This window comes from Oryza sativa, chromosome 4 (assembly GCF_034140825.1).
Source record: "Oryza sativa Japonica Group chromosome 4, ASM3414082v1".
Lineage (NCBI taxonomy): Eukaryota > Viridiplantae > Streptophyta > Magnoliopsida > Poales > Poaceae > Oryza > Oryza sativa.
In genome coordinates, this window is record NC_089038.1 from 12,230,592 (window position 1) to 12,302,322 (window position 71,731).

The window sequence follows — 71,731 nt, forward strand, 5'->3', positions numbered from 1 at the left end:
TTCATATTCTTGAGGAGTCCATGCATGTCCGGATCATTCTTCTGAGCCTCGCGGATTTGATCGAGCAAGGTGGGCTTGGCTTCTAACGCAGCCAAGAATCCGCGACCAACTATGCTGAGGTTCAGGGCTTCCATCTGTTGATTAAGCTCGGGCGGAAAGCTACGGACGTTAAGAGTATTGCAATGGCTCTTCCGACTTAGAGCGTCGGCAACCACGTTAGCCTTACCAGGATGATAGTGAATTCCCACATCATAGTCCTTGATGAGTTCTAACCATCTCCTTTGCCGAAGATTCAGGTCCGACTGAGTGAAGATGTATTTCAGACTCTTATTGTCGGTATAGATTTCACAGCGATTCCCAATGAGATAGTGCCGCCAGATTTTTAGAGCATGAACTACTGCGGCTAACTCCAAATCATGTGTAGGGTAGTTGCCTTCATGAGGACGTAGCTGGCGTGAGGCATAGGCTACCACATGACCGTCCTGCATGAGCACGCACCCCAATCCTTGGCGCGAAGCATCACAATACACCATGAAATCCTTGCGAGTATCCGGCAAGATTAACACTGGCGAGGAAACCAGCTTTTCTTTGAGAGTTTGGAACGCCTTTTCGCATTGCGGGCTCCACACAAATTTCTCTTCTTTCTTCAACAACTGTGTCATGGGTCGAGCGATTTTGGAGAAGTTCTCGATGAATCTCCGATAGTATCCTGCCAAACCCAAGAAACTGCGAATCTGAGTGACTGTCTTGGGTTGCTTCCATTCGGTGACGGCGGTCACTGTTTCGGGATCCACAGCAACTCCTTTAGCAGATATCACGTGCCCCAAGAATTTGACTTCGGACAACCAGAACTCACACTTGCTAAGCTTGGCATACAATTGATGTTCTCGCAATTTTCCCAACACCAGACGGAGATGGTGCTGATGGTCTTCCTCTGATTGTGAGTATATCAGAATGTCATCGATGAAAACCACCACAAACTTGTCCAAGTATTCCATGAACACTTTGTTCATTAAGTTCATGAAGAAGGCAGGAGCATTGGTCAAGCCGAACGACATCACCGTGAATTCATACAGTCCATATCGCGTAGTGAATGCGGTCTTCGGAATATCTTCTTCCCGAATACGTAATTGGTGATATCCGGAACGAAGATCAATCTTGGAGAATACAGTGGCACCTTTAAGCTGATCGAACAGATCATCGATCCGGGGAAGAGGGTACTTGTTTTTGATGGTGACTTCATTGAGAGCTCTGTAATCAACGCACATCCTCTTCGTCTTGTCTTTCTTCTCTACAAAAATCACAGGAGCACCCCATGGGGAAGTACTCGGACGTATGTACCCCTTTTCTTTCAACTCTTCCAACTGTTTCTTTACTTCGGCCAGTTCATTTGCTGCCATACGGTAGGGTCGCTTGTACAGAGGAGTGGTTCCTGGAGCAAGATCTATCCGGAACTCAATCTCTCGCTTGGGCGGCATACCAGGTAGTTCTTCCGGAAACACGTTTCCGAACTCTCTGACGATGGGGATTTCTGACAGTTCTATCTGATGAAGTTCTGAACTTCTGACAGAGGTTGGGGGTGCAAAGAAAACAACCGGTTGTTCTGGCCCTCGGTACAGAGTGACAGTGCGCCTCGCGCAATCCACTACTCCTTGGAATTGAGCCAACCAATTCATCCCAAGGATCACATCCAAGTTCTTTGTGTCTAGAAGAATCAGATCCGAGGGAAAAGGAATCCCCTGAATTTCTATAGGAACGGCAGGGCTATAATACTTTGCTGTCATAACCCCGCCAGGGGTGGTGATGAGCAGAGGGTTTCTAAGCCTTTCTACCCCCAACTGATTTTTCCCCACGAATGGCACAGATATAAACGAGTGGGAAGCTCCAGAGTCGAACAAAATTGTAGCAGGGATGGAATGAACGAGGAACGTACCAACGATGACGTCTGGAGTTGTCAGCACGTCCTCGGCCGTCACGTGATTCACACGACCACGGATGACATCCTTCCCGCCGTTGTTGGAGCGGGGAGGCGCTTGGCCTTGCTGACGCCTTGGCTTCGGGCATTTATCCGCAAAGTGCCCGGGCTCGAAGCAGTTGAAGCACAGACGCTGCTGACCTTGAGCGTCCCTGCGGCCTTGAACGGGCTGCACAGTTGGCGTAGGAGGACGGGGCGCACGAGTCCCTTGCTGATTCTGCTGCTGCTGCGGCTGTGGGACGCGCACCACGAATTGAGGTCGGGGCGCTGGGCGAGGTTGCTGCTGCTGCTGCTGCTGCGAGGAGGATCCCCCTGGATAGGGATTGGTGTAGCGGACCCTCTGGTTAGCACCCTGCTGATTGCGGAAGTTCGCCAAGCGGCGCTTGTGCGATTCCAGCTCCTTGTGCTTGGCTTCCAAGCGGATGCTCTTGTCCACCAGCCGTTGAAAGTCCGGGTAGTCTCCAGAGACTAGACGAACAGACAGCTCAGGGTCCATTCCTGCCAAGAACTTCTCCTGCTTCTCCTCATCTTCCCGCACATCCTCTGGGGCGTAACGGGCCAGGTTGTTGAACTCATGCAAATACTCCATCACGGAGCGGTTGCCTTGCTTCAACTCCCGGAATTCCCTTTTCTTAAGAGCCATGACTCCAGCGGGCACATGGGTTCTCCGGAAAGCGGCGGTGAAGCGAGCCCAAGTAATCGGCTGTCCCTCTGGCTGCGTAGCCTGGAAATGGTCCCACCATAGAGATGCGGGCCCCTGCAGCTGGTGGGCGGCGAAGATGACTTTCTCTTCGTCGCTGCACTGCACCGTGTCTAGCTTCTTCCCCACGGCATGCAACCAATCCAACGCATCCACAGGGTTGTTGGAGCTAGAGAAGGTAGGTGGGCGGATGCGGAGGAATTCGGCGAGCTTGGAGTGTTGGGGAGGGGGTGGTGGAGCATTCTGTTGTGGCGGGTTTTGGAGGTGGTGGAGGAAAGCATTCATCATGTTGGCTTGTTGGGCGAGGATCTGGGTGAGAATGGCATTAGTGTCTGGTGGTGGTGGTGGAGGTGGATTGCCTTGGGGGTTGGGGTTGCTGCCCTCGGGTTGGTTGCCTTCACCGGTGTTAACATTTCTCCTGGTCGTCACCATCTGAAAACCCCACACGGATCCAGCAAACAGAGAAGGAGAGCTGACGATTAAAACTAACCACCCACGACTACCATTATTCTTAAATTTATCACTGCTATTAAATTGGTTCATTAATGTTCAAGTTGCTTAGGCAAATAAAATAAGACAGGCTCCGACATAGTTACACCACACACCGGCGTAACCATGCCCCACACGACTCAACAGGAAGATAAACGAGAAAGAACACACGCGCAGGCCTACTAACTGCTCGTCTACCGCTGCGACGGGCCAGGACGGAAGGTGAGCAACAGCGCACCCTCCGAGCTACCAACGCCGGAGGCTTCCCCCTCCTGGGGAACCACGGGCGCAGGCTCGGCACGAGGGGTCTCGACGAAGCAAGTCCACGCCAGGGACTGACGAACAAGCTCGGGCCTGGAGGTGCTCTTGCGGGCGGTGATCTTCTGGCTGCGGCAGACGCGGCGACGCTTGGGACGGCTGTCCTCTCCCTGGGCGATCTTGAGCTGATGCAGCTGCGCCTCCAACGCGTCGAGGTCCTTCTTGAGCTGCAGGTTCTCCTGACGCAGCTCCAGGATCTTCATGTTGTTCTCCACCATACCACGACGCACCATCTGATGGAAGTCAATACGAGCTGCGTCGTATGCCTCCACCATGCGTGCCAGATGCACGACGGTAGCGTCATCCTCCGAGCTGGCGTCTCGGAAGGTGGCGAAGTCGCGGGCTCCTCCGCGACGAGGGTGGTAGCGGTAGGGCGAGTGCTGCAACTCGTCCGGGTAGCGCTGGTGAAGGGTGCCGATGGCGAGGAGAGCGGCGTTCTGGCAAGCGGCGGGGAAGGAGTCTCCGCCCGCGGTGACTGCCAGCGAAGTCCGCTCGGGAGAGCCGGAGAGGATCACTGCAGTGACCTCCCAACCAGCGTGAGGCTCTGCATCCTCACCCTCCTGCTCCGGGAGCGGCCTGGCCTGGTAATCCACTCCATGTGGATACCCCAAGACCACGCACATGCCCCGCAGCTCCAAGACGAAGCCAGTCATGTCCAAACCACGACGGGTAACGCTGCCGGCCATCTACAAACAAAAGAAAAGCAACATTTTAAAAGATCAGATTTTGACGATAAATGAAGCAGCAGGACAAAGAGAGAATAGCGGGTTTTCACAAATAATAAAGGATTTTTATTTTTGAAAATATAGCTAAGGCTTGGGATCTACGGCTCGTCCTAGGGTCAAGGGAGGCTCTGATACCAACTTGTCACGACCGGAAATAACCCAACGGGCATTCCTTACGTGCGTGCATTAATCCTTGTCCCAGGAGGCAAGGTACACCAAAAGTTGATACAAATCAGAGTTTAACAAGCGGAAGCGTAAATAAAATTATTACACGGGCAACGAAGGCCCAGCACACTCAAAGACAACGAAAAACAGCGGAAGACTAGGGCGACGACCACAGGCACTTGACGGCAGGCACGAGCTAGACACCGAAGCCTTCATCTTCAAGGAGCTCCTCATCTGGGCTTGGGAAAATTAAGCAAGACTGAGTACAACCACCGTACTCAACAAGACACACCCACAAATGCAGAATAAATGCAAGGGAGTACAAGGGAAATATACCATAGAGGGGTTAGGGTTGCAGTAAACAGCATTTAAAGACATTTAGTTGCTCAGGGCTATTTTGTAAACACGATCCTAGAGCTATACAATGTTATTAAATCAAGGCCGTGAACCCTCACGAACCTGCCTTAACCCAAGGCCTACGATGATTCAGACCGAACTGGCAACCCGACCTGGGTCCCAGCTCGTCCCAAGCCAACCCAGGCCACCCATTCCACATTTTAGTTGTTGAGCAAATTTTAAGAATTATAACACTGACTTGGGTACATTGCTAGGCTTGCCCATATCCGAGGGCTCGGCTATTCGAATAGATTTACTCTGATCAGAGGTGTACATCTTTACCCACAAGACACATCTTCCTCACGTGTTGCCACGTGCCACATACCACCACGGTATACGGACGGAAGACGTGACATAGTTTCCAACCCATCCTAGCCTTAGACAAGAGTACCGACCCAATCCTACCTACGGCCGGGATACCCGGGACAGGCAGGCAGAACTGAGCCCCTAGCATTGGGCACCAACCCTCCGCCGTATGACATCTCGACTACCGGGCCGCAGCTCGTGTAGCCTTCATTTGCCCTGGAGAATGTCCATCGACGCCCGACTTCATCCATCTCCAATCCGTGTACTTTTGTTTATGACTAGACTGAGCCACAAACTAAGCCTTACCCATTAGACATGTGGAAGTACGGTAGTGCTTTGCAACAGAGGCCCGAGCTTTAGTCCTTATAGTGGCCGGGGTGCTACTTCCCACAACTGGCATGCACCCAAACCCCACCGAAAACAGGTTTTAGGGGTTTTGAAAGAGGAAGTGAGGTGTGTGTCCAATTCCAACATAAGCCAACCATTCCAGAGTATCCAAGTGATATGAGAATTTCCCAAGTCTAAAGTTATAAAACCACCTAATGTTGCCTAATTAATCAGCGAAGCATCTACCTAAATTCATACTTGTGGAACCATGAATAGAGTGTCCACTAGTTGAGGTTTTGTTTGTCTAGGGTGAACAAGGTAATAATAATAACAATAACAATAATAATATGGTCATAACAAAGGTAAATAGGCATGGCTAAGTAAAACAGTGATAACGCGGGAATTTAAATAAAGCGATAATGCAATAATTTAAATCAACATAATTTTATAAAATGGGATTCAATATGATCAAGATGATGTGTCTTGCCTTGCTCGTTTTCCCACTCGACGGCTTCGACTTCCACGAAGAGCGGATCTTCCGAAGCTGCAGCGTCTACACGACCAACGGAAAAAGAAAAAGGCTTTAACACTAAATAACTCCACATAACAGCAAAAACAAAGCACAAAAATGGGTTCTTTACATCTTAAGGAAAAATTAGAGACTTGAACGGTCCAATTCCGAGTTCAAATGGCCAAGATATGGCCCTTTGAAGTTTATATGCTCTTTAAATGGATATTTGCGAATTTCTTCATTTAATTTTCAATTAAAAATCATGTTTATTGCGTCAGCCGAGGGGGCGGGCGCGCGGACCGGGTCCACGGGAAGTGGGGCCCACGCGTCAGCCGCTCGGTCCACGGTGGACCGGGCGCACGCGGCTGGCGGCGGTCGGCGCCGTGGGTCCCGCGCGTCAGCCGCACCCGCGGGCGCGGGCGGCTGACGGCCGGGCCCACTTGGCAGCCGCGAGGGCGCGCCCGAGGGCGGCCTCGCCGGCGCGGCCGACGGGAGTGGCGCGCACCCGCGCCCCGATGGTCGCCGCCGGCGACCAACGGCGCGGCGGAGTGGCACCCGAGAGAGAGGAGGAAAGGGGGAAGGCGAACGGCGGTCTTCGGCTCACCCCGGGACAACGACGACGACGAGAGCGGCGGCCGGAGCGGAAGAAGACGGCGGCGCGGCTCGGGATGACGATGGCGACGGCGCTCCGACGGTCGACGGGCGAAGCGGAGCGGCGGACGGGGTCGGCGGCAACACGGCGAAGCGGACGGAGGTGTCGCCGAGTGAGGAGGAGGTCCGGAGCGGCGGCGGCGGCGGAACGGAGCTCGGCGGCGACGGCAGAGAGAGAGGAGCACGGCGCGAGCACGATTCCGACGGCGAGAGCGAGCGGCGAGCGGCGGAAACGGAAGAGCGGAGCTCGGGGAGCAATTATATAGCAACGGGAGGGAGAGAGAGCGGCCGGAGAGAGAGGAAACGGGCGCGGAGATCTCGGCTCCATTGAATACGCCGGCGAGGTTTGCGGGATTGATTCCGAGCGAATCCGAGGGAGAGAGAGAGGGGAAAGAGGGGGAAACGGGGGAGGGGATCGCGGGGATTAATTCCCCCCTCTTGATTGCATGCGGGGCGGACGGGAGCGGCGGGATTCGCGGCGGCGGCGGCGCTAGGGCACGGACGCGGCGGCGGGCGCGGCGGGAGGAGGGCGATGACAGGTGGGACCCACCCGTCAGCGGGAGTGGCGGGCGGGCCCGCCTGTCAGCGGCGCGCGCGCGCGGGGAGGCCGATGGGCCGCGGGAGAGGAGAGAGAGAGGGAGAGGGAAATGGGCCGAGCCGGCCCAAGAGGGAAGGGGGGGGAAAAGAACTTCTTTTAGGGTTTTCTTTTTATAAAACCTTTTCAACTTTGTTTCTTTCTTTACAATTATTATTTGTGCTCTGAAAATTCCACTAAAATTTATTTACGCATTTTAGGCTTTTAGGAAATATACAAAAATCCTCCAAGCCTCATTTGACTTTTATCTTTGCACATTTTAATTGTTGGAGGCTTTCACATTGAATTTTAATTATTCTTTTGCACAATTTTGAGGATAGATTTTAGAGTCGATTTGGGACGCGACAGTTGACTACAGAGCTCTCAATGAAGTCACCATCAAAAACAAGTACCCTCTTCCTCGGATCGATGATCTGTTCGATCAGCTTAAAGGTGCCACTGTATTCTCCAAGATTGATCTTCGTTCCGGATATCACCAATTACGTATTCGGGAAGAAGATATTCCGAAGACCGCATTCACCACGCGATACGGGCTGTATGAATTCACGGTGATGTCGTTCGGCTTAACCAATGCTCCTGCCTTCTTCATGAACTTAATGAACAAAGTGTTCATGGAATACTTGGACAAGTTCGTTGTGGTTTTCATCGATGACATTCTGATATACTCACAATCAGAGGAAGACCATCAGCACCATCTCCGTCTGGTGTTGGGAAAGTTGCGGGAACATCAATTGTATGCCAAGCTTAGCAAGTGTGAGTTCTGGTTGTCCGAAGTCAAATTCTTGGGACACGTGATATCTGCTAAAGGAGTTGCTGTGGACCCCGAAACAGTGACCGCCGTCACCGATTGGAAGCAACCCAAGACAGTCACTCAGATTCGCAGTTTCTTGGGTTTGGCAGGATACTACCGGAGGTTCATCGAGAACTTCTCCAAAATCGCTCGACCCATGACACAGTTGTTGAAGAAAGAAGAGAAGTTTGTGTGGAGCCCGCAATGCGAAAAGGCGTTCCAAACTCTCAAGGAAAAGTTGGTTTCCTCGCCAGTGTTAATCTTGCCGGATACTCGCAAGGACTTCATGGTGTACTGTGATGCTTCGCGCCAAGGATTGGGGTGCGTGCTCATGCAGGACGGTCATGTGGTAGCCTATGCTTCACGCCAGCTACGACCTCATGAAGGCAACTACCCTACACATGACTTGGAGTTAGCAGCGGTGGTTCATGCTCTAAAAATCTGGCGGCACTATCTCATTGGGAACCGCTGTGAAATATATACTGATCATAAGAGTTTGAAATACATCTTCACCCAGTCGGACCTGAATCTTCGGCAAAGGAGATGGTTAGAACTCATCAAGGATTATGATGTGGGAATTCACTATCATCCTGGTAAGGCCAACGTGGTTGCCGACGCTCTAAGTCGAAAGAGCCACTGCAACACTCTCAACGTCCGTGGCATTCCACCCGAACTTAATCAACAGATGGAAGCCCTGAACCTCAGCATAGTTGGTCGCGGATTCTTGGCTGCGTTAGAAGCCAAGCCCACCTTGCTCGATCAAATCCGCGAGGCTCAGAAGAATGATCCGGACATGCATGGACTCCTCAAGAATATGAAACAGGGTAAAGCCGCTGGTTTCACAGAGGATGAACACGGAACCTTATGGAACGGAAAGCGAGTATGCGTTCCAGATAGCAGAGAACTTAAACAGCTGATACTTCAGGAAGCTCACGAAAGTCCTTATTCCATTCACCCGGGCAGTACCAAGATGTACTTAGACTTGAAGGAGAAATACTGGTGGGTTAGCATGAAGCGGGAAATTGCAGAGTTTGTGGCTCTATGTGATGTGTGCCAGCGTGTCAAGGCAGAACACCAACGACCGGCCGGACTTCTCCAACCTCTCCAAGTGCCGGAATGGAAATGGGATGAAATTGGGATGGATTTCATCACCGGCCTCCCAAAAACCCAAGGTGGATATGACTCTATATGGGTAATAGTGGATCGATTAACCAAGGTAGCTCGATTCATTCCTGTGAAGACCACCTATGGAGGGAACAAACTAGCGGAGCTCTACTTCGCTAGGATCGTGAGTCTCCATGGTATTCCCAAGAAAATCGTATCTGATAGGGGAAGCCAATTCACCTCTCACTTTTGGAAGAAGCTCCAAGAAGAGCTGGGTACTCGATTGAATTTCAGCACCGCCTATCACCCGCAGACAGATGGACAGACCGAGCGTCTAAATCAAATCCTAGAGGATATGCTTCGCGCATGTGTCCTGGACTTCGGGAAGACCTGGGATAAGAGTCTCCCCTATGCCGAGTTCTCCTACAATAACAGCTATCAAGCCAGCATACAAATGGCACCCTATGAAGCGTTGTACGGGCGCAAATGCCGGACACCGCTATTGTGGGACCAAGTTGGAGAAAGCCAAGTGTTCGGGACTGATATCCTGAGAGAAGCTGAAGCTAAAGTCAGAATCATTCGGGATAATCTAAAGGTGGCACAGTCCCGGCAGAAAAGTTATGCAGATAACCGTCGCCGTGATCTGGAATTCGCAGTGGATGACTTTGTGTATCTTCGGGTCACGCCATTGCGAGGTGTGCACAGGTTTCAGACGAAAGGGAAGCTCGCACCTCGGTATGTGGGTCCCTTCCGTATCATCGCTCGACGTGGAGAAGTTGCTTACCAGCTGGAGTTGCCCGCCTCCTTGGGCAACGTGCATGATGTGTTCCATGTGTCGCAACTCAAGAAATGTCTCCGAGTGCCATCCGAGCAGGCCGACTCAGAGCAAATTGAAGTTCGCGAAGACCTGACGTATGTGGAGAAGCCAGTGAAAATCCTGGACACCATGGAGCGCAGGACCAGGAACCGGGTAATCCGTTTTTGCAAGGTCCAGTGGAGCAACCACGCCGAAGAAGAAGCTACTTGGGAGCGCGAAGACGAGCTGAAGGCAGCCCATCCCGATCTCTTCGCCAGTTCTTCCGAATCTCGGGGTCGAGATTCCGTTTAAGGGGGGTAGGTTTGTCGCGTCCCAAATCGACTCTAAAATTCATCCTCAAAATTGTGCAAAAGAATAATTAAAATTCATGTGAAAGCCTCCAACAATTAAAATGTGCAAAGATAAAAGTCAAATGAGGCTTGGAGGATTTTTGTATATTTCCTAAAAGCCTAAAATACTTAAACAAATTTTAGTGGAATTTTCAGAGCACAAATAATAATGGAAAAGAAATAAACAAAGTTGAAATGGTTTTATAAAAAGAAAATCCTAAAAGAAGTTCTTTTCCCCCCCCTTCCTTCTTGGGCCGGCTCGGCCCATTCCCTCCCTCTCTCTCTCGGTCCCCCCCCGGCCCATCGGCACCCCGCGCGCGCGCGCGCCGCTGACAGGCGGGCCCGCCCGCCGCTCTCGCTGACGGGTGGGACCCACCTGTCATCTCCCTCCTCTCGCCGCGCCCGCCGCCAGCGCCCGTGCCCTAGCGCCGCCGCCGCCGCGAATCCCGCCGCTCCCGTCCGCCCCGCGTGCAATCAAGAGGGGGGAATTATTCCCCGCAATCCCCTCCCCCGTTTCCCCCTCTTTCCCCTCTCTCTCTCCCTCGGATTCGTTCGAATCGTGCCCGCATTCATCGCCGGCGCAATCAATGGCGGCCGAGATCTCCGCGGCCGGTTTCCTTCCTTCTCGGCCGCCCTCTCTCCATCCCGACGCTGTAAAAACGTTGCCCGAGCTCCGCTCTTTCGTTTCCGCCGCTCACCGCTCGCTCTCGCCGTCGGAATCGTGCTAGCGCCGTGCTCCTCTCTCTCCGCCGTCGCCGTCGACCTTCGGTTCGCCGCCGCCGCCGCTCCGGACTTCCTCCTCACTCGGCGACCCCTCCGTCCGCTTCGCCGTGTTGTCGCCGACCCCGTCCGCCGCTCCGCTTCGCCCGTCGACCGCCGGAGCACCGTCGTCATCGTCATCCCGAGCCGCGCCGCCGTCTTCCTCCGCTCCGGCCGCCGCTCTCGTCGTCGTCGTTGTCCCGGGGTGAGCCGAAGACCGCCGTTCGCCTTCCCCCTTTCCTCCTCTCTCTCGGGTGCCACTCCGCCGCGCCGTTGGTCGCCGGCGGCGACCATCGGGGCGCGGGTGCGCGCCGCTCCCGTCGGCCGCGCCGGCGAGGCCGCCCTCGGGCGCGCCCTCGCGGCTGCCAAGTGGGCCCGGCCGTCAGCCGCCCGCGCCCGCGGGTGCGGCTGACGCGCGGGACCCACGGCGCCGACCGCCGCCAGCCGCGTGCGCCCGGTCCACCGTGGACCGTGGGGCTGACGCGTGGGCCCCACTTCCCGTGGACCCGGTCCGCGCGCCCGCCCCCTCGGCTGACGCAATAAACATGATTTTTTAATTGAAAATTTAATGAAGAAATTCGCAAATATCCATTTAAAGAGCATATAAACTTCAAATGGCCATATCTTGGCCATTTGAACTCGGAATTGGACCGTTCAAGTCTCTAATTTTTCCTTAAGATGTAAAGAACCCATTTTTGTGCTTTGTTTCTGCTGTTATGTGGAGTTATTTAGTGTTAAAGCCTTTTTCTTTTCCGTTGGTCGTGTAGACGCTGCAGCTTCGGAAGATCCGCTCTTCGTGGAAGTCGAAGCCGTCGATTGGGAAAACGAGCAAGGCAAGACACATCATCTTGATCATATTGAATCCCAGTTTATAAAATTATGTTGATTTAAATTATTGCATTATCGCTTTATTTAAATTCCCGCGTTATCACTGTTTTATTTAGCCATGCCTATTTACCTTTGTTAGGACCATATTATTATTGTTATTGTTATTATTATTACCTTGTTCACCCTAGACAAACAAAACCTCAACTAGTGGACACTCTACTCATGGTATCCCTAGTATAATTTTAGGTAGATGCTTCGCAATCTAATTAGGTAACATTAGGTGGTTTTACAACTATAGACTTTGGGAAATATTCATATCATTTGGACACCATGGAATGGTTGGCTTATGTTGGAATTGGACACACACCTCTCTTCCTCTTTCAAAACCCCTAAAACCTGTTTTCGGTGGGGTTTGGGTGCATGCCAGTTGTGGGAAGTAGCACCCCGGCCACTATAAGGACTAAAGCTCGGGCCTCTGTTGCAAAGCACTACCGTACTTCCACATGTCTAATGGGTAAGGCTTAGTTTGTGGCTCAGTCTAGTCATAAACAAAAGTACACGGATTGGAGATGGATGAAGTCGGGCGTCGATGGACATTCTCCAGGGCAAATGAAGGCTACACGAGCTGCGGCCCGGTAGTCGAGATGTCATACGGCGGAGGGTTGGTGCCCAATGCTAGGGGCTCAGTTCTGCCTGCCTGTCCCGGGTATCCCGGCCGTAGGTAGGATTGGGTCGGTACTCTTGTCTAAGGCTAGGATGGGTTGGAAACTATGTCACGTCTTCCGTCCGTATACCGTGGTGGTATGTGGCACGTGGCAACACGTGAGGAAGATGTGTCTTGTGGGTAAAGATGTACACCTCTGATCAGAGTAAATCTATTCGAATAGCCGAGCCCTCGGATATGGGCAAGCCGAGCAATGTACCCAAGTCAGTGTTCTAATTCTTAAAATTTGCTCAACAACTAAAATGTGGAATGGTTGGCCTGGGTTGGCCTGGGACGAGCTGGGACCCAGGGTCGGGTTGCCAGTTCGGTCCGAATCATCGTAGGCCTTGGGTTAAGGCAGGTTCGTGTGGGTTCACGGCCTTGATTAATAATATTGGATAGTTCTAGGATCGTGTTTACAAAATGGCCTTGAGCAACTAAATGTCTTTAAATGCTGTTTACTGCAACCCTAACCCTCTATATTATAATTCCCTTGTACTCCCTTGCATTTATTCTGCATTTGTGGGTGTGTCTTGTTGAGTACGGTGGTTGTACTCAGTCTTGCTCAATTTTCCCAAGCCCAGATGAGGAGTTCCTTGAAGATGAAGGCTTTGGTGTCTAGCTCGTGCCTGCCGTCAAGCGCCTGTGGTCGTCGCCCTAGTCTTCCGCTGTTTTTCGTTGTCTTTGAGTGTGCTGGGCCGTTGTTGCCCGTGTAATAATTTTATATACGCTTCCGCTTGTTAAACTCTGAATTGTATCAACTTTTGGTGTACCTTGCCTCCTGGGACAAGGATTAATGCACGCACGTAAGGAATGCCCGTTGGGTTATTTCCGGTCGTGACACCCACTCCCTCGGGCAACCCTCAGGCGACAGCCTCCGGGGAGGCTCGCGACGAGGCCGCGGGCACATCGCCTGGGCCCACCTCCCCGGGTGACGCCCAGGATCAAACGGGTCCGGGGGACATCCCCGAGCCCAGCACGTCCTCCGGGGGGCCGAGCCGCATCGCCTTCTCTCCAAGGCGGCTCTTCTCCTCATCTTCCGTCGCCCCGCTGAGCGCCGAGCCCATTCTGCAGGCCTTGGCCGCCGCAAACACCGCGGTGCTAGATGGGTTCAGCGCCCAAGTGGAGGCCCTGCGCGCGGAACGAGCGGAGCTCGAGGCCGCATGGGCACGCGTTGAGGAGGGGCGGCGCTCGGTGGACGCCATGGTGGAGGTGGGCCGTAAAGCTCACCGCCGTCACGTCTCGGAGCTTGAAGCCCGGAAGGCGGCGCTGACGGAGATCGCTCGTGAGGTGGAGGAGGAGCGAGCGGCCGCCCTCATCGCTACCACCACGATGATTGAGGCGCAAGACGCCCTCCGCCTTCAAAACGCCAGCCGGGAGGCGGAGCTGAAAGAAAAGCTCGACGCCGCCCAGGGAGTCCTTGACTCCGCCGCTGCCCGAGAGCGGCGGGTAACAGAGACTGAGGCGGCGTCCCGGCGGCGCGAGGAGTCCCTTGAGGCCCGTGCTATGGCGCTGGAAGAACACGCCGGCGCCGTGGAGAAAGGCTTGACGGACCGCGAGGCCGCCGCTGCTCTCCGGGAGGCGACGCTGGCGGCGCACGAGGCCGCCTGCGCCGAGGAGGAGTGCGCGCTCCGCCTCCGCGAGGACGCACTCGCTGAGCGGGAGCGAGCTCTCGAGGAGGCTGAGGCCACGACCAAACGGCTGGCGGACAGCCTGTCCCTTCGCGAGGCGGCGCAGGAGGAGCAGGCGCGCCGCAATCTTGAATGCGTCCGCGCCGAGAGAGCCGCACTGGAGCAGCGGGCTGCTGACCTCGAGGCGCGGGAAAAGGAGCTGGACGCGAGGGCGCATATCGGTGGGGCGGCCGCGGGCGAAAGCGACTTAGCCGCCCGCCTCGCAGCTGCCGAACACACCGTCGCCGATATGCAGCGAGCGCTGGACTCCTCCACCGGGGAGGCCGAGGCCCTTCGCTTGGCGGGCGAGATTGGGCCCGACATGCTTTGGGATGCGGTCTCCCGCCTGAAGCGCGCCGGTCGGCAAGCGGGTCTCTGGAAAGGCCAGACGACGGTGCCCCCCACCAATCTGGAAGGCCTCGCTCCGCACCTCAACAGGATGGCCTGGGTTCTCGAACAACTCCCCGAGGAGCTTGAGAAGACCATCAAGTCATCCTCGAGGGACCTCGCGCGGGGAGCGGTCGAACTCGTGCTGGCGAGTTACCAGGCCCGGGACCCCAACTTCTCTCCATGGATGGCGCTGGAGGAGTTCCCTCCCGGGACCGAGGACGACGCGCGCGCACGGGTCGGGGTTGCTGCCGACCACATCGTCAACGGCTTCGAGGGCTCGGCCCCTCGGCTCGCGTTCGCCCCCGACTCCGACGAGGGGGGGAACGCCAGCAGTGCAAGCGACGGTGGCAACGAGGCCGGCGACCTGGGCGCGTCAGAATGAGCCCCCAGGCCCCCGCCAATCTTAACTTTTTTCTTTTTCTTTCTTCTAAGGCCTTCATGCCTCTTTTTTGTACAAATTAACTTAATCTGCAATCAGAAATGATGAAAAAAATTTTTGTGTTAGTTTTATTTTGCTATACATACGAGATGAGGATGATCTGTGCCGTGGTCCTTTTGCGTCTTAGCTTGAAATAAGGGTTCGTGCCCTTGGATGGCTCGGGTCGGGGCTAGTGCCTGGGGAGATCCACATGTCGAGACTGGCCAGGCCGGGAACGTGGTGACCGAGGGGTATGGGTGACCCGATTGTAGGTTTTTGCCGATTCCCCCCCGGAGTTCACCACGCCCCGGGGCACGGCTCGGTTCTGGGCCCCGTTTGGCGATTTTAGCTGACCGAACCGAACCCCCGAGGGCAAGGTCAAGCATGAGTGACCTTATTTCAAGTCAAGATTCTTCAAAAGGAAAAAACGGCACAGACACAACCTTTAGAAAATTGAAACTGCTTCTATTGAAATGCTGAAATAAAGGAAAAAGGAATATATGCGCATGTGTGGTAGCCCCCGGCCAATCCTGCACACCCGAGGGGGGTGCGGGGTTGGCCCGAGCCAAAACCTGACACCCGACCCCCCCCCTTCAGGGGTAGAAGCGACGAAGGTGTTCGATGTTCCACGGGTTTGGCAGCTCCGTGCCATCGCCCGTGGCCAGCCGTACCGAGCCCGGCCGGGGGACACCGATCACTCGATACGGACCCTCCCACATTGGTGAGAGCTTGCTCAATCCAGCACGCGTTTGGACGCGGCGTAGGACGAGGTCGTCGACGCAGAGTGATCGGGCCCGGACGTGGCGCTGATGGTAGCGCCGCAGGCTCTGCTGGTAGCGCGCGGCCCTCCGAGCTGCGCGCCGCCTTCGCTCTTCCAAGTAGTCGAGGTCATCTCTACGAAGCTGATCTTGATCAGCCTCGCAGTACATGGTGGCCCGAGGAGACCTCAGGGTGAGCTCGGATGGGAGAACCGCTTCTGCGCCGTAGACGAGGAAGAAAGGCGTTTCCCCGGTCGCTCGGCTTGGTGTGGTTCGGTTTGCCCAGAGCACCGCTGGCAACTCCTCGATCCATGAATCGCCATGCTTCTTGAGAATATTGAAGGTCTTGGTTTTAAGGCCTTTGAGGATTTCTGCATTGGCGCGCTCCACTTGGCCATTGCTTCTGGGGTGGGCAGGTGAGGCGAAGCAAAGCTTGATGCCCATGTCTTCGCAGTAGTCGCCGAAGAGTTCACTAGTGAATTGGGTGCCATTATCCGTAATAATACGGTTAGGCACTCCAAAACGGGCCGTGATGCCCTTAATGAATTTAAGAGCAGAGTGCTTATCGATCTTGATAACCGGATAAGCCTCGGGCCACTTAGTGAACTTGTCGATCGCAACATACAGATACTCAAACCCGCCCGGGGCCCGTTTGAACGGTCCCAGGATATCAAGCCCCCAGACAGCAAATGGCCATGATAGTGGTATGATCTGCAGGGCCTGGGCCGGCTGATGGATTTGCCTGGCGTGGAACTGACACGCTCTGCATCGCCGGACCAGATCGACTGCATCATTGAGAGCTGTCGGCCAATAAAATCCTTGACGAAAGGCCTTGCCAACCAGGGTGCGCGAGGCGGAATGGGCTCCGCACTCGCCCTCATGGATGTCAGCAAGAAGCTCAACGCCTTGTTCCTGAGGAATGCACTTCAGGAGGATTCCGTTAGCCGCGCGCCGATAGAGGGTCCCTTCTACCAGCACATAGCGTTTGGAAATGCGTTGTACGCGTTCACTCCCTTCGCGGTCCTCAGGTAGAGTCTTATCTGTGAGGTATGTTTGGATCTCAGAGATCCAAGCAATCAATCTAAGGGAGCTTGGAGCGCTCCCTTCGGGTCCCGAGGCCTGGACTCCGACGGGCCTCGGGGGCCGGTCAGGCGCATCCGTCTCCCCTAAGGGGTCGGGTCGCGCCGACGGCTGGGTAAGCCTTTCTTCAAAGGCGCCCGGTGGGGTCTGGGCTCGCGAGGACGCGAGCCGTGAGAGTTCGTCGGCTATCATGTTATCCCGTCTGGGCACATGCCGAAGCTCTATCCCGTCAAAATGGCGCTCCATACGCCGTACTTGGCGCACGTAGGCGTCCATCTGCGGGTCAGAGCACCGGTACTCCTTACAGACTTGGTTAACAACCAGCTGAGAGTCGCCTAACACCAGGAGGCGGCGGATCCCCAGCCCGGCTGCCACCCTGAGTCCGGCAAGGAGTCCCTCGTACTCTGCCATATTATTGGTCGCTCGAAAGTCGAGGCGGACCAGATATCTAAGGACGTCTCCGGTCGGGGAGGTCAACGTGACCCCCGCACCGGCACCCTGGAGGGACAGAGAACCATCGAACTGCATCACCCAGTGGGTGGTGTGAGGCAGCTGCGAGGGGTTCGTGCTGGCCTCGGGGATTGAGACGGTCTCTGGAGCCGGGGTCCACTCTGCCACAAAATCGGCGAGGGCCTGGCTCTTGATAGCGTGGCGTGGTTCAAAGTGCAGATCGAACTCAGAAAGCTCGATTGCCCATTTTACCACCCGTCCTGTACCCTCTCGATTATGCAAGATTTGACCGAGGGGGTAAGACGTAACCACAGTGACCCTATGTGCCTGAAAATAATGGCGCAGTTTCCTCGAGGCCATCAGAATAGCGTAAAGCATCTTCTGGGCCTGAGGGTATCGGGTCTTAGCGTCCCGGAGGGCCTCACTAACAAAGTAGACAGGCCGCTGCACCCTTCGGTGGGGCTGATCCTCTCTACTAGGGGCCGTACCCCCGGGGGGTTCTTCGTTCAAGTGGCCTTTGGGGGCGCACTTGTTTTCTGTGCCGATGACCTCGGGGTCGGAGGATGAAAGGGGCGGCCTTCCCTCAGTGGCCTCGGGGCCGTCCTGGGGGTCGGGGGCTCCTGGCATCGTCGGACAAGCGGGCAAAGGGCCAACTCCGGTCGTCAGGGGCCTCTGGCCTCCGTTCGGCTCGGGGGCCTCTTCTCCCTGCTCTTTCCCGGGTCGAGTCAGCACAGGGTTAGCCTCGGGGTCAAAGGGCGTTAAGTGCGGCCTTCCCGCAGTGGCCTTGGGGCCCTCCTGAGGGTCGGGGGCACCTAGCACCGTCTGACAAGCGGGCAGAGGGCCGGCTCCGGTCGTCAGGGGCCGTAGGCCACCGTCCGACTCGGGGGCCTCTCCTCCCCGCTCGCTCCCGGGCCAAGTTAGCACAGAGTGGGGGTGCACGAAATGAGGATTGTCTTCATCGCGCTCCACAACCAATGCTGCACTAACTACTTGGGGGGTCGCCGCTAAGTAAAGTAGCAGGGGCTCATTTGGCTCCGGGGCGACTAGAACTGGGGGAGAGCTGAGATATGCCTTTAACTGAGTGAGGGCATGTTCAGCTTCCTCCGTCCAAGTAAACGGCCCCGAGCGCTTGAGGAGCTTAAACAAGGGTAGCGCCTTCTCTCCCAGCCTTGATATGAAACGACTTAGGGCGGCCATGCAACCGGTGACGCATTGCACATCCCTAAGTTTGCTGGGGGGGCGCATCCGCTCAATAGCTCGAATCTTCTCGGGGTTGGCCTCAATGCCTCGGGCAGAGACCAAGAACCCGAGAAGCTTGCCCGCAGGTACACCAAACACACACTTATCGGGGTTCAGCTTTATGCGGGCGGAGCGGAGGTTCTCAAAAGTTTCCGCTAGATCTAAAAGTAAAGTTTCTTGGTTGCGCGTTTTTACAACCAAGTCATCGACATAAGCCTCAACATTACGTCCTATTTGGCTACCCAAAGAAATTCGAGTAGTACGTTGAAAAGTAGGACCTGCATTCTTTAACCCGAAGGGCATTGATGTATAACAATAGGTTCCTACGGGGGTAATGAACGCAGTTTTTTCCTCATCCTCCCTAGCCATGCGAATCTGATGGTAACCAGAGTATGCATCTAGAAAACACAAAAGGTCGCACCCCGCAGTGGAGTCGACGATCTGATCTATGCGAGGCAGGGGGTAAGGATCCTTAGGACATGCCTTGTTAAGGTCGGTGTAGTCGATGCACATCCGAAGCTTGCCGTTCGCCTTGGGAACGACCACCGGGTTCGCCAGCCACTCCGGATGGATGACTTCACGGATGAATCCGGCCTCGAGAAGCCTCGCCACCTCCTCGCGGATGAAGGCTTGACGTTCCGGGGCCTGCCGCCGCACTTTCTGCCGGACCGGCCTTGCGCCCGGCCGCACGGCGAGACGGTGCTCAATCACCTCCCTGGGGACCCCGGGCATGTCCGCTGGTCTCCATGCGAAGACGTCAGCGTTTGCCCGCAGGAAGGAGACGAGCGCGTCTTCCTATTTGCCATCCAGAAGACCACCGATCCGTGTGGTCTTGGATGGGCCGTCGCCCAAGGCAACCTCCTTGACCGGGACCTCGTCGCATGTGGCAATCCGCTGCCTCGGGGCGGTGGGGGCGGAGGTGCCAAGCCTCTCGTCACCACCCTCGGGCTTGGTCGCAGCAGCGAGGTGGTCCGCGCGCTGCTCCATGCAAGCGAGCGCGACTTTAAGGTCGCCACGGACAGAGATGGGGCCACCGGGGCCCGGCATCTTCATCTGGAGGTAGGCGTAGTGGACCGCCGCCATAAACTTCACCAACGCGGGCCTCCCCAGGACCGCGTTGTAGGGCAGACTGAGGTCCGCCACATCGAAGTTCACCCGCTCCGTGCGGAAGTTGGCTGATCCACCAAAGGTGACCGGTAGGTCGATGTGACCTAACGGCCATGTGTGCCCCGGCGTCACACCGATGATCGGTTGAGACGGCTGGAGCACCATCCCCGGGGCCTTGATAGCATCAAAGGCCGCGGGGGAAAGGATGTTGAGAGCCGCTCCTCCATCTATGAGGACACGCCCCAACTTCACATTGCAGATGGTGGGAGAAACCACCATCGCAATCTGCCCTCCCCGGGCAACGCACGGTGGGTGGTCGGTCTGGTCAAAGGTGAGGGCCACCTCCGACCACCGCGCCCGACGCGTCGCCTCATGAGTAGGGGCCGCGGCGAGAAGCTCTCGCCTCATGGCCTTGAAACTCCGGCGAGAAACGTGAGCACACGCTCCCCCGTCGACAGTGGCAATGGTGGCCCCAGGTTCTTGGAAACCTAGGTCATCATCACCGTCATCGATGTCAGCGGCGGGGGCCTTCTGTTTGGCCTCACTTCGCCGTTTACCGGAGGGAACTGCCGCGGACTTGCCCTCACGGCGTTCCTGCCTCCTGTCCTCCTCCCACTTCCTCGTTCGCTCAGCCAAGTTTTTGACTGCGCGACAGTCCGCGAGATCGTGGAGGGAGGTGTTGTGGACGGAGCACCACTTGCTGGCTGGGCGCTCCCTGCTGGGAGTACCAGCCTCTTTCTTTTTGTCGCTCGCAGGCCTCCCCTTTCGGGTGGCCCGCGGAGCGCCCTCGACGGCGAGGACGTGACCCTCGTCGCCGGAATGGACCGACCTTTTCTTCCTCCTCCTGTCACGCCGCCCTGTCTGAGCGGCGGATCCGGGGGCGGCCGAAGCTGCCACACCGGAACCGGAGGGGTTCCAGGTCCAGGCCTCCTCCTTACGAGCCACTCGGTCCGCGAGCTGAAAAAGTTCTGCGGTAGTCTGGGGCTCTTTGGAGGCAATCTTTTCGAGCATGCGGTTGTGCCGCACACCCCCCCTGAACGCGTAGATCACCGCGTGTGCAGGGATGCAAGGTATAGTATTGCGGACTTGGCAGAAACGCTGAATGTACGAGCGAAGGGATTCATCATCCCCTCGCTGTACTGCGTGCAAGTCCGCTTCTTCACCTGGGCGTGGATAGGTGCCTTGAAAGTTCATGGTGAACTGCTGGCACAGATCCTCCCAGGAGTGGACCGACGCGGGTGGCAGGTTCATTAGCCAACCCCGCGCCTGTCCCTTCAGGGCCATGGGAAAGAAATTCGCCATGACCCTGTCGTCTCCCCCAGCGGCCTCGATCCCGGTCGTATAGACCTGGAGAAACTCGGTGGGGTTGACGCTCCCATCATACTTCTCGGTGATGGTGGGCCGGAACCTTGGGGGCCAACGGACATTCCGAAGACTCGCCACAAAGGCTCTACAGCCAACACCACCAACCGGGGGCACGGAGGGCTGATCCTCACGTCCATGTCGAGGTGACACCCTGGACGAAGAGGCACCCTCCGTTGCGCGGGGAGTACGCCGATCACTACGTCGGCGCTCAATGTCGAGGCGGGCATCCGGCTCTTCATGCTGATCCTCCCGAGTCGGAGGCGCCGACGAAGGAGTGGTAGCCGAATGGCGTGCAGCAGCCGCCGCTCGCCGCGCCCTCCGCCTTGATGACACAGAACCGGTAGTGGCGGCGCCGGAGGTCTTGGTGGTGGCGGACCGTCCGCCAGCACCCAGGCGTTGCTGTGCCGTCATGACCAAGTTGGCCACGTCGTCCAGCCATCGCTGGGCTGGAGACTCCGGGTCAGGGACGACAGGCGGGTGACGTAGGAGCGCGCCAACAGCCTGAAGCGCGCCTTGAGGCGTGCTGCCGTCGCCGTAGACGAGGAGGCGACGCTCCCCATCTCGCCGTTCTCCTGCACCACCCGCGACTGGCGATGCTGCGGATTTTTCGACTCTCTCGAGCGCCTCCCCCCGCTTGGGACTTTGGCGTGGAGGAGGTGGGGGAGTACGAGCTCGACGGCGCGGGTTTGGCTCCCCGTCGTCGCCGCTCACACTCGGAGAGAGGTCGTGCGCCTTTGCTTGCTCGGCCATTAGGCAGAACAAGGGAAACTTGGCGCACACGGAAGAGTATGAGAGCTCAGAAAACACACACTGAGCCCCCTACCTGGCGCGCCAGATGACGGAGCTCGTGGCCCCTCACCGGGAGACTGCGCAAGCCCCCCTTTGCCGGTTCGACCAGGGGCTTAGGGTGCAATCCCAAGCTCTCTCTCTCTCTCTGTATGTGGAAAGATCACCCGCCCGCAAGACACACGAGACACGGCGATGTATACAGGTTCGGGCCGCTGCGAAGCGTAATACCCTACTCCTGTGTTTTTGTGGATTTGTGTATGGACAAGTTACAAAAGATTAACTTCCTTTCCCCTCAGCCTTCCAAAAAGGAAAAAGTCCCCTCTCTAAATGGGCAAGGTCCTCCTTTTATATCTCAAGGGGATACCACATGCACCTTTCTCTTTAATGGGCGGAGATCGGTACGGTTTCCATCCGGGAGCCCTTCTGATGGGACAGCCCACACCTACCCCCACCTCCCCCGAAGACAGAGATGACGCGGGACCGTGGCTGTCTGTCGATGACGCGACCAGTGCCAGACTGGTCATTCTTGTCCACCACGCGTCAGCTTAACAACGTGCATGTTTGCCCTTCTTCGTGTAACACCTTGCCTGTAATGGTTAGGATGAAGCCTGGTATAAATCTGACCAGGGCTAACGTGCCATCTCTAAGAGATAACACGCTAGCTCCGGCTTGAGACGAGTGCCTAGAGGCTTTCGTCTTGACGGGATGGGGCAAGGCGTGCGTCAGACCGCCAGTCGCCACCTAACCCGTGATCTGACCGGTCTGTGACTGGTCACAGACCGGATAAAGGAACGCGCTGTACTGCGTTGCATGCAGCGTGACACGCTTGACCAGACTGCAATAAATGCTGTTAGGTGAGCACAGCTGTGCTCACTTATCCCATATATGTGGCGCAGACTTCCTTAAGGGGTCGGGGTGCCTCGGCCCTCGGGGCCGGGGCAAGCGCAACCCGACCCCCCCTCGGGGGAAATCAGGAGGAGGGCGGACACCTCACCCTCGGGCCCGACGTCCCCGAAGGTGCTAGGCCACGTGGGCGATTGCGTCTGCCTCAAGCCTCTGGTCATGATACTCCCGGTCCCATATCACCGACACCGTGGGAAGATCATGTAGAGACAGCTTGACTAATAATTTATATATTACTTGTGATAATCATATTCTAAGCAGGGGTTAAGATAATCCAAGGGTAGAGTGACACACAAGCATTAACTACTCATTCTCATAATATATCATCTAAGTTAAGTGGATAGAAAAGAGAAAGAAAATCTATTCCTATACTTCTAATATACATAGTATACATACATTCTAGCTAACTGATATACTAGCTAATACTCTCTATCCGATGCCCTCCTGGTACTTCGAGAAGCCACCACTGACTGCCGAGTTCCTTACGACAACCCGCTATGACCATACAACCGGGGCTAAATACGGAGGAATACCCTCCCCAGGAAATTAACTTAGGATTATATACCAGCGAGGAGGAATACCCGTACTGAGCTGTCACAATCAGCGGCCCACCTCTCATTCGCAATATATAACCCCAAATAATGATATCCCGTAATCTAGACACCACGTCTAAACTACCAGATACTACTCTAATATCATCGTCGTGACATAGAGTAATTGCATAAGCAAACATTATACCGCACCAAAGCATCTCCCAGATAAGCTAGCCGTATATTCAGTATAACATAAACATAATGTAAAGTAGGCATTCATATACTCAGAAAGTATTCCAATACCATAAATGTATAAAGAAGAGTATTCTAATAAAAGTACAAAGCTTACAAAAGAGAAGAGAGAAGCTATTAGAGCCATACCCGAACTCTTCCGAAGGCTTCCGGACTCCTGATTTTTACTCTATTCCTATTCCACCAGCTAGATACTACTAAACTAAACTTGAGAGAAATGAAAAAGCTATTGCTTGAGGTGTGTGTTGAAGTGAAGAGAGTGAGCTCCTTATATAGAGGTAGTTATGACGGTTGTGGAAGGGGAAATGTCCGAAGTACCCCGCAACCGCCATCAGGAGAAGATCTGGAGCGTCTCTGCCAAACCCCACATCCAACGGTGGAGAAATGGGTTCGGCCGAACCTGGGGCCGGCCCAACCAGCCCACAATTTGGCTGGTGGCCTCCTGGACTTCTCTTCTCCGCAGACTTGTGAATTTTGGCCCAATTCATCGTGTCAACTCGTCAACTCTGAGTTCTTGGCCCATTCATACATAAGTCTGGTGCTCGACATCGTCCGATTGATTTATCGTTTGCGTTGACATCAATTCTCCTTCATTTTATTGTCATTCTCTGCAAAAGGTTAGTATACCTAATACTAGTGGAATATTATTATTCTAACATGTTTATGCATTGCAAGCATGGCTAGTTCACCTCTATTTTGGTAATATTGACTGTCGAAACTGATCAATAACGACCATCAACAATACTTCACTCGAACAACCTCATATTTTCGCTTATGCTTATACTTATCAGCCAAAATTTTGAATTTTCAACTTTAAATTTGGAGCTGATTTCGGGGTTTTTCATTGTAGTTTATTTTTCAGCCTGTGCTTTTAGATCGTTAAGAATAAGTATATAAAAGTTTTTTTTCTCGAATACGCAGGAGAGTACATAAAAGTTTTATTCACAATTTTTTTTTGCAAATACATTATTCGCTTTTTCCTCCAATATGCGACACGACGTGGCTAAAAATTTGTCACAAAACAAGCGTGACAAAAAAATGAGGTACCTTGTTAACGTATGATTAATGAAGTATGAGCTACAAAAGACTTAAAATATTAATTAATATGATTTTCTAAAGCAACTTTCTAAATGTATTTTTAAAAATAAGTTCAGGAAGCGTGCGTATGGAAAACGAAAGGGTGGAAGTGGGAAAAGAGGAGAAATGAATGCAGCCTAAGTTTACCTTTCTCGCCAAAAAAATATCTACATTATTTACTGATGTTAAAGAAGATATAATTGCTAATAGGGATGATTTAGATATTATATAGTATAAATCTAAGAAATAGCATAAATGTTTATCAAAGCAACATAGTATAAATCTAACAAATAGCATAAATGTTTATCAAAGCAACACCATTCAAGAAATTTTATGGAGAACTCGTACTTTAGATGTCATTTATATGTCTTGTCAAGCGTAGCCTACGATGCATGGCCGTGCTTCACATGGGCTACCTTTGTAGTTAAAGAAAAATGCTTGTATTTGATATGGTCCGAGTAGTACTTCATAAGTCTCAGAATGAATAAATTTTTCATTTCCCCCCTCCATTTATCCTCGGATAAGTTCATTTTTTCAGCCATTATTACTTTGGAGATTATAAAAATAGATGATAAATATATTAAGAATAGATAAACTACTGAATAATAAAAATAGTTACATTAGGGATTTGATAAAGGGATAGTATTTTAGTTTTTTTATTTATATATACTACATCCGTCCCAAAATATAACAACCTATGATTGAATGGGATATATCCTAGTCCAATAAATCTGGACAACACTTTGTATTCAACGTGCAATCCTAAATAGTCATATTTTGTGACGGAGGGAGTACTAGTAGATAAGTAAAATAATAAATTTATTTTGTGAAAGATGGAGTATAGTTCTTACACCCAAAAATGAATTTCGTTTGTTTGACAAACGGACCAACGATCAGACCACGCTGTGACTGTGAGCCGGACAACACTTTGTATTCAACGTGCAATTGTGACTGAGGGAGTACTAGTAGATAGATAAGTAAAATAATAAATTTATGGCTGAATAGCTAATTTAATCCCTCAAGTTTTACCGAAGGCTCAATTTGGTCCTTCACATTTTATTTTGTCCACATAGCTCCTCTAAATATTTGTTTTGGCTTGAAATCACCTTAGGCCCACTTAATATGCCATATGGCTATTTCTAGTTAATATTTCTATTAGAAAATGTCCCTTTTACACTTAATTTGTATATACAACTATATACTAGAAAATAGAAAACCAAAGATGAATAAACAACATTGCAGATGTGTTTCCCATTATTTCAACATGTGCACATAAAACTTAAGCAATTGCTACTGTATATACTTTCTAGTACATAATTTATTTTCGTTTTACATAATTTACTATGGTGACCTATAAGAAAATCAAGCATGCAATTTTTCTCTTATATATGTGAATGATAGGGGTATAAGTGTCATTTATCAAAAGAGTTGTTGGTTCAATGCTACATTTGAACTAAAATGAAAACTTAAAGGACTAATACGGATAGATTGAAACATCAAGGACTAAACTGAGTCTCAGATGAAATTTGAAGGAGCACCTTTTGTGAAAGATGGAGTATAGTTCTTACGCCAAAAAAATGAATTTCGTTTGTTCGACAAACGGACCAACGATCAGACCACGATGTGACTGTGAGCCTGGACAACGCAGCAGCAAGCCCCGTACCGCGCGTACGCCGGGGCAACGTGGCACACGCTCCTACCCTAGCGATCGGAGACGAGCCGACCGCGTTGTGGCGCGCGCCCCCATTGCCATTGCAATTGCTCGTCTCGTCTGTCGTCTCATGGCTCTGCTCGAGTGCTCGACTCGCCCACACGACACTGCCACCGCGCGCCATTAACTCCCGCACCCGCATTCATGCCCGCGCCGCGTTCCAACCACCGCACCGCCTTAAATGCCCCTCCATCCCCCATTCCCATCCCTCCTCACCTCCACCTCCACCTAGCTCTAGAGCCTTCCCTCTCCTCCTCCTCCACATCCACCGGAGAGAGTGTGTTTATTGGTTCTTGGAGGAGAGATGTCCAAGATGGCGGAGGAGAAGGTGCTGGCGGCGCCGGCCACCGTCGACGGCGGGATGCAGTCCTCCGGGGACCTGCAGGCTTCGTCGGCGGCGGCGGCGCGTGTGCGGCCCGTCGAGACGCTCCTCCGCGCCGCGCCGCTGGGGCTCTGCGTCGCCGCCATGGCCATCATGCTCCGCAACTCGGTCACCAACGAGTACGGCACCGTCTCCTACTCCGACCTCGGCGGCTTCAAGTACGCTTCTGGAACTCTCCTGCGGCGGCGGCGGATCGACATGGCTCACTCTCCTCTGATCTGATTTCTTTTTGTTGTTTTTCTTTTTCCCAAGGTACCTGGTGTACGCGAACGGGCTCTGCGCCGCCTACTCGCTGGCGTCGGCGTTCTACATCGCCGTGCCGAGGCCGGCGACGTTGTCCCGCTCCTGGGTCGTTTTCCTCCTCGACCAGGTTGCTTTCCCCTCACTGCTGCTTCTTCCTCCATTTCTTGCCTTCCCAACAAGGATTCACTCCAATTTGCAGCCCTTTCGATTCATTTTGCTCGAGCAATCATGCTCCTGTAGTAGAATGAAAAAAAAAAAAAGCTCGATGCGTCGGAAATAAAAAGCAGAAATCTCGGGGTATTTAGAGGGGGAAAGTTGAAGTTCGATAAAATTTTGTTTAAATTTGAGTAAAATTGACTTAATTTATTTATTTTTGAATATATCGGACGAAAGAATATCCTATCAGAGGATGGAAATTCCTGAAATTTCAGATGTTCTTGAAATTTCGTTCCCGAATTTCCGTTATGTCTGTGTCGAGCTCACTGAGGTATTTGTAGGACGGTGTTTTCGGTGTGAACCTTTCCTTGGATCCGTATGTATCTGTTAGCTTACCAAACCGAGAAATCAACAAATCCTGTAAAAAAAGATCTGATCCTTTTTAGTTCATATATAACCCAACTGACGAACTGAACCGACCGATAACATCTGCAAAAAAGATTCTGAGGGATCATATCATACCTATCCATACGATGAACTAACTAAGGCTGACTTCTTTTCTTCTCTTTCCTAACTCACCTCTCTCGTCTTGCTTATGCATGGTTTTTAAAATACTAAACGGTATATTTTAAAAAAAAGTTTCTATATGAAAGTTACTTTAAAAAATCATTTAATATATTTATGTTATTTTTAAGCTAATACTTAATTAATTATACATTGATACACCACCATGTTTTTGGGACCGTCTCGAACATAATATTTTTCTCAATTTCAAACTTCAACTTTCTTATTATTTTCCGTTAGCTTGTTTTTTAAACTGTTAAATAATACTTTTTGACAAAATGTTTCTACGTAAAAGTTGTTTAAAAGATTCAAATAAATCCATTTTAAATTTTATAATAATTAATACTTAATTAGTGGGACAATAGCCATTTTGCTCCATGAAGTTTCGCTCTGAGATCATTTTAGTCCATGACCTTTCAAATTGTCCAAGCGAGCCTTTAAACTTTTTAAACTTTATCATGTGGACATATATATATATATATATATATATATATATATATATAGTCCTTTGGCCCATCGGAAATTTGCCATGTAGGCATGCCATGTCATCTTTCAATGTCATCTTTCAATGCCACGTCATCTTTCAATGTAAATATATGATGAAATGCCCAATTTGCCCATACACATGACCAAATTGTTCCTGGAGCAAAACTTCTATTCTCCCTTAATTAATTATATGCGAATGAACTTTCTCGTTTTATGTGCGCCAAAAAAATTATCAAATCAACTGAGAGAACATGCTAAGCTGAGATGAGATCACATATATGCAGGTGTTCACGTACCTGATCCTGGCAGCGGGGGCGGCGTCGGCGGAGCTACTGTACCTGGCGTACAACGGCGACAAGGAGGTGACGTGGAGCGAGGCGTGCGGCGTCTTCGGTGGATTCTGCCGGCAGGCGAGGACGTCGGTGGCCATCACCTTCGCCTCCGTTGCCTGCTACATCCTCCTCTCCCTCATCTCCTCCTACCGCCTCTTCAGCGCCTACGACCCACCCCAGCCTTCCCTCGGCAACAAGGGCGTCGAGATCGCCGCCTTCCCCCGCTGATCGCCGCCGCCGCCGGAGACGAAGAAGAAGACGACCACCCAGACGACCACCACCACCACGACATCCCCAGCTACTAAGCTTGAGCTGCTGCGTGCTTGGGTACTACTACTAGCTAGGCGAGAGCATGATTAAGTAATAATAATAAGTACTTTTATCTCTCCAGCTAAATATATAGTGATGAGTGCTTTTTAATTTCTTCTTGTGCTCTGTTATATATATATGTGATTATCTCTGACCTGATCATGATCATCGTCGTCATATACTCATATATCTCTACTCGAACTCGTGGTATGTATGGTTGTTGATTCGATCAGCTGTGGTGAACTGATTGACCCGTTACAAAGATTGCAAACTGGATATGTATCTGCGGTTAGAGAATGGGTGGTATAATTTGAGATCTTGAATGGGTGTTGCTTAAGGGCTCCTTATTTTCCCCCTTTGGAATGAATGATTTATTGAGAACATTGGAGTAAGAAAAAAAAAAGAACTTGGAAATTAGATGTCACGGTTTGTTGTATCGTAATATTACGAGTCTATCGGAAATTTATAGAAAACGGCGTTTGGTAATACCATTGGAAAAACATGTATATCATGTGGAATTTACACGAGACAATGTATATTTGAGTTTATGCAAAATTCAAATATAATAGCCTAGTACTCCCTCCGTTTTTTAATAGATGACACCGTTGATTTTTTCTCACATGTTTGACTATTCGTTTTATTCAAAAAATTTATGCAAATGTATAAGATATAAATCACACTTAAAGTACTATGAGTGATAAAACGACTCATAATAAAATAAATTATAATTACGTAAATTTTTTAAATAAGATAAATAGTCAAATATGTGAGAAAAAGTCAACGGTTTTAACTTTATTTTTTTATTTTTTAAAAATTTTATGGTGTAGTAGGAAGAGAGTAGGGGTTTAGGGTTTAGGGTTTAGTAGTAGCTTCCAAAGGATTTTGTTGGACTCCTTACTCTGTTCAAAGCAATCGTGTACAAATAATCTTACATCGGATTTTAGTACTATAAAATTCATACTCTCTCCGTCCTTAAAAAAAAAAAAAGATAAACTCTGGGTTTCCGTGTCCAACGTTTAATTATCCGTCTTATATGAAATTTTTCTATAATTAGTATTTTCATTATTGTTAGATGATAAAACATGATTAACACTTTATGCGTGACTTATCTTTTTAATTTTTTTCATAATTTTTTCAAATAAGACGGACGGTCAAACGTTGGACACGGAAACTTAGGGTTTGTATTTTTTTTTTTTTTGGGACGGAGGGAGTACGTTCTATTTAGTACATGAGGCACTGTTCTGTGGAGGGGGGTTAGGAATGGTGGATAGTAATATGATTATTTAAAAGCAGCTTTTTATAAAGTTTCTTTTTTTTTAGAAACGTAACATTTAAACATTTGTTCAGAAAGCATGCCTATGCCTATGAAGGCTGTGTTTAGTTTATACTAAAATTGAAAGTTTGGTTTAAATTAGAACGATATGACGAAAAAGTTGGAAATTTGTGTGTGTAGGAAAGTTTTGATGTGATGGAAAAGTTGAAAATTTGAAGAAAACTTTGGAGCAAAACACGGCGGAAAATGAAAAGCGAGAGAGAAGTTGGGAAAATAGGAGAAAAAACTTCCGTATGGAAAGCTTTTGTAAAGACTGTATTCTTTATATAGTTCATTAAACGTGCATGTGAAAAAACTTCCGTACGGAAAACTTTTGTAAAAACTGTATTGTTTATATAGTTCATTAAACGTGCACGTGAAAAAGGAGAAAAAATAAAGTTAAATGAAGTAGAAAAGAACACACAACAAAGTAATTTACAGAACAGTTCACCAGAGGTTGGTGACTGCAGTTATTTAGGAATCACTAGGCCCTCTTACCTTGAAAGCATTTTAATCTGAAATTAGAAAACAAAAACTTGAAATAATTAAAAACCATTTTCAAAATTTCCTTATGCTGGTATTTATTGGATTTTATTTTTTCTTTTCCTATTGTACCATTGCCAAAAACTAATTAAATAATTTCAAAGGTAATTTAAAAAGGAATCAACTTCAAATTCTAAATTTGAAATAAGAAAATGAATAATTTTGATATTGGGAATATATATACCATCTTTGACTCTTTATGTAATTATTTATATATATTAATAATTAGCAAGTCCTAATTGTCGTGTATACTTTTTTTTAAAGATAATATCAGCCGATATAATTTAACAATTATATTGACATTCCATTAAAATTATAATATTATAATATACCTGTAAATAGCCCGGATAACATAAGATTGGCTCGATCCATTATTCATTGAATAAGTAATACCAAAATGTAGAATGAACCAATATCTACATATATCATACATTGTTGTTTTTTCTCCAATCAATATAGGGGTTGCTCAGATTGTATCCAAAATAAACCTTATCAAAATTTGGGTCTAGATCCCCTGGAGTTGGAGCCAACTCCACCGGTAGATTTGGCTCAATCTTAACCGTTCTTCTGACTTCTACGGCTGGGATCATGGCACCTACTCTTCTTCTAATCAACTATCTTAATCATATAGATTTAGAGGAAAATATTTAGTTTTTTTGAAGTACTTCCCACCATAACCATGATTATTCTCCGACCAATAGTATCAATAAAACAACGCTGGCCATCACAAAACCATATAAATAAACATTAGCATTATGTTCTTCACCATGGTTGGAGGTGGAGATGGTGGGTGGAATACCCTTGAATCTTCAGTTTGACTGTTTGAGGCAATGAAGAACAATATGCCAATTTTATCACCATAGCTGAACTAAAGTTTGATGACAAAGACGAAGCTATCGCGGCTCTGGAGGGGAAACGATGGTCTGCTGCTTTGGTACTAGTAATTTAATTAGGAAAGGAAAGAAACACAGTTACAGAGATTAGAGAAAATCTCAGCCGTATAAGTCAAAAGGACGGTTGAGATTCGGCCAAATCCACCGGTGGAGTTGGCCCCAACTCCAGGGGATCTGGACCCATCAAAATTTGGTATATTGTCAAAATTTTAGTAGGATTTCTTATGTATTATCAAAATTTGGCAAGAAAGTAAATGGATGCACATATTTGACAACTTAAAAAAAACATGGTTTGAAATGGTATTAATCTGAACCAGCCCGAAACTTCGGAGTACTCTCTACTAGTACTAGCCATTTCAAGAAAAAAAAAAACCCTGCCGCTTGTTTAAGAGAAATTTAAAATTTTGTCGTTAACAAGTTCTTTTTTTTTTTTTTGCTATTGACTAGTTAGCGTGCACGTGCAAGGCACGTCAACAATATTGAATAGTAAATACTTTACATATATGGAACAGAAAAAACTTAACCTTTACTGTAACAATAGAGAGAAACAAATCGATTATTCTTTTTCTAAAAAACAAACAATCAAATAATATATCACCGATAATTGTTTACGGCCCATTGCCATCCCCGCCACTTAACGCCTTGCATGTTGGCCCCAAGCCACACTCTTTTTTAGGCAGAGAGAATTCAGTTATTTTTTTAGTATTTATAATTATCCAAAATGGTGCTACTGTTTGTTAATGGTGGTGCAAACAATTGCTTTGCTGGTCCAGTTTAAAATCGGATGATTAACGGAAGCATAGTGACAGGGATAAATCTCCGAGAAAAATGGCATAAATCAACAATACTCAAAGAGTCTCGCATTGATGCTATGTAAGAGAAAATTTGATTATGAAATACAAGTTACAAATTATCATGGTCATGTAACTGTTTGCTAGTGTTTATGCAAATGGTCATTTCTTTCATTACGGTTTGATTAGATAATTACTAACAGCATCATTAGGTTGATAAATTGGATGGTTGCTAATAACATCATCAGGTTGCTGTGACAATATGATCTTTCTGCAAGAAAAGGTTGCAGTTATAGTGATGAAGTTGTGAGCCAAAAGGCAGAATAAAGGCACAGTGACATCTGTCACGCTGATGGTACTGAAGTACGCAAATCTGTTTACAAATTGTAGCATTTTTTTGTCATTTTTCAGTTGAGGTAGATGTGAGAGGCGACGTCTTGGATGAGCTAGTTGAAGCCCTAAAGCAGCCTGGTTTGAGCACCTGCAAACAAAACCACACCTCCAGCTGTCAATCAATCAGCTTCCAAATTTGCCAAAATTACTATAAGAAAATCTTGCAATGGTCAAGCACGTTTAATACACGTCTAATAAAACCATTTTCTATATACAGACTTAGAACATATTGTTTTTCTCAATTTTATCAAAATTATCTAATTGAATGTTGTGATTTGTCAGATACACATTAAAACAAAACCCTGCTGAAATTATCTGAACTTCGCATACCACCTGCTGAATCACTGTAAAACAAAAACATTTTTTTCTCTGAACCTTGATGTTCATCGCCAAAGTTGGGTTAGGCAGTATCCAACACATGGGCCTAAATTGTCCCTTTAGGCAATATACATACATATGAGGTAGTGTAAGAGATACATTACAGAAGAAATTTGGAGAGCAGCAACATTTACAGTGCTCTCCTGTCTAAACAAATCGTTCCTTGCTTCAATTATCTTTGGACATGTGGTCTATATATACTCTGTACATTTCAATAATCTTGAGACATGTTGTCTATACTCAGTCCATTACAATGCTCTCCAGTCCAAACAGGTGAAATGGATTGAAGCCATAACTCCTACTACGAGTATATGAAATAAGAGTATTAACAATGTATATATTTCTTACCAACAATATTGTAGATATGCAGTGATCCTTGTGGCAGTGCAATTCAAATATGGTATCTAAAATATGGGTAATTATCATAACAGGATAAACAAGCTACAAAGGATTTATGCCACATGTAAATTTACTTAATTAACTTGCAATGTCAACTGGCTGAAATAATAATTTTTCGAGATGATTACAGCACTTTAAAAGCAATAGCTTCAAAGGCTAACAACAAAAACACTATAGCTGATAAAAAAGGTACGGTAAATTATATTTCTTGCCTTCAATAGTAGAAAAGAAATAGAACTGCATTGACAAATGAAAGATGTCCAGAAATCTCAAAACTTTTTTACATATCTAGCTATCAAAGTCACATATATGCCCATTCCAGTCAAATATATGATTAAATTAAGAAATGCACAAATTGGAATACCCAGAAACTGCATCACATTAGTTTGAGCTACCATGTAATAATAATCTACTGCCACATGGGAATATGATATTGAAAATTAGCCTAAGAACAAAAGTACAGTGGAGCCCAAGAACTAATTGCCTATAGGATAAGCCCCAACCACAGGATGGCATCCATGGTCTAGCTTTGTGGTCTGCCAAAACATTTACGTGTTTTCCTCTAACAGAGCTCACCTTCACCTGCAACAATCAGGCCTCAGGACCAGAGGGGAAGTCACAGTTCCATAGCATCTGAGTTTACAACAGAGGGGATGATTGAATCGAATTACATCCAGCTAGGGTAATATTCAAAAATAGAAATAGAACGACAAAAGAAGTTAAAGAATAATGCACGTGCAAGGCAAAGAACCATAAATTAACATGACATGTTTCATAATTGTAATCATTCCATAGTTCATAATAGATGCGCAAGAAGTTCAGTTAAGAAATTTTTTTACCAAATCAAATTAATGTTGCACCAAACAAAAAACTATCCAATATAATTATGAGCCAAATGGCATGCGGATTTTTTTAGATGCAAAAGTTTAGTTTTTTCTTCTGAGATGAAACTGTATACAAAATACTGCATACCTCATGAGTACATGGTGTTTGAATATGTGACAATGAAGTGGACCATTGCTACAGGCCTAAGGAAGAACCAGCTCCAACAGGGGAAGAACATAAGCACTCCAGAGCCATTTCTTCAATTCAGGGGTTCCTATCAATGAAAACTGAAAAACAAATCCTTTGTACATAAACAATTGCATGTTTGTACTGCAGGAAAAACGTTTACATATTCAGTTATCATGAATTATGTGTATAGAACTAAACTTGACATGTTCAAGGAAAATATTATCACTGCATAAATCTGAATTTGTGATGTGTATGAAAGCATGATATCCAGTAATATCAATAGAATACTCTACATGCAATACCATTGCTTATAATGATGTCCAAAGTATCAAGTGATGGTGCATAGAAGTATAGGACTATAGGGGCTTGTAGCAGCAGAAATATTAGAATGGCCTCATCCTGAAACTAAAGTATGCAGTATTTTTAGTCCATAACGGTCTCCACATGTCTTTAGTAGTAACAATGACAAAGATATACAGGGACTGTCACACAGTCAGTCACATATGTGGGCTGGGCCAAGCGGTGGGAGGAGAAAAACAAAATTTGCATCAACAAGAAGCACGTGAGGTAACTAACAATGTCTATTGGTAAAAATTGTACAAATCTACGAAACAAAACGTCTAGAACAATCCATGCATACAAACTTTTATAAAAATATTTCTAAAAGTAATGACCTTCTCAATCTCAGATGATTCACATTGCTAGCGTTCACCTTTAGAATGAATATCCTACTCTGCTCTTTTCAGCTTGGAATTTCCTCCTGGAATCAAATAATAATACCAGGTTGAATTTTATATTGACAATGTACTATTATTTGCATATTTCAGAAAAAAGCTAGTGAGCAAGGCATCATACACTGTTAACTGTTCAATGTGCAAGATGTCTAAAATGACAGGGGAAGTATGCAGTACGACAATAATCAAATCTCTATAACTTCGCCACTTTCTTTACTATAGTCCCTCTTGGTGGTGTTTGGATCCAGGGACTTAACTTTAGTCTCTGTATTTAGACACTAATTTAGAGTATTAAATATAGACTACTTACAAAACTAATTACATAAATGAAAGCTAATTTGCGAGATAAATTTTTTAAGCATAATTAATCCATAATTAGAGAATGTTTACTGTAGCATCACATAGACTAATCATGGATTGATTAGGCTCAATAGATTCGTCTCGCGAATTAGTTCAAGATTATGGATGAGTTTTATTAATAGTCTACATTTAATATTTATAATTAGTATCCAAACATCCGATGTGATAGGGACTTAAAAGTTTTAGTCCCATCTAAACAGGGTCTTAGACTTTTTTCTCGAGAATACACAAAAGTTTTTCATGCCTTTGTATCTAGAATTGGGAGGTAGCTCCTCCTAGATTTAAAAAATCATCCAATATTATATAAGTTAAGTTGTCTAAAGAAGATTATATTTCACATGTTATTAAGTACCCACGGATGATTTGCTTCTTTCAGCAAATTAGGTACTGGTGCCGTCTTCTCCTTCATCTATCTCTCAGTTGTATCATTTTCCACGTACAAAACATGCTTTGAGTCAGTGCTACCACTGATAAGGAAATTGATATTGGCATTCATACTAATACTAACTAAAGAGGAGGAAGGGCAACAAAGGATGGGCTTGCAAATAAATTTAAGGTACTTGAATTGCACCTCAGTGGAGGCGGTGGAGAGCCTAGCCTAGGATATGAGCATTTTGTTTGTTACCTCTCTGACCAAGGAGCTCACTTTTTTTTCCCCGGAAAACAAGGAGCTGACTTTGGTTACAGAAAAATCAGAAGCATGTACTGGAAAGCAATAATCCCTCTAGATGAAATTGAACTGGGTTGGATAGCAATAGTATACAAGTTCACTAATTCACCTGTTGTTGATAACCTATTACTATATTCCATTCTTACCCCTTCTCTTATAGCTCATTCTCATAATTTGTAACTCCACCGCAGTCCCTACCAAACAATAAATCACAATTTATCCATCCAAAACAACATTTGCTAAGAGAGTTAGGGCCTGTTTGGTACAACTCCAACTCCTAAATATAACTCCAGGAGTTGAGTCTGGAGTGGAGTTGTGGAGCTGGCTAAACCCAGCTCCACAACTCTAGTACATTTTTTGAGAGAGCTCTACCCAACTCCACTCCTAGTTTTGGTGGAGCTGAAACTGTTTGGCTGAGCTCCAGCTCCAGGAGAGGTGGAGTTGAAGCTGGAGTTGTGCCAAACAGGCCCTAACTATTTTCTAGGACATGGTTGGCTGCAGCTTCAGTTCATTCTCTGGCAACATCCTGTTGGTTGCAGGCTGCCGCTGGTACTCTTTGATCCCCGCAAGCTGGCACTGCTAATTAACCCCCAACGGCCACTGTCATTGCTAACAACATGGCCTCTAGGCGCTAGTCTAAAATTCGTTGGGTGGGTGAGCTAGACTGGGTTCCCCTATTAAAATAAAATCCCCAACTGGCATAATCTGTATAAAATCCCAAATACACAGTCAGAATAATACGCAGGCAGCAGCAGCTGAACCAAGCGGCAAGCGCACATGAGCCGAACCAGCAATAGGAGCCGAGGAGAACCCCTCCCACGTACCTTGAGCAGCACCATGGAAGCCCGGTAGTCGCAGCTCTGCTCCTGTCGTCACGCCAGATCGCAGGTGGAGTTCATGGCAGCGATGGATCCACGGCTCCGATGGTGGCGGTTGCAGGCGGAGTAGGGAACCGGTGGCGGCGAGGAATTGAGGAGGCAGCGGGGAAGGCGCGACGGTGGTGAAGCGCGAACGCGCGCGAGGGGAACCCGCAGAGGGGGAAAGCGCGGCGGTAGTGAGGCACGGATGCGGGGGGAAGGGCGCCGGTGGGATGCGTAGACACGGGGTGGGGAACGCCCAACGGCGGTGGGGAGGCACGGTCAGGGGTGGAGGCGGGGAGGAGTGCGCCCGGCGGTTTGGGGATAGGACGGGGAAGAGCGCTAATCCAATCGCTATTTTGCTGTAACCGCTGTTTACTCGAGGTATGAGATTGGTGGGAGATCGCTAATTGCAGAGGTGATCCAACTTTTGATATAAGCCATTGGATGAATAGATCTAAGGGTAAAAAAAAAGTAGGTATTTGATGAACTCGTACTTTTTATAGTAGTATAGATGAGTCATAACCCACACCGCTTGGTTTTTGCACCAATCAGTGATGCAATTACGAAATGACAGTAATGCTTCGTTCGGTTGATCATATTAAAGAAAAGATTAGGGAGATTTAGAGGAGAATAATTTCACATCTATTAATGAGTGGAATTAATCCCCTGTAACCTCGATCTAATAGGAAATAACCGAACAAAGAGAAATAAAAGAGACATGTAGGCTAATATTTTTATTTAACCTTTCACATAATTTTTTTTCTATTAATCCAAAAATGAATGTTATTTAATCAGCACTATGTCTAGTAACCAATATACACAATTTGAGAGAATCTAAGATTGACTTGGGAACATTTCTGGATTGATGCCAAAATATGCCATACCAATTATTTGGCAACTTAAATAGTATGCGATTGGTTTGGATTAGAGCCAGAGCATTGCTAATGCCCATACTTTATTTGGCAATATTCTAGAACTTCCTTCACTGATATCAAACACATGAATAGCAAACCAAATATATATACTACTAGAAAATTTATGCTCCTGTTGGCGCGCCTACTGATTAACCCGTACATGCGAAATATGTAGCGATATAGCCTCTTAATAGTATTTTAATTTCCGTTATTTTTAATCCAAACGGATAGTATGTCATGATCAAGCTTTAAGATAAGGTGTGGCTTGGTTAGCAGTTGGAGTAGCACACAGTGGTAAAGCTCGAGAAGCTTTACCATTGCACGTCATCGTTGATAGGACCGATCATTTTTCAAATGATTTCATGATGTGCCAATAGTACCTTGCTATGTATTTAATTTATTTTGCATTAACATTTGATTTTGATGCTACTCCATTTTTATTTTTTAAGATAGTTTTTTTTACTTGATTTAGTTCTCTATACTTTTGTAGTGCTAATATTTTACGGATATATAAAAGTGGCATTTGTTTACTTTGATGTCAAATTCTGTAGCATGAGATGAGGACATTGGTATATACTTGAAATGTTCCTTAGGGTAGTAACCTCTTGTTACATAGTTGCATAATAGATTTATTGGTAATTTTTTAATTGCTTGGAATTGTGTCATCCTTTATACAATTTTTTTGGAATTTTAATTTTGTGTACTAAAAGTCACATTTAGATCTATCATATGACACGTATAAGTTAATAGTACATTGGCTCATAATAATGAAGAGAGGAAAAAAAATCCTCTCAAAAAACAAGAGAAAAAAAAAAGAAAAGACAAACAACCAAAGAGGCCTAGTCCTACCCCTCTCCCACTGGCTGGCACAGCTGAGCTGCAGCCCAGCCACTGGCGGGACGGCCCAACTCGAGCGAAAAAGCTAATTGGCGACTGGACATGTGTCGCGCGCGGGGGTGGGGCGGCGGACGGCGCCCGCGAGAGAGGTTTTTTATTTCGGTCTCTGTTTTGTTTTTTTTTCTGTTTCTTCCTTTTTTTTGGGTTCTATTTCTGTTTTGGTTTTTTCGGTTTTTTTTCTCTTTCTTTTTCTGCTTTTTTTAAGATGTACGTATGCAAAGTTTATATTCGTATATATACCAAATTTTGTATTTGTACGCATATAAAGTTTGTATTCGTGTTATTTTCTCTCGGTATATATATAGGTGGTTTGTATACACGTATGCAAAAATTGTATACATGTATACTTTTTATATGTCAATTTTTGGTACACATAAAAATTATATATACGTATGTATATACTTTATATACGTATGTATAAATTTTGTATTGTATATGTCGACGTTTGATGTTGCAATTCCGGTATTTGTATAGGATGGAGATCGTTGGTACTAGGATATATACGAGAGTGAGGTAAAAGAGACGGAGACATGATTTTTATACAGGTTAGGACCCCTTAATTGGCAGGTAATAACCCTACATCCTGTTGACCGAAGCCGGTCGTTGCTCTTATTCATCATAATCACACCAGTACAATATTTGGGGTAGCCTATCTAACTGTTGTCGACATGACGGTCTGAACGTCTGACTCGTAGTCGACAACAGGGTAGCCTTCCTCCTCGAGTTCGTGCCCGGCAAGATCAGAGACAACGCTATGTCTCTCCTGACAGTATCCGGAGACATCGTAGGGGACTAGCCGTGCTTATCCCTGATGTCGATATCCGGCGGCTTATCTTGGCGTATGTTGGCTTGTATGTTGTGGCCTCTATTGTTCCATGTATGTTGATTGTCTCTTCTATGGTGGGTGTGTGTTGATCGTCTCCCCTCTCCTCCTAGGGGGCCTTGTATTTATACCCATAAGTGTCCTCTTGTCCAAGTAGAACTAGGGAAACCAATATGGATACAATCCAAGTAGTCCTTGTCGTTTCCATGTAGAACTCTGGTTGTCTTTCCTTATCCGGAACTCCTCCTATATCCGCGGGTTGTTTCCGTATAGGACATGGTATGTGGTGGGTCCTGCCGAGATTTAGTCAACTACTATTAGGTATGTGGTATCCATAACCCTGACAGTAGTCCCCGACTTCAATGCAAATGAACGAGTTCATATTCTCAACCGCAAACCTTAGAGGAACTGTTATCGAGCTCACGTGACCGTTCTCGGTGAGTTCAGAGATAACGTTAAACTTCCTTTATCAGCCTCGTGTGGGCACCTAAAGGGTTTGTCTGAGTCAATCATCAAAGTCAACCAAGAAAGTACAGAGCATATGACTAAGTTACCCGTCTTGCTGTAATCGAGAATTTGGATTGAAGTCAAGAAATTTTATCTCGACAGGTACACCATCTCTTCATTCCGTATTCCTTGTCGAGATCCACCAACCGTTCTTGAGTAATCGAGTAGGCGTAGAGTCTGCGACGGAGCCTTGTCAACATTTGTCGTACTCGCCTTTGTCGATCTTGGTGTAGAACCATAGAGACATGGAGTCTTCAACGATGTCGAATAGAGTTTTCCTGAAATCAATACTTAGAAAAGAATATTAGATAGAAATAGCCCCCGAGTGAACGCTCAAAGGGTGACATGTTATAATATGTATGGAAAACTAAAAATGAATTAAATTTACATACCAATGTTTTGTATATGAGCGTCTACTCTTTTACCAACTTCGATCAGTCAATTTGTTTGAGTTATACACTCTCCCTAGCCCCCAGCCTTGTCGTCGGAGAATCGTTCTCGGGAAATAAGGCTCTTAGACCTTTGACCTGCATCGGTTGAATAAGCACTTATCCTAGCCCCCAGCCGTGAAGTTGGAAAACCCAATTTCCGATTACACGGCTTGGTTAATACGCACGGTGAGAACTCTTACACGACCAGATCTTACATGGTCTTTTGTCTCTACAGGATCCGACAAGGCCTTATCCGCTCTGGGCGTCCCTAGCCGAAGTTCCCTTAGGTTCCTCGGAGGCCTTGTCAAGACGGTGTAAAAGGACATTAGGATAGGTTTCAATGCTAGGTGTTTTTGTGGTAAGGGATCTCTGGGTAAAACGCTTGGCGATATTGTGTACCTGATATCAACTTTGTTGAAGTAGAGGTAATGGGAGAATCGCTACACCTCTAGTCAAGAACCAGGTAGTAGTCGTAACTCAACGACTAGAAGTAAATGTACGAGAGATCACTACGATTGAATGGTTAAGAACCAGTGAGTAGGTGTCTCTCGATCATTTGAAGTCGTGGTGCGAGGACCGCTGCGTTATTGCTGTAGTCGTACCTCGACCATCTGAGGTTGCGGTGCGAGGGATTGCTACGTACTGGTTTGAGGACCAGCGAACGTGTAGAATCATCTCTCGAACACCAATGGAGGTTGCGGTGCGAGAGATTGCTACGTACTGGTTTGGGGACCAGCGAACAAGTAGAATTATTTCTCGAACACCAATGGAAGTTGCGGTGCGAGAGATTGCTACGTACTGGTTCGAGGACCAGTGAACGTGTAGAATTATCTTTCGAACACCAATGGAGGTGCTAGAGTTGGTTTATTACATGTGCGTCTCATGTGGCCAGCATGACTCACGCACCCAACTTATAGCATATCCGGATGTCCATTCGCAATCATGTCGGGTGATCAAGCCGACGGTGTTCGCGAGGAATTATCCGTTAACAATCTTTTCTCGAGTAGTCCAGCCATGGCCGATGCTATGAGGTAGGTCGTCGGTCTTCGTTGGTAGGTTGGGCGCGACGACTCTGCATTTGTCGAGATCGTTCTCGATAATGCGGTGTACTCGACGACAACCTACTCGGGTGCTCAATTGTTCCTGAAGAATATTTTCTAGAAGGCAAGACATATAGCAGAGAATATCGAGTATGTACTCAACAAACTGCATGGATCTTCTAGCATTATCAGGATATAACGAGCAGATATAAATATCAGGCATTATGTAGACCATAAACAAGCATGATTTATACAGAAGAAAATAGAGCGAGCCCCCAGCGTTAGACCGTAGTCAATTTAACATCGGGGACACCCGCGCAACAAATATTGTATAAAAAACATGCTCTAGGTAAACATAATAAATTATTGATCTGACAACATCTGAAAATAGGTACGGTAAATTGTGTATAAAATATTGCGTACCTTTATAGATACATGCCGGATGTATCTACGGGATTAGTAGATTAATTTAAAAAATCAATCTACTATATACCTTGATTTGCATGCCCGACATACTATCAATAGAAGATATAAGTATGCATGCAGTAGACCTGGACGTCAATATCTTGCTGTCTTGGAAGAGCAATGCCACCTGTCGCATGCATACATGTGTCTAGGCATGTGTACGTGGCATGGTTAGGCAAGCACGCTTGGTTGACCAATTCCGGCTAGCACACGGCAAGTTGGCGACGCAGTGGCGCCTATTCTCGGAGAATTTCGCGCGGCATGCATCGAGGTATATTGGTTGGTGGGAATCGGCGTCGTGTCCGGCCTGTGCGCAGCCAGCCAATAACTCACACCAATTGATGTCGTGCACGAGGAGGAATTGATATTGGATCGGTTTTGGAAGCTGCCGATACTGAAGATTCTCCACGGTGGCGATGACTTGATGAAGCTTGGTCGATCTCGCCGGATCGAATATTCGACGACGATGGTTCCGATCTTGTTGGACGACATACTCCGGTCGGGTTAGATCTCCCCATAACCGAAGTTGTCAAGTAGCTTGTTGTTGGAGAATCCATCTCTTAAACCCATCTCGTCGAAACCCTGAAGCACCAAATCCCCCTACCTAGCGCGCCATTGTTGACGTTTGATGTCGCGATTCTGGTATTTGCATAGTATGGGGATCGTTGGTACTAGGATATATGCGAGACTGAGGTAAAAGAGACGGAGACAGGATTTTTATACAGGTTCGGACCCCTGAATTGTCAGGTAATAACCCTACATCCTGTTGGCCAAAGCCAGTCGTTGCTCTTATTCATCATAATCATACCAGTACAATATTTGGGGTAGCCTATCTAACTGTTGTCGACATGGCGGTCTGAAGGTCTGACTCGTAGTCGACAATAGGGTAGCCTTCCTCCTCGAGTTCGTGCCCGGCGAGATCAGAGACAACGCTATGTCTCTCCTGACAGTATCCGGAGACACCGTAAGGGACTAGCCGTGCTTATCCCTGATGTCGATATCTGGCGGCTTGTCTTGGCGTATGTTGACTTGTATGTTGTGGCCTCTGTTGTTCCGTGTATGTTGATTGTCTCTTCTATGGTGGGTGTGTGTTGATTGTCTGTCTCCCCTCTCCTCCTAGGGGGCCTTGTATTTATACCCATAAGTGTCCCCTTGTCCAAGTAGAACTAGGGAAACCAATATGGATACAATCCGAGTAGTCCTTGTCGTTTCCATATAGAAATCTGGTTGTATTTCCTTATCCGGAACTCCTCCTACATCCGTAGGTTGTTTCCGTATAGGACATGGTATGTGGTAGGTCCTGCCGAGATTTAGTCAACTACTATTAGATATGTGGTATCCATAACCCTGAAACGTAGTAGTATTGTCGTAGTAGTATTGCTGTTGCTACTACTACAGTAGTAGCGGCGCGCAACAGTGGTAGTAGCAGTAGTAGGAGTAGGAGTAGTGGTAGAGCAGTAGTTGCAGGAGGAGTGGACTGGTCACGCGCCCACGCTCCCGTGCAAATCACTCATTAGGGGCACCCCAACTCGAGTTGTGCTACTACTACGAAGCCACGAAGGGGAGTGGAGGGCCTAGGACTACACCCGTCATCTAATGTATAGTGCGCCGTGCTGCGTAAATTTGCATGAAAACCCGTCGGCTCTAGAATATCAGATTACTCTACCTACCAAAGAATTATTTCCTCCCTCCTATAATATAAGACGCGCCCGTATTTCAAGATTCAACGTGTAAAACATTTGACCCATACATAGTATAATATGGAATGAATTTTATTTATTAAAAATTATATCATTGGATTGATATTTAAATTTACTTGTATATGGCTATAATTTTGTTGCTACAAACCTTATAATATATAAGATATTATGAACTAAAGATTAGTTTTGTAGACCATTTTAACTTTAACCGCGCCTTATAGAGGGAACAGCATTAGTAGTGCGAAAATTCGCGTAGATTTTGACACCTGGTTTGGTTTGTGACCTAAATTGGCCTTACCAATTTTTGTCGATGCCAAATTTTGGCTAGGCAAAGTTGTGTTTGGATTGAAGCCAAAATAGCCCAAGTTAATTATTGAAATGGCCTATTTTCTTAGGCATGTCAAAATTTGGTTTCAAACCAAATAGACACTACACACTGTTAAAACGAATTTGCTATATATTTGTCGACAAATTTTCCTCCAAAAATTTGTCAGATGTAATTACAGTACAATCGTAGTGTAATTACACTGTAACTTGCATGCAATTACACTGTAACTATAATGAAATTTGTATGTAACTTTCAAGAATCTCTCGGTAACATGTTATTTCAGTAAAATAGAGGTTGTGGGAACTTCTTTCACATATGTGTGTGCTGTGATTTTTTTCTTTCTCACCAGAACAAATCTTGCAATAGATCTAACGATTCAAAATTACGTGAAACTTACATACAAGTTACACTGTAGTTACATGCAAGTTACAGTGTAATTACATACAAGTTTCAGTGTAATTACACTACGATTGTACTATAATTACATCTGTCAAATTTTTAGTAGAAAATTTATCAACAAATGTATAGGTGGTCCCCTATTAAAATTGCCAAATACTGGTAAGGCCAATTTAGGCCTCAAACCAAAACCGGCCCATAGTGTCTCAGAAGCATATGGAACGGAGCCACGTAGGAGCTGGCTACTGGGCCCGTGGGCTGTGGCTGGCCCGGCCCGCTCCGTTCCAGTGAGCCGGGGCCCGGAGGGAAGAAGAGAGCAACCAGAGCAGCGCGTGTCGAGCGGCGGCGACTCGGTTAGCGGATGGCCGCCTTGCCGCAGGCTGCTGCCGGCGTCCCGGCGAGCCGTCGTGTCGGCGACCGGAGGTGGGACACGCGCTGCGGCGCCGGGGAGGCCCCGCATGGGTGCGCGGAGGCGTGGGGGGCAGCGCCTGGTGCCGCACCTGGAGCAGGCGGCAGCCGACGGGGTGGCGTGGGGGCGGCGCGGCGGAGGCGCACTGCCCACCACAGGAAGACGGCAGCCGAGCCGGCAGAGCCACTCCTGCACCATCAATCGAACATGCAGGGTACGTGGATTTTTTTTCCTCCAATTTTTTTCCCATATTCATTTGTACTGTCAAATTGCTTGGTGAGGAGTTCATTTCAGCTTTCAGATTCGCTCTGCGACAGTGTAACATGTTTAGGGTTCCTTTGGAGTAATTCCTATATAAGTCATTTGGTTTATAGGATTGCTTTAAAGGAAATTTACTACATAGGATAGGAAAGTTTCCTCCACTTCTTGGAGGAATTTTAGCATCAGGTCTAACCTCTAGTTTCAAATTCCTTTGAGATTTTCAATTCATTTTATCTCCAACAAATCAATATATAATCTTAAATCTCCTATGGTTTTCCTATGATACATCCAAACACATGTTTTAAACGATTCCTGTAGTATTACTTCCTGTATGATTCACCATCGTGTGACATCTCAATCCTTGTGTTTTTTATATTCCTGTATTCTCCTGTGACTTTTGTTGAGAATGCCTTGGAAGGCTGAAACGATAGGTGGTACTACGTGTTGTTTAAACTGTGCTGATAGGTAGACCACAAATTAGAACTTAAGAATTGATGTTTGCCAGCAGCCTAGCACCCTAGTCGGAACTTGGAAGGGACCAGAATAATGAAATGATTTGTTGGTCATTAATAGACAGTTTCTTTTGATTGACAGCGGAAATTACTCGATATTGTTCTTCAAATTATTAGTGGTATGAACCTTTTGAGTGATTGACAGGAAACAAATCCACCACTATCTGTTAAAGATGAGAGCCAAAAGTCTGCAGTTGGCCTGACGATATTGTTCTGTTCATAGTCAGTCGCGTCTTCTTGTATTGGTTTTGTTTTACCCTGATTGCGTGAAGTGAAACTATTATTCAGGTTCGCTCAAGTCAATAAGATTTTCACATTTCTCTTTTTAAAAAGGGATAAGATTCAGACAATCATTTCTGCAAGTGCATATTGTTCTGCTGCTCCTTTTGCAGATTATAATTGTCGACGCTATTTGTGATCCCGTGCATGCACTTTGGCACTCGTCCATGCCTCATTTTTTCCCCTTCCGCAGCCACTGCAGATGGTTGGTGATCATAGGTTATTCAACACTCAAGTCCTGAACTTCCCTTTTCCTTAATTGACAATACCAGGGTTGGTGCCGATATTGGCTTTTACCTAATTTAAGTATCTCCGCCATGTGTGGCAGGGATTTCTCTTGGTTAGGATTAACCTAATTAACCATCCGGCATGATCCATGCATGGCACAGCTTGTGGGTCTCCTATTTTTGGGGTTGATCTTCCTCCTTCCTCCCCTTGGTATTAGAGGACATCATCTCCCTGTCCCCTCTTTGCCCTGCCATTTCCTTCTCCTTCCTCCTGCAGCAGCTGTCGTAAGTCGTGGCACGACAGCTGCTGCGATATCTATCGCACCAGGAAGGATCCTTCCGAGGAGGAAAGGCAAACGGCGGGACGCTTGAGCCAACACACACCATTGACAAAAACATTAATTAGATCGTGATAGAGGAATATAACAATCACAGAAGCCATGGCAAGCAGCGGCAAGGAGCACCGGCGAGGTGTTCCACGCCCACCGCCGTTGTCGCTCTACATCGAGAGGGAGCAAGGTGAGGTCATCATGGCTGGTCAGGCGCTGGCGACGACGAGGATGCTCCAGCAGGTCGCCACCAGCAGCAGTGGCAAGAAGAGGATACTGTCCAAGCAGCTGTCCATGAAGGAGACAACCCGGGAGGTCAAGTGGGAGAAGCGGCGCAGGCAGATACACCGGCAGAGGAGCAGCATGGCCCTTCAGGATGTTGAGGAAGAAGCGAGTGCCAACATGTTCGCCGCCACCACTGACAGCGAAATGGGCTCCAGCACCGAGCGGGTGCCCAAGAGGCTGACCGATGGAGACCTCGATGAGCTGAGGGGATCCATGGAGCTTGGCTTTGGATTCGACGAGGAGAATGGTGGGCAGAACCTCTGTGACACGCTCCCTGCCCTCGACCTCTACTTCGCCGTCAACCGGCAGCTCTCGGAGCCCAAGATGCGTTTGTCCACTAGCTCCTTGCCATCACCGACATCAGCGACGTCGTCCTCCTCTACCCTCGGTGGCACATCGAACCCGGGTAGCCCCGTCGCACCTTCTTCTTTCATGGACTCGTGGAAGATTTGCAGTCCAGGTAAAGAAAAAAAAGAACAATATTTATCCCCTTTCTCTTGGAATATTGATTCTATTTGTGTTAATTTATGTCACTGTTTTTGTCTGCTAAGATGATGTGAAATTGTGATGCATGCAACTTAACAGGTGACAACCCTCAGCTTGTGAAGACAAGGCTTAGGCACTGGGCTCAAGTAGTGGCCTGTTCAGTGAAACACTCCAGCTGATCAGTGCTGTAACAACCATATTCTCCTCCCAAAAGCCATTAACAATACAATGTTTATATATATATATATATATATATATATATATATATATATATATATATATATATATGCATATCCCTGCATGCATTGGTTAGATGGCGAAGGATGAGAAAATTAAACTTCGATGGTATAAACTGAACGTAACCTTTTTTCCCTCTGATGATGACGCCCATGGTTGTGTTTGTATATATACAGATTTTAGTATACAAATATGTATGTGTTGGCAAACATTAATGTTCTACATATTGCATATATGTGTCCTGGTTTTGCAAGAATATTTTTCATGCCAATTAATCTCTGGCCGATCTCTAATTGATACAAATACAGCCTTCACTAACATAACATGTTGGTTGATTTCAGTAAAACCATATGGAACAGAACTACAGTTACAGAAACAGAAACCAGAGACTATCTTAGTTGTACCAGAGTCACAAATGATTCTATGAGGACTTCATAGAGGTAGAGTGTGCGTGTGTATTCATAGGAATGAGTGTGAGCGCATTGTGAGCGCCTGTGTTTGTATTTTACTTATAAAAAAAATTGCTCCAAAATGCATATACATTTTATGTTAATATACTTGGTGAGCTTTGCCACAAGAGCACTTAAGCATCACTTTTTTTCCTGGGTTCCTTGGTGAATTTCAGACCTAGTTAAAAAAAAATCTCTCTCTCTGATCCCACATAAAAACATGTGTTAAGATTCGACCTATATAGGGTGAGTCCTCGTGTTGGAAGCAAGGGCCTCAAAGTAACGGTTAAGAATTGATCCATAGGTGGTGAGTCCGGGTGTTGAGGCTTATTCTTAATGAAAAACCATGGGGACGTCCATTCTCGCGTCGGTCAAGTGTTTTTTTTTAATCACAGTAGTTATAGTCGTCTGAAAGGAAAGAGTTAAAATATACTTCCTCCGTCTCAAAATAAGTGCAACTTGGTACCGTGCATGTTTAACGTTTGACTGTTCGTCTTATTTGAAATTTTTTTATGATTAGTATTTTTATTGTTATTAAATGATAAAACATGAATAGTACTTTATGTGTGATTAATTCTTTTTAATTTTTTCATAAAATTTTAAATAAAACGGATAGTCAAACATCGGACATGGGTACCCATGGCTACACTTATTTTGGGACAGAGGTAGTAGAATATTTAGTGGGCCAACATTGGGCTGTTAATTTCTTCATGGAGAGAGTGCGCACAATATCTTCCCATGGGCTGCCTTACATATGTACTGAGCCATAGGGGCCTCTGGCCCTCTGGTTCCCGATAATTTCATGTAATTCCAAGTTTTGGTCAATACAGTGTTTGCTTTTCAATCTTCTTAGCGCATGTTTTTTTTAAAGAAACTCTTAGCCCATGCTGGTCTGGGCCTTTTGTGTGAGCTTATTATAAGATAGAAGGCCCAAGCCCAACAGTTATGCGTGCCAAAATGCAAGTCCGTGACATGCAAATGTCAGATGCTGTCGACTACCTCTACAAATGTATGTCATTTTAGAGTTATGTACATGAATAAAGTGGTTAAAATGATATGTAGGTATTGCATATTGGAAATAATACATATCATTTATACATGAGGTGACGAGGGTGGTAACACCATCTAGTCCACTGATGCTCATTCCCCCATGAGAAACTGATAAGCTGTGATGGCATAAGTGTTTATGTTGTAATGCATTGTCTATCTATTTTGTGCACAAATTTTGACAGTTTGACCCTTTGCAAAAACTATTTTTACAAATGAACCGTTGCCAAAACTTATTTCAAATCTGACCCTTTTGCTCAACGCCAAATCATATGGCGCTGAACTTAGACACCTCAGCGCCACGTCAGCTGGCGCTGAATGCCGTGCCACGGCGGATGTGAGACTAAGTCAGCGTGCCAACGTACATTCAGTGCCATGCTATTTGGCGCTGAGGTGTCTAAGTTCAGTGCCACACGATTTGGCGTTGAGCAAAAGGGTCAGATTTGAAATAAGTTTTAGCAGCAGTTCATTTGTAAAAATAGTTTTTGCAAAGGGTCAAATTGTCAAAATTTGTGTATTTTGTGTGCCAAAACTCTTAGGCATATATTAGTTGTTGCTTTGGCAGACTCTAAGCCAACTGCTCTAAGATATGCTATGATCTAAATCAGATCATCTTGAAACATGTGGTGTCTGTGTGTGTATTTTGTGTGTCAAAACTATGTGGAGTGTTATCATTTGAACTGAGTGACATTTGATAATTTGATTTGAGCTATGTTTCAATTTGCTGAAATTATGTGGCTTGTACTGATCTGATCTGAGATGGCATGTAAAAATGTTGAAGTTATGTGCATTGTGATGATCTGAGCTGATATTATGTTTGTGAATTTGTATGATCTGATATGTTGACCTGATCTAAGCTGAAATTTCAAAATGTTCTATTTGGTATCTTATGTTTGTGAGCTATATCATGTTTGTAATATGAAAATATTGTGCAATGTGCAATGTGAGCTATCTTCATCGAAATTCACTGGAATTACTGAAATTTCAGACAGCCATAGCTGCATTCACTCAAATTCCAGACAACCATATTGCATCTTAGATGTATTCATTGATAATTCAGAATATTACAGCTCAGTTGTTGTACACATCAAGTTATTAACTAACACCTAACACAAATGGCAGCAATAGGACTAGAACAACCACCATTGTGACCTAATTGGTGCTAACATAGTGCACCTCATGCGAAAGGGACTATAGCCTAGTGGTTACAAGAGCCTCAATAGCACCTTAGGTCCTGGGTTCGATTCCCCATGAGAGCGAATGTTCTAGGATTTAACGGCATTGTGCTTCAGTGGTGGGCGATGTACTGTCGACAGTGAGGCGCTTGTAGTGATTTCGTCAATCTCAAGGATTTGCCGGCCCAGTCTTTGAAGATGCTCATAGGGGTAGGGTTTGCGTGCATGCGTTCACAGGGGTGAGTGTCTGCGTTGTACTATGTAATTAAAAAAAACATATTGCACCTCACGTCTGAACTAGTAACACAACCAACATCACAAACACACATGCCAGCAATAACATTACAAGCACAAATCTCTGTTTCTCTATCCTACTGTTAATTGCCCTCATAGCAGCCATTTTTGCATCATTCTCCGATGCCACAAGCCTCAAATTTGCCACTTGATTTATTGCTGCACTCAGCTCTGTGCACTGCTCTTCTTCCTTTGGCCTCAGTTCTTCAACAGCACGCTCTAACTCAGCCTTCTCCCTTCTTAGCGACAACACGGCTTCAGGAAGATCATTCAACAACTCCCTCAAAAAGCTGCTTGTTGGGGGTCATACCACCCAAAAAGATTGCAACCGGCGCCCTGAAAACTTGACATACAAAATCACCCAACCAATGTGCTAGGTCCAACAAAAAAAAAACAATCAAAACAAATCGCAAACACTCAACTGATTGTTGCATCTGTAGTACCACCGGCCTGGGTTGTCCATGCTCCAGGAGATCCACTGCGCCGCTTTTGCACCACACCGGCACATCACCGCTGGCTGATAATCGAATTGCCCAACTCACAGCGGATTGGGAGCACGATTGGTGGGATGTGACGAACCCGACGATCGTTTACTACAAGACCTCGCCATCGCCTAGCTATAACTCCAATTCTCGCCGCCGCCACTGCCCTAAGCTAGGGTTTGAGCTGAGAGGGAGAAGGGGAAAATGTCGTGCCAAGATAACCCCGTCTATTAACGCCTCAACGGCGCCCTGACATGTAGGGCCCACAGTGCACCACGTCAGCAAAATCGGGCAAAAAATGAGTCGATATTGCCATGGGACCTCCTTTGAACGGTTTGTGCGAGTTTAGGGGTACACATATCTGATTTTGTGGTTAAGGGACCTAAAAATATTCGACGTTAAGTTGAGGGACCTCCGGTGAACTTGTTAGCTTTTCAATCTTCTGAGCCCATGTTTTTTTTAAGAAATTCTTAACCCATGTTGGTCTGGGCCTTTTGTGTGAGCTTATTATAAGATAGAAAGCCCAAGCCCAACAGTTATGCGTGCCAAAATGCAAGTCCGGGACATATGCAAATGTCAGATGCTGTCGACTACCTCTCCAAATGAATGTCATTTTAGAGTTATGTACATGAATAAAGTGGTTAAAATGATATGTAGGTATTGCATATTGGAAATAATACATATCATTTATACATGAGGTGATGAGGGTGGTAACATTTATAATTAATAAGGGCAAATTAAGAAAAGGTGGGAGACAAATGCTTTGAAGTTCCATAACAACCTATATTTAGAGAAGAGGAAAAAAAACATAAAAAAACCTACATTTGAAAAGGGGTAGACAGGAGGCCCTACCAATCTCCTTGTTATTTCAACTTTTTCTTCAGATTATTTGCTCCATGCTTTAAAAAAAATGCTTTCTCAAAAAATTTTATTCTACTGTATACTTAAAATATTTAATTTATCCTTACAAGCAAATCAATAATATAAACCAAACATGATTTTAACTCCCAAATTAATGCTCCCACCAATTTCTACTCCTGAATATACAATACAAATACTTATAAAAGATATTGGAAGTTTCATAACAATATAAATTAGTATATTGCCTGATTGATGATAGTTTAGTTGAGCCAATAATGAAATATTGACCCCAATTTTGTTCACCAGAGCGGGAGAACAAGATAGTACGAGTCTGTTTGGTAGAGCTCTAACTCCTAAAGTTAGAGCTGTTGTGGAGCAGCCTAGCCTAAACCTAGTTCCACCTCTCTAGTTCATTTTGTGATAACACTGTGGAGTTGAAACTGTTTGGTTGGACTCTAGAGTGCCAAATAGACCCTACAGTATTGAGATTGATAATCAGTTACCAAAACCCCTAGGGAACAGCCCACCCTTCGGCCACTACAATGGCCATACTTCCTTCCAAATACTAAAATACAGTTTTCTTCGTGAACTTAGCATAACTTAATTCGTTAAGCTATTTATGGTGAAACCTACTTAGCCGGATTTAACTCCGTATTTGGCTATAATTGATGTCAGGGTTATAAACAGTGGCAAAATATGCACACTACTTAAAAAAGAGGCACATACAAGTTGGCACTATAGGTGCCGGAACAGCAAAAACCGTCACATATAGTGCTTTTCCCCCTTCAAAAGATGAAAAAAAAAACCGGCACCTTTAATACACTATAGGTGACGGTTCTATAAAAGAACAACCATCAATACTTTAGGTGCCCATTTTTTTTTAAAAAAACAACTATATTTAATATATTATAGGTGTCGGTTAATTAAATACCGATACCCTATCAAACGAGCCGAGCCAAGCTGAGAGATGGCCAGTTTTTTTTATCGCATGGGGAGGGAGGATAAAACGCTGAGTGGGTGGTGAGGGGGCGTCCTTATCCACTCGCCCCCACTCCTCTCACGCTCACACCCTCTCTCTCTCGGCTCTCTCTCCTTCTCCACCGCGGTCTCTTGGCGGTGGCATGCAATGGCGTGCGGTGGCGGGACGGAGGCAGCGGCATAGCGAGCGGCGGCGGGAGGAGAGGCGGTAGCGGCGGGCAACACCCTCCCCTCCGCCAGATCTAGCGGGAGGGGAGGCAGCGGCAGCGGTGGCGCCCCACGGGCAGCAGCGGCGATGGGCTCCCTTCCGCCAGATCCGACGGGAGGGGAGGCTATGGCAGCGATGGCAGCGGCCTCCCATAGGCGACAGCGGGAGGCGGCGGCGGGCTCCCATGGGCGATGGTGGCGGGTTCCCCTCCGCCAGATCCAGCGGACTCCCATGTGTTGTTGTTGGTTGTTGATTGTATGATGCTGATGTGTAGTTGTCCTTTTTTGATAGATTTTTTTTTTGGTTCCTTTGATGCATCGGCTCGGCTCAATGTGAGCTGAGCTGCATTTTTTTTTGCAAATTGTATATCTCAAAGGTGCCGGTTTCAAAACTGACACCTTTGAGTGTTCTAATCAGTGCTGGCTCCGACACCAATGACCTTTTCTGTAGTAGTGGTACCGGTTCTACATGGTGCCCAATCTCTTTGTATGTGTGGTAGGACACACCCGCGCGTCGATGGATGCCGTTAGTGGGATATCTCAGTATTGATGTGAGTGTGAATTTGGTGTCTGCACATTCGATATGTACTATTCCCTCTATCCCATAATATAAGCCTTGCACACATTCCAAGATTCAACATTAAAAACATTTGATCAACAATTATTATAATATAAATTAAATTTTATTTGCTAAAATTAATTGAATTGACATTTAAATTTACTTTAAGATGGTTATAATTTTGTTGCAATAACTTTATATTATATGAGAAATTATAAGTTAAATATTAGTTTTGAAGACTGCGCCAAGTTTAATCATGCCTTATTATGGGATGGAGGGAGTACTCAACACTTATATACATTTATTCTTCAATCGCTGCAAAAACAAATAGAGATCACTGATTATTTTTTATCACATCTGAATGTGCTTTTTTTGGCCCTGTGTATGGATGGAGTTTAGATATATAATTTAATAGGTGTAAAAAAACGTATTTTTATTAATGTTTACCTGTATTGACGTGGATATCTATAGTAAACCTTTTTCTCCATTATATTTTTCTACAAGTTGGTCCGAATCTATTCCTAGCACGAAACTCCCCCATCAATGTATAAACAGCGGTGAGAGAAATCATGCCAGGAGAAGGACAGCTAAAATACACATCCAGCTGGCGGCGACGTGGCTAGCGCACGAACTGGACGCCTCCAGTGCTCGATCAGTGTGACGTCATCGCACGAGCGTACGTGCGGTGGCGACGGCCGGCGTCCGCGCGCGGGGTCGTGTGTTCGCGATCACGACGGCGACGGCGCGCGCGTCCGTATCCCGTAGGGCCCTGTAGACGCGGTCGCCGTCGTCGCGTGCGCGTGCGCGTGCGCGCCGCGCACGGGGCGGGGGACACGAGACGGGAGGCGCGGGCCGCGCCACGGCGTGCGGACGGCGACGTGCCGCGCGCGCGCGCGCGTGACCTGTCGCCCGCGGGCGGTGGCGCCTCACGTGGCCGTGGCCGCCGCGCTGGCACTTCACGTGCGGCGAGAGCGAGCTAGCAAAAAGGGAACGACCCGGACTTGCCCGGTCGTCGACGGCGACACGCCCGGCGCGCGCGCGCGGCTGCTGCCTTTGCCACTTGCACGCGCGGCGAGGGCGGCGTCGTGGACCCCGGCCGGCGGCGAGACGGGGTGTGCCAAGTGCTCCCTAGCTCGCTGCTGGATGGAGAGAGGTTTCGGCTGGGACGGCGACCGTTTTGTACGGTGGCGGGCGGGCGTGGCTGTGTGCGCTCTCGCGCCGGGCGTGGCGTGCGGCGGACACCTGGGTGGAGAGGATGCCATGGTCTCGTCAAGGCGTTATCCTTATGGAATCCCCCGTGATATCTTGCGGAAAACTAAGCGGATACAATTCGGTGCACGATAGATTCATTAGTATCAATATGAATGTGAAAAATGCTATAATAACTTATATTGTCAAACGGAGGGATAATATGATTGATTAGTTTGTCATCCATTGATATTCAGGTTAATCTAGGGAGAATGATCATAGGATGCGAGTATTTTTACGCATGTGGCCCTCACAAAATAATACATCAGTTTCAAATTATAAGTGGTTTGATTTTTTTTTGTCAAAGTTCTTTAGGTTTGACCAAATTAATTTTTTAAAAAAATTAATAACATCTACAACAACTAATTAGTTTCATTAAATCTAACATTAAATATAATTTTGATAATATGTTTGTGTTGCATTGAGTATATTTGTTTATAAGCTTTGTAAAACTTAAATAACTTTGATTAAGGAAAAAATCAAATGACTTATAGTATATATGAAATGAATGGAGTATAATTTAGTATTGGATATAGGTGTAAAATAACTAGATGAAAAAAATGGAGGAAACATTGTGATTGGTAGAGAAGAGTAAGTAGTGGGGAAAATAAAATATGAAAGGTTGTGATGGGTTAGAATGATAATGCAGGTGAAGAAAATTTAGGACCTAAATATTGGAAGTTACTCCCTCCGTTTTTTAATATATGACACCATTGATTTTTTGAGATACGTTTGACTATTCATCTGAAAAAAATTATGTAATTATCATTTATTTATGTGACTTAATTCAACATTAAATGTTCTTCTAGCATGATTTAATTTGTTTTATATTTAAAAAAAAATTGAATAAGATGAATCGTTAAACGTTGTTAAAAAATCAATGATGTTGTATATTAAAAAGCAGATGCTGTATCATATCTGGGAACGGATGGAATGCTAGACATTAGTACACAAACATGAATCTCTAGTGTTTGTTTGAACGCCAACCCAAGCGGGGAGTGGTCCGCAACATGGAACGGGGATGCCTCATGTGCACCTATGGTGGCGGGATGAGTCTTCTATGACGTAAAGTCAGAAGGACTTTGTCACTGATATGTGGGACCCACAAGGACATGTGGGACCCATATGTCAGTGACAAAGTCCCTTTGACTTTACGTCATAGGAGCGCGATCCATGGTGGTGGTATGGAGGCAAGCTGTGTGGTGTGGAGACGGGAGGGGACACACGTAGGAATGAAAATGGTTCGGAAAGTTACCGATTTCCAAACGTACTTTCAGAAGCACAAAAAAATTGGTTGGAATTTTTCTAGAAACTTTTGAAAGCATAAATGAATTCAGATTTTTTTTCTTGGAAACGGAAACGAATTCGGAAACTTTCCAGAATTCCATTCAGATTTTAATCTTGGAATAAAAAACAGATTACTTCAGCTGATTTAGGTTCAGCGCCTCCTCTAGTACTCTAGATGTTCAGATTTGTACTGAATATTAAGATGGTTAATTTTGCCCAAATTCATTCCAAATTAATTTAGAATCATATCAAATTAATTTGGTCGTCGATACTTTTCTAGCTCGCAGTACGTACAGTCAGAGATGACCCTTTTTATGGCAATGGATCCCAAGGCTATATGTGCTAATTAAGCTAGTGAATCGAATGGACCACAAGACATAGATAATATGCATATTGTGCAACTTCCCATGTGCTTTAGCTTACTGAAATCCACACACCTGGCTTCTACTAAGGCCATTTCTAACCCAATGATTAAGATAGTGTCCATAGCATTAAATATTAAATAAGGTGCCACCTGAAATAAAAAATGATATGGCAAATGAATAAATGAGGAAAGAGAAGGAAACCATGTCTTGTATGAGATATGGTTTCTACACAACATCCAAGATATCATGTGAGATAAGGAGCATTAAATTTAAATATGGAATAGTAGTGTTTGCATTGGAAGAGTGGTTTCTAATACTAGTTTCTTGATAATGTGGAGTTTATGAAAATCATGTCTAGTGTTTTGGGTTCGGAATGACCTAAGTGTAGCTAGCCTCCTATGCATGCTGGTCCATACAAGTAGAGTCTCAAGTGGGGTATGTGACCATGCACTGCTGGGAGCCTGGGAGACTAGCACTGCATGAACAGACATGTAATATTACTGTGTGCGAGTATTAATTGAGCTAATGAACAAGTAATTAAGATGGTAATAACAACAAATTAAGAAGATATATTTAAATACACGACGAACACTGCACATGGACACATGTATATATGGCGTGCTACACATGCATGCATGTCCTGTGTGTCATCAGTGCCTTAGCTAGCTGGATTCTGGATTTAGTGAGTAAGAGAGAACGATTTGAAATTGCCGTCTCGCTCTCATGGTATGGTATCATGCACCGCACCTTCACACAGATCCAATCAAACACATATGATACTCCCTGCAAGCAATTTTAAATTTATCTTAAATCAAACTCTTTTAATTAAATTAATTTGACCTGTTTATGAAAAAATATAGTAGTATTAATTTGTAGCACAAAAAATATATTACAAAATTATTTAACCGATGGATTTAATACAATTAATTTGGTGTTATAAATATTGCTTCAACTTTGTATAATTAGAGAATTTCTGCTGGCTTTGCTTCACCTTACAAATATAATTAGAGAAACATGCTTAATTAGTCGTCTTTGCTCAAGCCAGATATAAGGTTCACACTGGAATTGTGCACATACATAATGGGTCCTCATGCGCAATTGTATTTATGGCTGTGATTATACATATTTGGCTAATGGGTGTGCTGTAGATATCAATACACTACTTAAATTATAGATGGACCGTAAGTGACAGCGGCTGTGAAATCAGCTTCCATTTTCGCATACGACTCCTTAAGAGACCCGTATGAAAAATCGATTTTCACAGATGAGTCTCATAAGGACGAGGACGAGGGCAAGCGATGGCGGCGGCGCCGCCGCATGGATCTGGCTGATGCCGGCGGTGGGCATTTTGGGTTTTTTGATTTTTTTGGTGATATTTTTGTTTTTGCATGCGGTCGGGTTAAGGACCCGCGGCCGGCCAAATGCAAAAATCAGTTTTAGTAGCATTTAGAAACCGAATCTGTAGTTATATTTTATATTCTGAGAAACCGAATCTGTAGTTATAGAACAAAAAGCTCCCTCATTTTTTTAAGCTATTTTTTTCTAGATTCTATTGATTCTCTTGATTTTAATCAGCTGCTTTTAAGAATTTAAAGCCAGACATACCATGTTTCCCATGTCGTATATCTCACGTACGTATAAGTTTATTTTGTCACGTTTGGATTCCTTTGATCCTATGGCACCTTAATTAATTAGCATCAACTGTTGATGCTTAGCATTGGAAGTACCTTGACAATATATTACACCCATTGCAGTGGAGGGTGCTAATTTAATTTCTTGTAGCTACAGGAATGTCTCCTCAAACTGCTTATTTCATATGACTTCAATATATGCTCCTTGTTAGACAATAAGAACATAGCAAATGTTGTGCAATTTTGTTACATATTATGATATGGAATGGATTCACAAGAGGCATTATTTTTTCTTCATAAAGACGGAATATTTTAAATTCAGATAAATAAAACTTTTGTGGCACATATTTAAGGAGGTATCACAAAGTACCAACACTTCTAAAAGAATTGTAGTCACTATATATGCAAAAAGAAAATTGCAGAAGAATCAAAATTTCAGTTAATTCAATACTAAATATGTCTCATTTGCTTAATGTATATTGAAAAGAAAATTAAAGCGCTTTATATCACTGCAACAACTTGGGAAAAAAGTCACTAGTGTCACTATCCTATGATTTTGAAGCATGCCCCAAGCGCCGTCCAATTATCCTAGTCAGCTAATATATTCTAGCCACATAACGCAAAACGTTGTTCGAGCTAGCTGTCTTTGTCAATCTCAATGGGCGTTTTGGTTAGTGTCTAAAGCGAAAATTGAGTCCTTTCTGTTTTCTTTTTCCCAAAACAGTTCATTTCGAAATTCTCATCAACAAGCTCTAGTATATGTACAGTACAATTTGCTAGGTAGTAGTTTTTTATTTGTTTCGATCTCCCGTACACTTTTCTATAGGTAATGGATCTACTGGTTTACATGTTCCCTTGCCACAACACTAAATAAAATGTTTACAAGCGTACTCAATATTACTGTACATTCTGATCACAATCGTCAAATGAGTTGACTTCAGAATTCCCAGAAAAAAATGTGTGACTTCAGAATTTAGTAGATTTGAGGAAAAACATTCACGCCCGGTCACTCTGTCCCGGGGCGACGCGGGAGGCGAACAAGCTGCACCGCCCCCGCCCTTCTTCTCCCCTCCAAAGCCTCACCGCCGCCCGAGCCGCCGCCGGCAAAGCTAGGCGGCTGCAAGGACAGCAGCGGCGGGGCTCTCTCTCTCGCTCGCGGTCAAGACGATCGGGACACCAGCAAGACTGGAGCTTAGGGTATGGTGCCGGCACCGAGGAGAAGCGACCGACGGTCTGACGGCGTCCAGATCCAGTGCCATGGAGCCTGGATCTGGTTCCCCATGGCTGGATCTGATGCTCCCGGCGGCGGAGAGCTCAGCGACGGGCGGTGGCGACCTGGCAGGCCCGGGAGGGGGGGGGGGGGGTTCGGCGGCGTGTCAGGGGTGGCGGTGACATGGAGCGCTCGGCGGCGGTGTTTGGCGACGGGTCAGGGGCGGCGACGACCTAGTGGGTGGTGCGGCCGGAGCTGGCTCCCCTAGCCACGCACGGAGGTGCGGCTGACGATGTGAGGCAGTGGGGTGCCGCCAAAGCCGGTGGTGGCGCTGGCGGTGTAGTAGTTGGCGGTGATGGTGGTGGCGACGCCTCTGGTCAGATCTGGACGACGCGGAGGTCATGGCTGGCGGCGGCTGCCGACGGTGGCAGTGACGGCGGCGGCTGGATGCTGCTGGCGGTCGGCGAGGCAGCAGCCGTGGTGGCGGCTGCTGTGGCTGACGGCGGCGGCGGTTCGCTGCTGCTGGAAGATGGCGATGTAGCCGCCGTGGTGGTGGCGGCGGTGGCAGCTGGTGACGGTGGCGGATGCGGAGGCGGGAGCGTCGGGCGGTGGAGATCGAGGCATTGACGGCCATGGGTGGATAGCCGGGGAGGTGTGGCAGACGACCGCATTTGGCTGGCGTGGGAGTAGCAGGAGGAGTGCTCGTAGGCCAGATCGGCGCGTAGAGGCGCGGCCGGTGGCAGCGGAGGCCGGCACGACGCGAGGAGGCGCGGCCGGCGGCGAGAGGCCGGCTTGGCGCGAGGAGGCGCGGGCAGCGGCGGAGGAGGCCAGCATGGCGCGACGAGGCGCGACCGGCAGTGACGGAAGCGGGCAAGGTGCGAGGTGGAGGAACTGCCGGTGGGTGCGGTGTGGTCTGCGGCGCACTAAGGCTAGCCGGCGGGGGGTATCGGTGCAGTGGTCCCACATGTCAGCAGAAGTTGTACGGTGGTGGAGCTTTGGGGCGCCAGTCGTGGACTCGGAGGTGGTGAGCGGCGGGTGAAAACCCAGCCCGGCATGCTCGAAGCATCATTGCCCTCGTGAGGGCGTTGTCGTGCCGACTCATCCCTCATGTGTGGATGCCGGGCGAAAGCCTAGTCTCGGTCCTCTCTGTGATCTTGACAGACGGTGGCGACGGTTTTTTCGTCGCTTCTCTCCTTGGTGACATCGTTTACGCATCCCCTAGCCGAAATCCTCCAACCAATTGGTGCAAGCTCACTCTAGATTTCATCCTCTTGTGGCGGTGTCCTAGTCTCTACAAGTTGGCCACGTCGGAGGGCCTAGGGGGGGAGAGAAGTTGCATTCTTTTCTCTCACCCTCTCTCCCTAACTCTTAAGATTTGGATAGAGCGAGACCTTGTGTTGATTGTGAGGGTTGGGTTTTTGGATGATCTCGGCTGTGTTTCTTTGTTGGCCTAGCGGCGGTCAGTCACGATTAGCGTCGGGCTGGTGCTAGCCTTCTTCTGGTTTTGTGTGTTGGCGCTGTCGGTTTGTGGTGGTGATATACTTTTTTTCCTTTTCCTGGTTACGACCTTCCAGGGTTGTAATTTTGTAATTTTTCTCCTGCTCTATCAATAGAACTTCGCACCGTCTTGTGCGAGTCGTTAAAAAAAAGATTTTAGTAGATTGACAATTACTGTGGCGAATAAGGGGCAGATTCATCTTGTGTTTGCACTCAATGTCCTAATGAAATCTGTGATTCTCTATTACAAGGATTATGCAAATACAAATTTAAATAATTAAATAATGCAGAATCCAAATTAATATTTCTAATCCTCTTGTGCTTGACAATGCAACATATCCACAAATATGCATTCTGTCTCAAATTATGCATTAACTAAACAGTGATAATGTGAGTAAATGTTCTGTATTTGGTGGTAGAAAAATATGTAATATGCATGTAGAGATCATGACGCAGCCTCCATGAATGTCTGAGATGTATAGACCTAGCCTCTCCTTGTCTCATATATACCCCAGCATCAGAAAGTCCATTAACAACATCATATTAATTTCTTCTTTTGTTAGAAATTACATTAGTTAATGCAAATATATAGAAGGAGAAACATATATATGCATCCACATATATATATAAGTACTTAAAGATTGTGAAAAATATCAGTGTTATGAAATTGGACAGTGGAATCTATAGACCATGAAAGTATCAAAGTGTGTCATGCCTTGATTTTCTACTACAAATATTGCAACAAAAGAAAAAAAAATGAACCCATGGTTTTGTGCTAAGTACGTATTACCTATCTAAGTTAGTTTGTAGAGTAATATAGTTAGGTTTGAACGAAAGGTTTAAGCAATTATCTTGAATAGCTCATATTTTCTCTTATCTGCCACCGCATAGCAAAATCTGTTCTTCTATATGCGAAGTCCAGAAATTAATAAAAAAATGCTTTAGATTATCCTTTTGTGTGTATTAATTTAATTTGTGTATTGATTTTGTAATTAGGAATATCACATACATGATACATGCAGTATCACAAAAAGAAAAAAAATTCGAATATGACCCTGTGTGTGTGTGTATGTGATTTAGTATAAGATCAAAATAATTTACATTTGCGACCAAACGTTATATCGGATATATTAGTTTAATTACAATAAATAGTTTTTATAAATCTTACCCCTTCAATATTCCTAGTTGTTATTTGGCCTTTAACACAATAAATGGAAATATTTCCATGATCATTCATCAGTGTTATTTTCACAATAGATGACGAATTGAAATAACTTAATAATAGAGAATCACAATTTCTATTGGCTAGCTTGATTGGTACGATCGAATAAGCCGGCCCCTCATCAGATTAGATTTTACATTAATTGAAATTGTCACTGTCATTCAATCTCTCTCATGAGCATGTAGCAGGCAATATCATGAATTCAATACTAGGTTCGATCCCAAATTGAGCTGACGCCGCCATCTAACAAAGAAAGAAAAGTGAAGTGGGACAAGAATGGACAATATCTGAGAAACACACACATAATCATATGGAAATATAAATAATCAATACAGCAAACAACATACTATTAATTAATTGTGACAAAACTAATTATTTATTGTCACTGCATAACGCATGGATGATTGATTCGTGCCACGGAATCAGTCAAGCAATGGCTCCAAACCACAAAGTACAAGACTCCAAAGCTAGCTACACACGTGCTCATGGCTCTCGTATAATTAAATAACTAAACACTCACTTGCAATTAAACCAGCCACGCTTATTTTAATATATATCACACACACCCGATCGATCGCACACGTACGTATATACGCATACGTTATACCTGTACAGAATTACAAATCATATGATATACAATCATTCATTACCTGAATTGAGATTCATACAATACACACATACGATTGTAGGCGCCATGGCGGCGTGTCTGGCCTGAGCCCGGAGTCGAGGAAGGTCATATCGATGATGATCAAAGCATAGACATCGATGCGATCATGGCGGGGAAGCAGTGGTGGCGGCGTCACGGACCTCGAAGACGTTGCGGGTCTTGACGACGACGTCGTACATGTGGACGAGCTTGAGGCGGGAGAAGTCGCGGGGCACGGAGATGAGGTGGACGGTGGAGCGCTGGTGGAACTGGAGGAGGCACGGGTCGTTGAGGTACCTCTCCCACCCGAGCTCCCGCAGCCGCCTCTCCAGAACCTCGTAGCTCGTCACCACCTCGCTGCTCGGCACGTGCACAAGCACCTTCCCTCCCCCACCTCCACCACCGACACCGCGCCCTCTCGACGGCGCCTCGCTATCTGCCCTCCTCACCATCCCATCCTCAAACACCCACACCCCTGCCATATATATAATATATATATGTTTTTTTTCAATTCTTCTTTGCTTGATCACAGCTAGAAGCTTTGGAGCTCAGCAATGGTGGTGGTGCAAGGAGAAGGGAGAGGTAGTGGCTAGCTTATATACAGTGGCGACGAAGAAGACGGCTGCTACTGTTCGGATTCGTGTCCAGGGCGATCGGCTAAGGTGGGGCCCAGCGGGTGGTGTCATTGGGAATGGGTAGTGTGGGGCCCGGGGAATCACAGCGCCTCCAACCATAGAACATCGGTGGAACATTCCAAGAGAAGGGGAGCCTTGGGCCATCCGATCAGCGAGCCGACGGCGCTGGAGATGCCCTCGTGTCAGAGAAGAAAAAAAAAGTCGAGGATGATGAGCTTGACCTTTCGTCTGGTCAGAAGGAGGGGTGCAAAAAGGTGGCTAAAAGTGGAGCAATTAGCTAATTAATTAATTAACTGTTAGTTTTAGGTCACTCCTATCTCATGTGATTAAGGGAAATTCACTGTGTATGTACAGCAAATAGGCTGCAGTTTTTTTCAGTGATATTGTTTACTGGCCATAGTTCACAAAAATGTTATTTTGAATTGAAGTTTGAAATTATAAACGCCTTTTTCAAGTGATTAGGTACTTTTGTGCAATGTCTGTATAATCCTTGTAATTATTGGTGTGATATATCAGAACTAATTCCTAGAAATTAAGCTATGCGTATAAGATCTTGCTTTGTGTTAACGATTTTTCATTACTTCTTAATACGATTAAAACGGATTAGAGAGACAAGCCTAGAGCTGTTAGGGCTTGAGCATATAGGATTGCACTCTATCCCTAACTGGTCATGGTCCTCTTGATGCCACTTTCCCTAAACCATAAAAGGATGAGGTACCAGTTCAGCTGTGGAGGAGGTTGTGGAGATGAATTCTCATAATCCACAAGTAATTAAAATTGGTAAAAATTTGCGTGGGGATAGGTACCATTTCATCTTTTTTTAATGAACACCATTTCATTCTTATTATTGTGTTGTTCTATATATGGATGGTTGGGTTGAAGTTACATTTGCAATTAATATATTAGTCAAATCACTTCACAATCCAACTCAATTTATTTATAATAGTAGTTTGTTTGGGAGGTGATACATATATAGGTCATTCAATATAATCTAAGGTATTTTAATTTGTTTGAAGCAATCTAGAGGGCCGGCCCATTCAGCTCTACTTTTCATATATAGGTCATTCAATATAATCTAAGATAGTCTAAATAAGTTTTCCGAAAGGGCAAATATGTCAAAATTTTCATATCATTTAACCTCTGAAATCTACACACACAAAGAAACAGTAAAAAATAAAATTATTACCTTCATTTTTTAATAGATAACACGATTGACTTTTAAAATTATTACCTTCATAATTAAAGTTTCTTTAATGATAAGACAGTTCAAAACAAAATAAATCAAATTTATTTTTTTTAATACGACATATGGTCAAACGTCATGTCCAAAGTCAACGGTATCATCTATTAAAAACCGGAGAGAGTATTTAATGTCAGGTGAATTTGAATATTTATTTTCTAAAATTGGTGGTCCGGTACCATGCATGATGCCCCTTTTCATTGTCCTCTTGCAAAACCACATCAAACTAACAATTTGATGATGGTGTGGATGAATTTTAATTTAGCACTTTGGTTTTGCTAATTTCACTAGTACGGTAACCTCCATAGTTGCCGGTTGGGAACTGGCCTTAGGTGTCGGTTTCCCAACCGACACCGATATATTGGCACCTATGTCCGGTATATGTGCCAGTTTTGGAATCGACACCGATAGAGATTATACGTGCCGGTTCTTACCCCACAACCGAAACCTGTAGTATTCAATGTATAAAAAAAAGGAGAAAATCTATTCTATACCACTGAGTTTGTTCGAGTTCAACAATTTACCATTGACATTGTCCCTTTTTATAATATACCGGCGATTTTATCAATTGTTCTATAATACAACATTGGGTTGAGCCTTCTTTCCAAAAATACCCAAAATAACCTTTATCTCACTAGAAGTTTCAAAAAAACATAAAAACTTTTATGTGGCCTCCTTACACAACATGGAAATTTGTATAGAACTTTTATGTGGCCAACATAGGAAGATGCGCGTCTGGATCCTCACCGCGATGGTCGCCACCGTGTTCGCCATCTTCATCACGCTCGCCGTTGCCCTCATCTCCCGCCGCGGCAGACGGCGGCGGTGGAGTGGGGGCGGCGGCGAGGGGAAGAGGAGCTCGCCGCCTCCTCATCCCCCACCGCCGCCGCAGCCTCCGCGTCACCCGCCGCCGCCGCCGACCCGTGAGAGAGAGAGAGGAAGAGTGAGAGAGAAGAGAGAGGAATAGTGGAAAAGAAGTATGACAGGTGGGTCCCACATTTTTTTATAAATAGAATGCTGACTGGACTGCCACGCGTACGCCACGTAGACCAAAACCACTGCGGATTGGGTCGAGGGGGGTAATTTATCCGGTTTGCATAGTTGGGGGTGAAGAATGTCTGGTTTTGTGGTTTAGAGGGGTAATTTGGTCGACCGCGATTGTTGGGGGGGGGGGTAATTCGTACTTTTTCCTTTCTTTTAACATATCTGTGTTATCTCATTCGTGACTAACTACACCATCAATTCCTTACCATGTAGCAACCATTACATATGTTTCATTATCAACCCAAAGCACGGCTCCGTGGCAGTCCTTGACCCCCTTGATTATAATCACAAGACATACAAACAATTTCCAACAATCTGTTATTCTGATACTATTGCATGTCTAATTATTAATGCATTACAATTAAATCTCCTCCTTAATACGAAACGGTAAAAAATCCATACTGTGCATACAACTACTACAAGAAGGGTGGAGAGCGGATTCAAACAAGGGAGAAGCTGCTAGTACATACATATTGGCCGGTAATAGTCTACACAGTTTATGTATTCCAATTATTTTACTAATTAGAAAATTTAACTTTTTCCTTCTATGATATGTCATCAAGTATCACAAGCAACCTAGAGGCTCGGTCCTCTGTGGGTATTACTCATGTGAATTCCTCAGGGTTAATGGGAGATACAGGGTTAACGCAGAGGATGTAAGTCTCTCGACTCAACGTATAAGTGCATTGGAGAACTGCACATCTATAACCTACTAATATATATATTGTGCTTCTTTCATGCATGCAGCTTCCTAGAATAGAACATCGAATAAGCATTGACGATACAACTATTACAAATGTGCAGCGCGATCTCTGTTACTTCATCCACCGTGAGTGTTTTCATGTCAAAGGACGGTTCTTCGACCTAGAGAGTATCCTGGATACAAGCGAAGAATACAAGAATCTTCCGGAGTGGAACAACACGATGCGATAATGCAACTAGATAGTGTATTCGAAGTGACAATGTTATAAATATTGTAACATCTTGACGACACTTTTCACTTATACAATATATTTATATTTGTCAGTATCAAATGTTTTTCTAGTTACTAATATTTTTTATGCATAAATTAATTAATTAATTGGAACATTATTTATCACAAATTATTATTGTAAAATTTTTTTTTCAAATTCTTGTACCTAATTAAATAGGCGGCTCTGTCAAATTTTCTTAGACGCACTGGTCCTATCTTCGCAGGCGGACGCCTTTAGCTCTAGTCCGCCTGGGAAAATAATCTTCCCAGGCGGACCTCCCGACCGTGTTGATCTTCGCAGGTGTTGGGGTCCAGGTGGAGCGGGCATCTGCCTGGGAAGGCCATTTTCCCCCGCCTGGGAAAATGGTTTTTCTAGTAGTGATAGTTAAAAAAGGTGCACATGCTTTGGAAAGTGACTTGAGTTTGGACTTGCGAATAATAGAACAAGATAAGTTGATAAATGGGACCATATATGTTCCGCTCACATCCTGTTGCAGCTTGTGCACACTGATAGGCGACTAGCTAATTGGCGCCGGTGTTTTTGGCCCACAACTAAACTGAAGGATTCTATAGCTAGGAGTCCAGGACTAATATGCATGCAAGTGGTGAATGGGATAGAGGAATATATATTGTTCTGCCAAGCATATGAACAGATATCACCTTTGTTTTTCGAAAACAAAATTAAAGAACTTTGTTTGAAATTGTTTACCATACATAACTAAGAAATAAGTAGTGTGCACGAGAGGGATATGCTAGGGACTGTGCACGACGTTGATTTGTCCTAAACTCAGTAGGGGCAAGTAAGATGTCTCTAACAGTGTAGAGGCAAGAGACAACGAGTAAGACATGAATGAAAAATGATAAATAAGAGATAGATGTAGGGGTAATAGATTAATTTTAACGATTTATGGATGGTTCAAACATTTCTGGAACTTCGTTAATTAAACAGAGCCTAATTAATGCATTTCCTATTAGGCTGTGATGTATTAGACTCGAAAAACCCAGGCCTCTAAGCAAGTAAACACGAAAATACCTAAATTGTGATCAAATGTCTCACTATTTCGAATTAATACCTGCAGTCAGATAGCAGTTAATTGCCCATTCTGACCTCTGAACACACCAGCCTTTACACGAAGACTTTAACCCTTTCCAAATTTTCTTCAAATTTATTCCAAATCTAAAGTAAGGCCAAATTTGGTCGTCACACTAACTAGCAGAAGTTCAAATCAAGCTACCATATCCAGCAGTATATAATTAAAGAAGTTCATCTCTAGGAAAATAAAATATAATGAAACCCATCCTTAAGTTAGTTCTAAAATCATCTTTTTTGCAATGTCATTTTTTTTGGTGTTTTTCGTGCATTTTCATTCTTTCTGCCACAAATATCGTATAGCGTGATACATATAAACCAGATATCATCAAATAAAAAGATTTTTGCAGACAAGGCTCCCTAGTCCCAATAGGTTGCAGGCAGGTATTAACTGCTCCTGCATGAAAAAATTACTCCCCTCGGGATTGGTTATAGGGCCGCCTGCGAAATGCACTATCACGGACGGCCGCTTAAGACCATTGCAGGCCTCTGCGAAAATCGCCGTTGTCATCACAGGCCTAAAACCACGAATAGCAGGTTGACAACGGCGGCGGTAGACTATGGCAAGCACGATGACACTAGTGGTGGTGGTCTAGGGTAGCCGATTTGGTGTTTTGAAATTATTTTCACAAGCGGTCGGTATAGGTGACCACATGTCTCACATGTGGTTACGCTAGCTGCATGCAAAAAAATGGGATTTTCGCATACACGTACACCTGGTGTAGGTGGACCGTCTGGTCATCTGCGAAAATCGATTTTGATCTTATGCAAAAATTGATTTTGTAGTATTGATTGTTACTCGTCATAAAATTTAGGCAATTATGTTTGTTTTGGTGACACTTAGCCCGTCTACTACTTAATTGGATCATTATGTTGTCGTATATGTTTGCATGTACAAACAGTAACAAAAATAAAGAAACATATTGACACAGGAAGTAAAGTAAGCCAACTTAATTTAGTACTTTACGAGTTTGAAAATAGTTAGCTAGGGTTCCGGGTTAAATTCTGTGGCAAATGTAGTTTAGTGAGTAAAATGAACTTAATAAAAAAATAGTTCTACGACAATCTCATCATTTAAAAGGGATGTTTTTTGATGTGTACGTCCATATGAGTGACTAGTGGTACTGACGTAAACCACGGTGGAAGGTCTTGATTTAGCATTAAATATTTAAGTCCACTCGGATAACATAATTATAAGTGTGGCTACACTTGTTCCGGATGTTGTTTAGAGCAGGTACAATAGCAAGCTATAAGCTAGCTGCAAACATATTTTAAGGAGATAAATGAGGAAAAAGAAGAGCAGCGGGCTATAGATTTGTAGCCAGTTCTAGCACGGACTCCAAGACGCAGTGTGTGTATGACAGGTGGGACCAGGTATTAATAGTGTAGTATATAACTATTGTATGAATGAGCTATTAGATTGGCTATAGATAAATTGGATCTAGTAGTTGGCTATACTATTAGGGTATATCTAGAGATAATTAATTAGCCCCTTATATACATGGGGCTGCCTTTTAAGCTAAATTAAATTAATACCACTCTATGCATATCCAGAGTGGCGAAGCCAAATACACCGATAAATCTAGACGACTATAATGACATTTTTCAATTACCAACCTTGTTTAATTTCTGAACACACATCCGGCAATCAGCAAATGGAGACGCGCGGCCGGTGATATGGAACCCGGCCGGCCGCTTGAGTGGTCTGGGAGGTGACTCCACGGAATATGATTTTTTTTTCAGTAAAGTCAGCCGGCAGCAAGCTTTCTTCTATTATATCTACATCAGTAAAAATGTAAATTAGTAATATTAATCTGCACTGTGACAACTTAAGAAAACATTAAAAAATTATAGTTTCACAGGATCCGGAGGCACTTAATTATAAAATGACGCCTCAGTGTACCCGCGCGCAGTCCTAGCTAGTGATGTACATATGTCTCTGTACGTTCAATCTTATTCATGTTTTTCTTAGTTATTCTATCTTTGATATGCCACTCATGAGAAATAGCTATATATATATTTTAGTTTGGATGGAGTATATGGTTGCCGTATCAAAATTAAAGTACACAAATGATTTGGATGTCAGCTTTGCAAAAACTTTTATTAAAACTGGTTTAATTAAATTGCCTTTAAAAGAGTTTTTTTTTGTCTGATTTTGTAGTAAAAGGTCACTACTACATAAAAGTTTTTTCCATATAAGACCCCAGTAGGTTGCAGGTGATTATAAGTAGCTGTGCCTATAAAAACATGCCCCACCATGGGCCGGTTGACGGTCCGCATGCGATATTGGCCACATTATTGCATGCGGCATTCCTAAGGGACCGCATGTGATGCCGCATGCGATAATGCGGCTATTATCGCATATGGTCAGCTTAAGCAGCCACTACCATAATACTATTATCCCATACGTCTGCTTAAGCCGACCACATGCAGGCAATGATGGCCCATATATCACCACCTACCTCAAGCTACACCCATTTGAACTCAAAGTTTCTCTCTCCTAAACCAAGCAACAAAAAGGGGGGGGGGATATCAACTCGAAATCTTTGCTTGAATTTGATATAGAAGGTAACGCACTTGCTTTCCTTCTTCATTTATCTCCATTTATTTTAAATTTCATCAGTGCAATGCGGCAAATTTCTCATTTTTATGTGAGTTTTTTTTTTTTTTTGCAAAATCTAGCTCGAATAGAATGTTTCGATGAGCGAATTGTTGATGTAAGCGCTATTACATACTACTTAATCGTAATGCTGCATTAATTTTGAGGAGATACATGTATTTTCATGTTTTTTTTTCAAATACATGTGCTATATTTTTATTCGTACTGCGATTTTGATTTTTCATAAATGGATCGGGCATGGATGTACGAGATTCGAAGAACTCATCCGACATTCGTGAATGAAGCATCCAAATTTTTTTGCCTTGGCAAAGGCACATGCTTTAAGGAGAATATGAGGCAAAGTTTTTGGCCATGCTTTGATTGCAAGAATCAGAAATTATTGGCACACATAGTGGAGCATGGATTCATGTACAACTACAAGGTTTGGCCCTATCAAGGGGACTTCCTACTCCTGAAGATGACGGTGAAGAGTTCAATTTCCAGATGGATGAGACATAATTTTGCAATCATGGATATATATGTCTCCTGAGAAAGGATGGATGTAGATGGTTCCACCGGTAATGATGATTTTGAGGCCGTTTTCGATCTGGAGGACATGCTATGGCACATTGAACCAGAGCTACTACTACGTAGAGCACGAGGTTTAGAGAATTGGGAGTCATTAAAGAAGTCATCAAAAGATCTTCTTTACGATGAATCCAATGGATGTGGTAAGGACATCACAGTGTTGCGTTCGGTGCTTAAACTACTTACTTGGAAGGCAAAGCATGGATGGTCCGATAGTAGTTTTAATGATTTGATGAGTCTCTTGAGAGTTTTGCTTCCTAAGCCTAACTTTTTGTCATCCAACACGTATCAACTGAAGAAACTCATATTTCCATTATCTCTAGGTGTCCAAAAGATTCACGCTTGTCTAAATCACTATGTATTGTACCATAAGGAATTTGCAGACTTGGACGGTTGCCCAACATGTGAAACAAGTCGGTACAAAGAGAGAAACATGTCCTTTGGTACTGAGGTTGTTGACCTAGATTCATCCGAGCGTGCGTAGAAAAATATTCCTCCATGGTGATGTGGTACCCGCATGTGGTCGCATGGAAAGATAATCTTTGTGCAAGATGTCGGCTTAATCAGTTGCATGTGAAAATAATCATTCCATATGGTCCTTTCCGCCGCCTACATGGAACGATCATATTCGCATGCAGATCCTTAGGTGGACCGCATGCGATGATCTAGCTCTATATAGGCGGGTGCGGGGCTTGGAAGACTTCCAAGTCTTGGAGCCCGTGAACCCTAGCCGCCAGGCTGCTGAAATTACCCATGCCGCTGTCGCTGCCTCACCTTGCATCGCCTCGTCCCCGTCGCTCACCGCACTGACTGCCTCCTTGTTGTCCCT

General features: G+C 45.8%; 3 protein-coding genes and 2 long non-coding RNA genes across 9 annotated transcripts; 2 read left to right on the forward strand and 3 right to left on the reverse strand.

Moving 5' to 3' along the window:
- The first annotated feature begins 26,387 nt into the window (after positions 1 to 26,387).
- LOC4335371 (CASP-like protein 2A1) lies at positions 26,388 to 29,009 on the forward strand. Its single transcript, NM_001419196.1, has 3 exons — positions 26,388 to 26,770; positions 26,865 to 26,982; positions 28,346 to 29,009. Exons 1-3 carry the CDS (start codon positions 26,535 to 26,537, stop codon positions 28,619 to 28,621), a joined length of 630 nt encoding a protein of 209 aa, NP_001406125.1. The 5' UTR covers positions 26,388 to 26,534; the 3' UTR covers positions 28,622 to 29,009.
- Positions 29,010 to 32,467: 3,458 nt separating this feature from the next.
- Positions 32,468 to 33,496, reverse strand: LOC136356291 (uncharacterized). The gene is made up of 2 exons (XR_010741005.1): positions 33,361 to 33,496; positions 32,468 to 32,722 (listed from the first exon to the last, which is right to left on the reverse strand). It is a non-coding gene; the product is annotated as an uncharacterized lncRNA (long non-coding RNA).
- Positions 33,497 to 33,632: 136 nt separating this feature from the next.
- LOC9270520 (uncharacterized) lies at positions 33,633 to 37,454 on the reverse strand. 2 transcript variants are annotated; one of them, XR_001545664.3, is made up of 4 exons: positions 37,014 to 37,454; positions 35,100 to 35,185; positions 34,384 to 34,523; positions 33,633 to 34,044 (listed from the first exon to the last, which is right to left on the reverse strand). It is a non-coding gene; the product is annotated as an uncharacterized lncRNA (long non-coding RNA). The 2 variants fall into 2 exon arrangements; XR_001545665.3 differs by having other exon boundaries at positions 34,384 to 34,566.
- A 7,414-nt stretch (positions 37,455 to 44,868) lies between these two features.
- Positions 44,869 to 47,831, forward strand: LOC4335373 (uncharacterized). 4 transcript variants are annotated; one of them, XM_066310021.1, is made up of 5 exons: positions 44,869 to 45,173; positions 45,878 to 46,020; positions 46,125 to 46,230; positions 46,340 to 47,312; positions 47,438 to 47,831. In XM_066310021.1, exons 4-5 carry the CDS (start codon positions 46,679 to 46,681, stop codon positions 47,515 to 47,517), a joined length of 714 nt encoding a protein of 237 aa, XP_066166118.1. In that variant the 5' UTR covers positions 44,869 to 45,173; positions 45,878 to 46,020; positions 46,125 to 46,230; positions 46,340 to 46,678; the 3' UTR covers positions 47,518 to 47,831. The 4 variants fall into 4 exon arrangements, with proteins under 4 accessions (XP_066166118.1, XP_015634076.1, XP_015634072.1 ...); XM_015778590.3 differs by lacking the exon at positions 45,878 to 46,020; XM_015778586.3 differs by lacking the exon at positions 45,878 to 46,020 and having other exon boundaries at positions 46,125 to 47,312.
- A 14,579-nt stretch (positions 47,832 to 62,410) lies between these two features.
- LOC4335374 (flowering-promoting factor 1-like protein 4) lies at positions 62,411 to 63,300 on the reverse strand. The gene has a single exon (NM_001419198.1). The coding sequence runs from the start codon at positions 63,213 to 63,215 to the stop codon at positions 62,859 to 62,861; it is 357 nt and encodes a 118-aa protein (NP_001406127.1). The 5' UTR covers positions 63,216 to 63,300; the 3' UTR covers positions 62,411 to 62,858.
- Positions 63,301 to 71,731: the final 8,431 nt, after the last annotated feature.

Coding starts and splice junctions, on each gene's coding strand:
- LOC4335373 (XM_066310021.1), top strand. CDS start 46,679: ATGGCAAGCAGCGGCAAGGAGCACCGGCGAGGTGTTCCACGCCCACCG. Junction 47,313..47,437: donor GTGGAAGATTTGCAGTCCAG/GTAAAGAAAAAA, acceptor GCAACTTAACAG/GTGACAACCCTCAGCTTGTG.
- LOC4335371 (NM_001419196.1), top strand. CDS start 26,535: ATGTCCAAGATGGCGGAGGAGAAGGTGCTGGCGGCGCCGGCCACCGTC. Junction 26,771..26,864: donor TCCGACCTCGGCGGCTTCAA/GTACGCTTCTGG, acceptor CTTTTTCCCAAG/GTACCTGGTGTACGCGAACG. Junction 26,983..28,345: donor TCGTTTTCCTCCTCGACCAG/GTTGCTTTCCCC, acceptor ACATATATGCAG/GTGTTCACGTACCTGATCCT.
- LOC4335374 (NM_001419198.1), bottom strand. CDS start 63,215: ATGGCAGGGGTGTGGGTGTTTGAGGATGGGATGGTGAGGAGGGCAGAT.